Here is a 70622-nt window from a genome sequence, read left to right as displayed (position 1 = left end):
TTTTTTAAATTATTAAAACAAATTTTTGTGGGTACATAGTAGGTATATATATTTATGGGGTACATGAGGTGTTTTGATACAGCATGCAATGTGAAATATGCACATCAAGGGGAATGGGGTATCCATCGCCTCAGGCACTGATCCTTTGGGTTTCAAGCAATCCAATTACATTCTTTAAGTTATTAAAAAATATACAACTAAATTATTATTGACTACAGTTACCCTATTGTACTATCAAATAATAGGTCATATTTATTCTTTCTATATTTTTTTGTACCCATTACATATCTCCACCAGCCTCCCAACCCCCAACTATATTTCCCAACCTCTAGTAAGCATTCTTCTACTTTCTATGTCCATGACTTCAACTGATTTGATTTTTAGATCCCACAAAAAAGTGAGAACATGCACTGTTTGTCTTTCTGTGTCTGGCTTATTTCACTTAGCATAATGACTTCAAGTTCCACCCATGTTGTTGGAAATGACTGGATCTCATTCTTTTTTATGGCTGAATAGTACTCCATTTTGTATAAGTACCACATTTTCTTCACCCGTTCATCTGCTGATGGACACTTAGGTGGCTTCCAAATTCTAGCTATTGTAAACAGTGCTATAACAAACAGGAATGCAGATATCTCTTCAATGTACTGATTTCCTTTCTTTTGGTTATGTAACCAACAGTGGAATTGCTGGATTGTATGATAGCTCAATTTTTAGTTTTTTGAGGAACCTCCAAACTGTTCTACATAGTGGTTGTATTAATTTACATTCCCACCAACAGTATATGATGATTCCCTTTTCTCCACATCATTGCCAGCGTTTGTTATTGCCTGTCTTTTGGATATAAGCCATTTTAACTGAGGTGGGTTGATATCTCATTGCAGTTTTGATTTGCATCTCTGATCACCAATGATGTTGAGCACCTTTCATATGCCTGTTTGCCATTTATTTGTATGTCTTCTTTTGAGAAATGTCTATTAAAATCTTTTGCCCATTTTTGATTGGATTATTGGATTTTTTCCTATGGAGTTGTTTGAGATCCTTATATATTCTGGTGATTAATCCCTTGTTAGAGGAGGTAGTTTGCAAATATTTACTCCCATTCTATGAGTTGTCTCTTCACTGTGTTGATTGTATCCTTTGCTGTGCAGAAGCTTTTTAACTCATATCATCCTTTTTAATCTTTTTTTATGCTTTCTCTGTCTCTCTGTCTCTGCTTCTTTGTGGCTGCCTTTTTTCTTTCTTTTGATATATGAACTAGGTTTTCTTTGTTCTTTTTCCTCTTATGATGATTGGAGTGTTTGTATTTACATAAAATTTTAATTAACATACATAATCCCACATTTCTTGAATCGTGCCAAGAATGAAACAATCTCTTGACTTCTTACTTTGTTAAATAATAAAATTAGCATATATCAGCTTTTTAAAAAATTATCTGTGCTCATAAAAATTAATTTCATTTTCAGGTATTTGCCATAGGACAACCCTGAGATCTTTGCTTAATTTCAGGAGCTAGCCAATAGTGCTACAATTATAGAAAATGTAGCTAGAAAATTTTAGATCCTCAATATCAACCCTTCCAAATGCATTATTACAGTAATAAAGCCACTGAAGCCTTGAATAGTTTAAGACTTGTTGTAGGTCCCAAAACTAGCAAGTGGCAGGATTAGACCTAGAACTCAGATCTCCTGCCCAAACAGTACTCTTTCTACTGTATTATATATTTTATGAGTGACAGTTGAGACAGTGAACAAGCTTAAGTTTATCTGGGGTTAGGGAAGATGGGGATAGACGAAGAGCCCTCTGAACATTAGAGAAAGGAATGATAGAGGAAGTCAGGAGTATTTGATTTTGAAAAGGAGATGATATGTGGCTTATGACTTCAAAGGAAATAAATATAACACAAAACACAAACTTTTTTTGCCTCCCTCTGTCACCTCAGAAGGGGTTTGGTGTTGGTGAAGAGATACTGTAATGTGATAATGAGTCTAAGAAGAGGACTTAGGTTGAGTCTATTTGGGTTATTTGGCTGGTCCTGTGCTCTGGATTTTCCTTCTGTTCACTTTTATTGAGTTTTACTAAGAAGCCATCTGGTAAAATATTTTAGACTTAGGTTGATATTTAACATATAGGGCAGGCTGGTTTAAGTGAATACCCAGCCAACAAATAATAAGATAAGAAAATAACCCAAACAGCATCATATTTTATTGTTTCCTGATTGAAATCAAGATGCTGGTTAGTTATCTTTTAGTCTAAAAATGTAATTTTGGAGGAACATCAGCTCAGAAAAGCTCCAGCATAAGGAAATAGGTCAGCTTTTCTTCCAACATCAAGGATTTCCAAATTCAGCCCAGAAGACTTAATAAAATGTACCTAAGGGAAGCAGAAGACAGTGAAACTGGAGTTCAGCTTCCATGAACATGGATACACCCTTTGATCCCTATGTTTCCTATGACCCTCTGGGCAGAGCAATCAGGCAGCTAGTCATCTATGTAGGATTCAGTTTGTCATTAAGCTTTTTTCTTAACAGTACATAATAAACACCTGATGAAGTTTTGAGATTAGATCTCGAAGAATGCCTGATCCTTGTGATTTCTGAAGCTTATATGGGAGGGTGTCCAGGTGTTTTTAAGGACTATATTGCTCTCATCCATTTCACCCCTTTCCTCACATGTCTTTTTCTGCCAAGGAGTTGAGTGTGGTTGTAGATTATAATTTAATAATTGTCAAACATTCTGTAGACAGAGTTGTTAGCTCCATTTTGAAAATAGCACTTGAAAAATAATTACTGAGGTTCACACACAGAATTTCTCTTTAAATTGGCAAATGATTTTTGTGCATTTACTTGCTGGCTTGCATAATCCTTAAGTTTTAGAAATGTTGACACTGGACTGTGCCTACATAACCTTCAGCCCTTTACACATGGTATCATTGGTCCTTTGATACATACATGTTTACTATGATGGTCTGGGTGATATTCATGCTTTAATGCTTTAAAATATGACCCATTCCTTTCTGACTGGTGGCATCCCTTCTACAGTGACTTCAGGTGGGTTTGACAGTGGTAAATAGCTATAACTCATTTCTTCATATAGATATATTACTGTTTTTGTCTTTGGACTCTCTTCAATACATTTTGCCCCTCATGTTCAATTTTATTACCTGTTTAGGTATCATGTCATGATCCCAGCTCACTAAATCTATCTACTAGAATGCAAGTTTGGTGTTCATATACTGATCATGTATTTGGGTCTTATTGATCATGCTTTTTCTCGACTTTGGGTGATGCTCAAGTTGAAGGTAATTATCCATACTAGGGATGCCACTAATAAGTAGGTTAATTCTACTGCTTTCTAGAGTTTTACTCCAGTTTTAAAATTGATGCCATCAGGACAGCATTCCCTTTTCTTTTCTTTCCTTCTTTTTTTTTTTTTTTTTTTTTTGAGACGGAGTCTTGCTCTGTCACCCAGGCTGGAGTGCAGTGGCGTGATCTCCGCTCACTGCAAGATCCGCCTCCCGGGTTCACGCCATTCTCCTGCCTCAGCCTCCCGAGTAGCTGGGACTACAGGTGCCCGCCACCACGCCCGGCTAATTTTTTGTATTTTTAGTAGAGACGGGGTTTCACCATGTTAGCCAAGATGGTCTCGATCTCCTGACCTCGTGATCCGCCCGCCTCGGCCTCCCAAAGTGCTGGGATTACAGGCCTGAGCCACCGCACCGCCCCTGGCAGCATTCCCTTTTCTACAGGAAAATAATCTGTAAATTTTTTTTTCCACCTACACACCGTGTAATAATATATGGCCAAGAAATGCAAACTTGGTGCATTACAGCTCTGCCTTATCAATGAACTTACTCCATGGAACAGAGGTCGTGAGGCAGGCTTCGGTCATCCTCGTGGTTTCAGGGCATGGTTATTTTGCCAAACCCGCAAAGTGGTCTGAAGCAGTGATTACCAAGCCTAACTTCTCTCCTGAAGAAGCTGGGAAGTGTTCACAAAATATAGATCCTCCAGCTTCAACCTGATTAACCAAGTCAGATTCTGAAGGTTCCCAAAATCTGAGCTTTGAAACAGCTCTTTAAGCAACAACGATGTTGTTGGATAGTGAGAAAAACTACTGCTCTAGAGGCTCTTGAATTCTGCGTGTGCATATGTGCATATGTGTCGCAGGCACTAAATAGTAACAACTTAGAATCAGAAGATACCCTTCAAGCTCATGTCTCTCTTCATGGAAACGAAGTAGAGGTATTTGTAGGTTAAGGGACATGTCTAAGTGCACAGAGCTAGTCAGTGGAGAATTGTGAAAAGCAAAGGAAAACAAAAGCCAAGTGTCCTGATTCTTAGTCCAGACTCATTTTCTCTAAATTAAGCTATCTTTGATATTTTCTTAAAGTGCTACCATTTATAAATTCAATAATTTTCCCAAGAGAGATAAGTTACATATAAGTTAAATGTCTTTTTCTCCTGAGCATTAGAGCATAAAATAGAATTTGAAAAGCAATAGGTTAACTCAACAATACAGCCTCACCACATTAGTAGCTGACACATGTTAACTGATTATTGAAAAAGTCATTTGTGGCACAGGTTGACATAAGCTGGTGTATTGAGAGAGGCCAAATAACGGTGTGTAACTAACACAGGTTTTGGAATCATAGGCCTGGGATCAAATCCTGACTTAACTATGTGATTCTAGGCAATCCTAGGCCTCAGTTTATGTATCTGTAAAATAGGTATAATATTTTCCTTTTATGGTTATTGTTAGGTTAAATGAAACATGAATACATGAATGGTGCCTGGCACATAGTAACTACTAATAATTAATCTCTTGTGCTTATTAAATGCCTGCCACTTGACAGATTATTAAAACTCACACCAACCCCACAAGTGAGTGTTGTAATTATTCCCATCTTAAAATGAAAACTTGACACTCAGCTATGTTCAGTAACCTGTCTGGGGTCATGGAGGTATTTGGAAATTGAGACTGGAGCTCTGCCTATCTTAAATTTCTCAGATTCTCCTCTCTTAGGCTGTCTTTCAATAAATGACAGCTGTCATTATTGCCCTCATCCTCACCCAGAACCCAGTATAATTCAGTGGCCAGGAACATGGCTCAGGTTTGAAGTCCAAGGAGCTGGATGTTTCTTTCCTTTCAATAAATGACAGACATGTGACCTTGAGTGGGCTCCTCAATTTCCCTATTCCTTGGTTTCCTCATTTGTAGGATGAGGAGGATAATCTAGTTTATAGGGTTGTTTTGAGGATACCTGGTAAGCTCTCAATACTTCTGCTGCTTTTTATGTACTTAGTCAGTCCAACATGCTAAATAAGAATGAATTCTGGGTCTTGTCTTGCCCATGTTTTCGAAGCTTCTACTAAAAGTTTTTGTTTTTTAGCACTTTCCCTGAATCTCAGGTGTGAGTGCAGTAAAGGTGTTGGCTGAAGGGGGATGGAAACAAACGTTAATTACACCTTCAAGATTTCTCCAGTCAGAGTTTGGTCCTTCTTCTGGTAGGTGGTAAACTCTCTTCAGTTATATGGCCCTGAAAATCCTTGAAGCTCCATATATTGAAGGGATAATGGGGCAATATGTGAACAGCATCTCACCACTCATCTTGTGATGTGCTTGGCAAACAAGCTCACAGCGACAGGGGCTCAGGATTTTTGGAATTCTATCTGCTCTGCAGATTGGAGCCCGACTCCAAAGAGGCATTGATAGGGGGAGCTGATGCAGAGATGACTGCGTGACATGATAGCCGAGATACTGGACAATTCACTGTGTACTGTCCATTTAAATGAAAGGTTAGAGTTAAGAGCAGACACTGCCAGTGCTACCAAGGGATAATTTTTTGTATGTACGTGTGCTCATGTGTTTATATGCTTTTAGCTTTCTTTTTGATAGTAAATATAGGAAAAGACCTTTCAAAGACTATACATGCTAAGTTTCTGAGAGGGAAGAACTATCATTAAAAGCATAAAACATCACATTATATTTGAGTTCAGTAACCTGAAGTTCAGCAAGTTTTCCACAGTCTCAGGTTTCCTAACAAGAAACAATGCACGTGTCTACTTCTGTACTTTCATAACACTTTATTCTGTGCTACAGAAGAAAGTATTTTAACACCCCTTTATCTCTCTCCTTTATGCACAGTGTGCATAAAGATGAGAACATCATGAACCAAGATGAGGCAGAACGACAGCACAGGGGTGGTTTCCATTTCAAGCTAGCTGTTTTCTGCAACCTCCCACCTCCTTCAAGAGTTGCCTGCTTGATTGAATTAACTAATACCAGTTGTGCTTTACATATTTGAGTTAAAATATATGTGTTACATGTCAACATTGTGCTAAAATGTATTATTGATTTTTTTATTAACAAGCACTGCTTTAATTTAGTACTGAAGAAAGTCTATGTTTATTGGACAGCAATTTTATACCTGTATATGAATACCTGAGTATGTAGAAGAATCAGATATGTGATTAGCTAAACTTCCAAAGTTGATAGAAACTAGGTGATTATTTAAATTGCACAAAACCCTGTATTTTACTTAAATTTCTATAAAAGTAATAATGTCTTACATTTGCTTAGTGAGAAATGCTTTGCAGATGCCTTTGACATATATTATCTCCTTTGTTCCTCTCAAAATTCTTATGAACTAAGGAGAGAGTGACTATTGTCTGCATGTTTTGTGGATAAGAAAAAGAGAAAGCATCCTTAGCACATTTGAAATGTATTACCTTTACAAAAAGGTAACTCATCATCACCTCTTTAGAAAGCACAATTCAATGTGGAAAGTATGCCTACCTCTGTTTACTCTATGCATGTATAGTTAGTGTCCTGGTTATCTCTTGCTATGTAACAGATTATCCTAAAACTTACTGGCTTAAAACATCATTTTATTATGTCTCACTATTTTTTTGGTCAATAGTTTGAATAGGGCTCAGCTGGGTGATTCCTTTGTCCATGTGGAGTCAGCAGAGATAACTTGATGATACCCAGCTGCCAAATGAGCTGGTCTGGAGATTCCAAGATGGCTTCATTTACAAATTTAGTGATGGGGATGGCTGAAAAGCTGGTCTTGGCTGGGACTGGCAACTAGAGTGCCTACATGTAGCCTTTCCAACATGATATTAGGGTAGTCAGGGACTCAGTGTTCCAAGAGAACTTAAGTGGAAGTTGTTGGTTCTTAAGGCCTGGATCCAACAACTGGCCCAGCATCACTGCTGCCGTTTTCTGTTGATCAAAGCAAGTCATGGAGCCCACCCAGATTTGAGGGGAGGGAATATCTGCCCTACCTCTTAATGGAAGGGTATCAGAGAATTTGTAGCAACCTTTAATCTGTCACAGTGCACATTTTGGCCATTGATTATGTTCCTTGCCTGTGGGAAAATACATTCACCCTTTCTAAAACCCCTAGACTCTCAACTCCTGATGGCATCAGAACACAGGCAGCATCAAGATCAGGCTCAAGATGCAGGATTTTATCATCCAAATCAGGCCCACATATGGATGAAACCCTTCAGGTATGTTTCTTCAAGTATGGTTCCTCTCGACCTGTGGACTAAAGAAACACATTATTTGCTCCTCCATCCCCAATACACAATGTTGAGATGAAGGTAAGAAAAATGCAGTTGGCATTCTCATTCAAAAATAGAATGAAAAGCAAAGAGCAGTCCCTAGTCTGTAGTATTTCTGAAATCTTACTGGTCACATGTCCACATTCTTTTATTACATCTCAGTCCTGCTTCCTAGGAATTACATAGTAATATGACAAAATAATATAACTAATTATTTAACTACAATAAACATTTCATTTCTAAGCTCGCCTTTTTCTATACAGTATTATACATGCATAAAACAAATCATTTGGCACTTCTGGCATTCCTATCAGAGATCCAAACCCAGCCAAATCCATCAGTTCATTAGGTATATATTCTATTGTCTAGATCACAACAGGCAACAGTATTGTCAAAATTTCTGCCACTTCATAACCAGGGTCACTTTTTCTCCAGCCTCCAATAGTAATTCCTGTACTATCTTCCTCTAAGTATTCACTAGAAGTCTCCTTCAGGTTTTTCTATTCTCATTAACAGTGTCCTCAAGATCTTTGCAGCGTTTGCTCATTGTCTGGTTCCAAAACCATGGCCACATGTTTTAGATAGTTATGGCAGCACTCCACTTCCAGGTATCAAATTCTGTTCTTATTATCTACTGCAGCATAGCAAATTACTCCAAAACTTAGTGGCTAAAAATAACAATCATTTTATTATATCAGGACCTTGCTGCTTGGGCATTTGGGCATGCCTCTGCTGGGTGATTCTTCCGCTCCATTTCAAATTGACTGAGGACACTCAATGGTTTTCAGCTGGTGGGTCGGCTTGTCAGGAGGGTCAGGATGGCTTTCCTCACATGACTGCCACTGGCTAGAAAGTGGGGCTCAGCTGGGCTTGTCTGGAGTGTCTACACATGGCCTCTCTAGTAGGGTGGCTTTAGGGTAGTAGAACTTCTTACATAGTGATTAAGGGTTTCCAGAGAGAGTGTTCCAAGAGACAGAAAGTGAAAGCTACCAGTTTCATAAGGTGTAGACTTGGAATCTGAGCTGGCTTCACTTTTGCTATGGCTTTACTGGCCAAACAGTCACAGAGACCACCCAGATTCAAGGCCATGGGATGTAGACCCTATTTCTCTGTGGGAACAGAGTGAAAAATTTTTAGTATGAAAGAAAAATAATGTTTAGTTTTTCATCTTGAATTGCTTACTAGTGCTTACAAGGCTGACTGACTCAATGAACTAATTCAGGTTTAGGAATTACACATTCGAGCTTCTGGTTCCATATCTCCCATTGCTTGGCTGCGCTTGAACTGAGGTAAATAACCTTTAGGCTTTAATTTATATCATAGGCAAAACGGAGATGATGATAACTGTTGGCACCCACTGGTTCAGGGAGATGTTGTGCCTCTTTTTATTTTTTTTTAAATCAGTATTTAAAAAGTATTCTCTAAAGTGCTCTAGGAAGTAGAATAATAAATTGCCGTGACAAATTGGACCATTACAAATTCACCACATATGTTTTTATTAAGATAGAAAATTGGGTCTCAATATTGTGTAACATCAACAGGGATACGTAGGAACTCTAGTACTCACAGAAGTCTCACACCCCACACACACCAACCTGTGCCATAGCATATGCTTCCTTTGTCTTTCATGTATGGCAGGCAATGCATGTTTTCTCACTGAATCTTTGCCACACTTTTTGGAGAGTTAGGTGCCATTATTAACATGTTAATCATGTTTTCTGAAACTTTTTTTTTTCCTGGAGTTTAAATTCTAACACATCTTTTGCATATTTATACATAATACATCTTTAAAGAATCTAATGAAACCTTTAGTAGAGTCTGTAGGGGTTTTGTTTAAATTCTGTGGAAATCATCCCTTTTTATTTTTATACAAATATTCTTGCAAAATGAGATAAAAGCAGATTTATGAAGATATCAAGATGATATAACAAAGATGAGATACAAAATAAAAGCAGAGGCATTAGCAGGAGCTAGTTTTACTCATGGAAGCCAGAAGGAGGATGGGGTGGTTGGTACTGTGGGAGGAGAGACGGGCTGGGAGCCAGGGCATCTGGCCCTGCTGTGCCATTAGCTAGGAGCTAGGTGTGCAACCTCAGAAAGCTTATTTCCTCCTCTAGGCCAAAGTTTTCTTCTGTGTCATATGACAGTATTAAACTAGATTAACTCTAAAGCCATTGCAACCTTAATATTCTTTTATTATTCCAAGTAAAGGGGATGAAACACTAAATCAACATTTCCAGGCATTAAGAAGGTGATTTGCAAAAACATTTCATTTATTCTTTCAACAAGTCTTTGTTGAGACTCCTATGTGCCAGGCCTTATTCTAGGTATTTAGGGGTACAGCAGTTAATAAAAACTCCCTTCCCTCATGGAGCTTACATTCCAGGTTGGGGGATACAGACAATAAATAATCTAAGTAAGTCAAACATATGATATGTTAGACAATCATAAGTGCTTAGCGGAAGATAAAGTAAGGAAGGTGGGTAGAGTATGCTGGGTGGGGTTTGCAACATCAAGTAGGCTAGTCTTGGAAGACTTCACTAGTAAAGATCTGAAGGAAGATGTGAGCCATAATGACTTTGCTTCCAGTTCATGGAGAGAATGAAAGCATTTTCAGGGAGAGGAAACAGCAAATGTAAAGGTGCTGACATCGAAGCATGTCTTATATTCTCAAAAAATAACAAGGAAACCAGTATAGCTGGAGTGGATGGAATAAATGAGGAGCAGGGTACCAGGAGGCATGAGAGAAGACTCTGGGGAGATGTTGAGGAGAGAGTGCCATTTGGCATGTTTTAATGAAATAACTTTATTGCTTCATTAAAACAGTGTAGAGAATAGACTAGAAAAGGTCAAAGACGGAAAGAGGAGAACAGTTAGGAGGCTACTGCACTAATCCAGGCAAAAGATGATGGTGGCTCAGACTATAACGGCAGCAGTAGAAGCAATGAGAAGTGATGGGATTCTTGATGTGTTGTGAATGTAAAACCAATAGGATTTTTTGTATGTTTAGAATGGGGGTATGAAAAAAGAGGACTCAAGGAAACTGCAAGGAGTTTTGACTTGAACTAACAGTTGCTACTTGCTGAGATGGGGAAGACTGTGGGAGATGCAGTTTTTGTGATGCTGCTGTAGGCTATTAGGAGTTTAGTTTAGACATGTCAACTATTAGATGCCTGTTAGGTATCCATTCCATGCATGTATCATGTCTTATAAAGACATGAGTGTGAGTTTCAGGGGAGAGAGCCAGGCTGGAAGTACCAATTTATTACAGCTCTGAGATTGGATGAGCTTCCCAATGGAGTAAACATAGATTAAAAAAAAAAAAAGGTTCAAGGACTGAGCCTGAGGAGTAAAACTGCAGAGATGAGAAGAAGCATCGAGGGAAACAAAAAGAAGTGACTAGACAAGTAGTAATAAAACTGAACAAGCAGAGAGTCTGGAAGCTCAGTGGAGGAAAAAAAGTGTTTCAAAGAGGAGAGAGTGATTGTGTCCAATGCTACTGATTGTTTGCATAAAATGAGGACTGAGAAATGACCACTGGCTTAGCAAAGTAGGAGTTTTGGTACCTTGATCAGAGCAGTGTCTGTAGAGAGGTGCAGGTGAAAGTCTGATTAGAGTGAGGTCTAGAGAGAACAAAAGGAAAGAAATTGGAGACAGGGGATATGGACACTCTTTCAAAGAGTGTTGCTATTAAGGAAGTGTGAGAAAGGGGAATCGCTAGTAGGAATTGGAGTAAAGAGTCTTTTAAAAAATATGAGAAAACAAGATGTTTGAATGTTGGTGAGAGTGATCAAATAGAGAAAAAACAGGCAAAGTAGAAGAAATAAAAGAAAATCACTGGAACAGCGTCCTTCAATAGATGAGTAAAAGAAGATCTAGCAGCAAGCTAAGGGGTTGATTTTGACTAGAAGCATGGCTAGGAGGAAAAGTTGAGCAGATGGGCACACATGCAGGAGAAAAGGAGGTGGTGCTGGAGGCTGAGTGCAGTTTCTTTTGATTGCTGTTATTTTCTCAGTGAACTAGGAAGCAAAATAATCAGCTTGGAGTGAGGATGACAGAGGCATTTAGAGGTTTGAGAAGGGAGGAGTAGGCATGAAACAGTTTTCAGGGGAGTAGGAGAGTTAATGGACTACGGAAATATTGTATGTTTGCTGGAGAGTATTAAGGACGTAACTGAGGTCAATACAGAACTCTTTGGTCTTCCAAAGTCATCTATGGCCAGTCCTTTTCAAAGTGGTGTTCTTAGAGCAGGATATTCCTTGCAGCACTGAGAGGAGATGAAAGCCTGGAAGTGAATAAATGTCCTAAGATGCAACTGTTGTAACATAGCCACTTCTTCTAGAACACCACCAATATTTCCTTGGGAAATATTGAGATTTCTTTCCCTAACTCCTTTCTTCCTTTCTTTTCTGGTCCTCTTCCTTATTTGTGCTAAGATACAGCTAGAGTGGTTGTTTATGGGTTTCAGGGAGCAGATCCACTTCCTGTACCTGATGGGTTTGTTTTACTGTTGTGTTGGATAGCTTTTTCTATGTTATACTCTGGTAACAAACAATCACCATTTCTCAGTGGCTTACAACCATCTGGATTTATTTCTCTCTCTTGTTACAGGTTGGCTGTAGGTCAGTTGCAGCTCTACATATCTTCATTCTGAAATTGAGTCCCTATTTAGGTCATGCCATTCTTTGGGCAGAGGGAGAAGAGCAATTGTGGAGCCCCAAGATGGCTGTCAGTTTCCACTGGGAAGTGGTAATTGTCACTTTTGCTCACATTTCAATGGCCAAAGCAAGTCACATGACCAAGCTTGATGTCAATGGGATGGGAAAGTATAAGCTTCTTTTAGGGAGGAGAACTCATAATTTGGAACAATCATATAATTAGCTGCAACTTTTTCCATGTGTGGCAGTAAAAAATCATCCTCAAGCAAGACAGTGGGGCAAATTACCTCTTCCTAACCATGATCAGCATTGAGCCCTCAGGAGTAACCCCAAGGTGACTTGACATTTGGTATGAATTTCTGGGTGCAATTCTATGTCTGGCCCTGTGGGCTAGATTATTTAGCTTTAGAATTTAGAAGCTGTCTTACCTTCAGGGAGGCAGTTCATGTATTTAATCACATACATTTTAGGTATTATAATAATAAAAGCAGCTATGCTAAATTTTACAAAATACATCTTATAAGCTGGAAGACAGAGGCCCATCCAGATCTGTCTTTGGAGACTTTCTTAAGTTCTACATACTCAAGATCAATTTTATGATAATATAAATACAATAGGAGAAAGAGCTCTGCTTGCAACTCAGTAAAATAAAAATTCAGAGATGATAGGAAATTCCATATCTATTCTTGGCCTAGCAGGAGGAATTTTATAGCTTGAGAAGGAGCTGGGATATTTCTCTAAGACACTGTGTAACCAAGTCTCAGGCCCATGATTCACCACTTCTTCTTCTTTGGTGCTCTGCAAAATGCCATGGGTTGTTCTGAGTGATTGCCTCGCCGTGGCATGATAGACATGAAAACTCAAGACGAGCAATGAAAGTATCATGATTGACACAAATTCCAAGTATGTTGGCTTAACTATTTTCATGTTTGTTCTGTTAACACAGAAGAGACCAGGTTCTGCTGCTGTGTGTTCTTTAGTTGCATTTTAGTGAGACTTTTCCTCTCCCTTTATGAATATAGGATTCTGACAGCTGACAAATGACATTCCAAGAACTTAGCCAGAGCCCAAATTGTGCCCTGCTGTGGGAATTTCTCCTCATAGATTTGTCCAACAACTCTGCTCTGGAGAAAATGCTCAGGTGATGCATTCCCAGTGGTAGCTCAGTTCCCATCAACTCACCACTGGTGCCCGCATTAGGATGTTTTTCTTTCTTCAGGTATTTGTTTTCAGTCCATCTTCACCTCCCACCACAGTGAATTTACTGTCCGTGAAAGGGACTGGGTAGCTCTCCCCTGAGACTACCCTGGGTTTATTTTTAGCACAGGCAGTTTGGAAAAATTACTTTCCCTTGCTGACTGCACCAGGACTCTCTTAACTCTGACACAGAATTCTGGACCTTTCACATTGGATTGAGAATGAGTGGGTAATCCATGCCTTCACTTTAGAGATGGAGGAATCACATTACAACGGGGATAAAAAATTTGCCACAAGTTACCCAGACACTCAATTGAAAGAGCTTTTCTTTGATCTGTTGGTCTCAGATTTATAAGATGTTTAACAGTGTAAAAATTGCAAGTTAGTCTGACTAAATTGGACAGATTGCAGGTAAAAGCCCCGCTCCCTAAATCCCAATTGATCCCCTGAGCCATTTGTACTACCTAAAAGTGGTATTATTACTTTCAAGCTACATGCTGAAAAATTATTTCCCTTGGGAACACACACCTAACCCAAACAAAAAGATTACTACTTTTTTTCTACTCATTCAATACCCTTTGTCCCAGCTATCTTGTTTCTTTCTTCCTATGTCTCATTCAATATTATATTCACATGCTATGATCTCCCCAGACCCCTGCAGACTATTAGGTTGAACCACATGAAATTGCCAATATTCAGCTGGTTTTGACCAGTAAAGGTGGTGATTTCATATAATTCAAGCAAACCCTATTAGAATGAGGTAGCAAATTGTGGAAGTTCTCATGCAGAACAATGCAAGTTATTGACCAAATCAACTACGGCTCCATACATGGAATCGAGTTGGATGTGTATCCAGGCTCTAATACAATCTGTTGTAAAATGCAGGCTAATTAGCATATTAAATGAGAATTTAATACTTGGAATATTAAAAGGGAATTTCAACTTCTGATAGGGAGAAAATGTATAACTGATGTGCACTCATGTGTGTTAATATGCCAAGATTCTCTGTGTGCAACGGCTGTGACCACTACTCAGCATATGCAACTTGCTCAGGCCTTTGAAAACCAACTCTTTACATACTTTCTCTCCCCCACCACCCCCAACTTCCTCACTCTCTTTCTCTGTCTCTAGTCTCTCTGTCTCTGTCTCTAGTCTCTCATAGTCAGACTTCTGAAAAGAGCAGTCTACACTCACTTTTCTACATTCTCTTTCTTATTCATCCTGTAGCTCACTGTAATCTGGTTTCTGTTCCCAACACTCCACTAAAATAGTTTCTGCCAAGGTCACTAATGAACTTTGATTGACAAATTCAACAGAAATGCTTCTGTCTTTATCTTTAACTTCCCTGTTGCATTTGACAGATGTGCCAAGATTTCCTTCTTAGTATTTCATCTCTTTCTCTGACTTGTATGATCTGCCTTTCTTTTGATTTACAGATATTTTCCCAAACCAGATTTTCAGCCTTTTGAGGGCATAGGATTTGTGTCTTATTCGGCTGTGTATCCCAGGGCCTAGTTTAGTATAGCCTCTGCAAGGTGCTTATCTATATTTGTTGAATGAATGAGAAACAATGAATTAGCGAAATGACAGCACTTTGTTAATTATTAGTCATTGCAAATATTTAGTTTCTCTTTGGTTTAATCCCTATGTCTAGCAACTTCTCTATCTGACTCACTGCCATACATAATTTTAATAATGTATAGCTGGCAGGGTGCCACATTCTTCATGTTTTCATCTGAGAAATCCTACTTGATAGTTGGAGGCAAGGCAGTTGAGACTGAAATCCCTACTGGTTCCTTTTCACATGGCTTCCTCTAATTCTGAGCAGTTATAATATGCTGGGCTATCACTCATGAATTTTAGTAACTCCTAACTCCTAGGAAAAAAGATCTCTGTGTCCTTTTTTTCTTTTCCTCCCAAAAATGTGTCATTTTGAGATCCAATAAAGTGTGTCCAGCAAAAGGCCACTTGTTGCTTGCTTAACATATGACCTGAAAAACAGGGGATAAAACCTAACACAAGACTCAAGGAGAACAAAAGAAACACGCCAATAGAAAATGCAATACACACACACACAATTTATGCAAGTTTAATTTCTGTTGTTTTGGTTGGAAAAGAGCTGCAGGTGTCCTCTAATTATAACCCCATTTTCACAAATATGATTCAACTGTCATATTTAATCTGTTATATTCACCATATAGCCTACTGTTGCAGCACATTTCTTTCATTACAAATTTAGTAGCAGAGTTTCAAATGCTCAAACTAACATTCAGGCTAGTCAATTAATGCATTATTTACAAGTTAAATGTTATTAAAAACAGGTTCTTAATTTGCTAATGACTTACTAGACCCAAAGCAATATTCCAATTTTTTGTTGTTGTTGTAGTGTTTGAAAATGGAAGAACATTTAGAACAGTTGGGATGGGAGAGATGTCAGGGATACTTTGGCCTTTCTCATCCATTTCTGAATTTCTTTTCTGCATTCTTCCTTCTTGTGTGCTGTGTTTGATGCCTATATTAACCAGTTGCAGCATGGTTGAGAAGAAAGACTTATGAAAAACAAGACCAGCATAAATACTATTGTGAGGAGTGTTTTAAAAAATCACTGGGCAGTTTGGAAAGACTAAATACACATGTTCCCCATACAATTTAGCATATTTTGATTTACAGTCCCATTCCAGCAGCACAACAGGTTAAGAAGTTTAGAAGTCCAGGAAATTAAATGTTATTGGCATTCCACTGTTGTCAGACTGCACACACTGAATATATATCTCTTCAAATACACTTTGAAAGAGTTTAGAGTTTCTAAGGTTCTAGGGCCTCAGAATCATCCCAACAATCTGGATTTTCTTCTTTCTTTCAGTTTTCTTCCTCTTTTTTCTTTAACCTAGATCATGTTCTAAATCCATACCTTTCATGTTCCATAATTCCATGGCACACTACTTATTTATGAAAGATAATATGGGGGGTTGAGCTCTTTGATGAAAAATAATTCAGGTTCCATGAAGCCAGTTACCTCATCTTCATGCCTTTCTCTCCAGCTGTTTCCTTGGCCTAGAGGAATCCATTTTCTCCTCCCCACTTTTCTCTTAAAAATTTTTAAAAACCTAATTTTCTTAATAAAATCTTGTTAAATTTAAATGTAGCTCACAACAGTCATTCACTTCTCTGAATTCTATTTTTTTATATTATTATATCATATAAATTTAAAGTATACAACATGATGTTTTGATATACGTATGTATAGTGAAATGATTACTACAGTCAAGCAAGTTAACATATTCACCATCTCACATAGTTACCTTTCTTTTTTTACAGTACAAGTACCTAAAATCTACTATCTTAGCAAATTTCCAGTGTACAATATAATATTATTGACCATGGTCCTCATGTTGCACATTGCGTTCTCTGAATTCTTATAACTCTTCACAAGAAAGTGTCATGTAGTCACTCACTTAAATTTATATTGCCTTTTATTTTCCTTACATGTAATTGTTTCTCTATAGGACAAGCTATAGAGTCAGAAAGATCTGCTGTGAATTGATGGTGTTACCTAGGCCAAGCTATTTCTTTTCCCCAAGTCTCAACTTTTCTCATCTCTTAAATGGAAATAAAAACTCATATTGACTAGTTGTAAGAACTGGTGAGAGCATGCATGTGAAGAACCTGGTTAAATTGTAGCTGCCTGATATATGGCAGCTCCTGTTGCCATAATGAAATAAGACAATATATATAATTTGCCAGGTACAGTCCCTGGCTCATGTTTGGTACTCAATAAAATTTAATTCCCTTTGATACAATGAATAAGTCACAAGCATTTCTTGTTTTCATTTTCACTCAGAGTAAAGTTTTCTCAAGGGCAAAGACTAATTTTTTTTTCAAACTTTTCAGTTTGTGTGAATTAATGTTCCATCTTCTGTATTTTGGGAGGTATTCTGCACATCTCTCAGGAAACCCAGATGAAATTGAGTGCCTGCTGCCCACATCAGCAACCCAGGTAAGGCACTTTTTTGTTGGTTCTTCTTTGTTTCTCTTCTTACTCTCCCTGTTCTCTCCAATCCTCGGATCACCTTCTAAATACACTACTGGTATCCAAACCTTTGTCTCAAGCTCTACTATTGGAGGAACCCAAACTAAGTAAGGAAAAGATTCAAATGACAGAGAAAGACAATAGTGTACAAAATAGCAGAAGAACTTTCAGAGCTGTCCAAGGCAGCTAAGACAGGAAAATGTCAATGGAATAAGAATAGAATTCATTCATTCACTTATTAAAAAAAAAGGTACTTATTGAGCACCTAGTATGTACTGAACATTCTTAGGCCTTAGGGATATGGTAGTGATCAAAACTGGCAAGGCATTTACATTGCAGTGAGGGAACATGCAATGAACAAGCAAATCAATGTGCAAAATCATATCAGGGAGTGAGAAGAGCTTTGACAGTAAATGGCATAGTAAGAGACTGTGTGCAGGAAAGGTAGCTATTTTAGACAGTGTGATCTATTTAGAGTGAATAAAGGCCTACCTGGGAGGGTGATACTGGAACAGAAACTTGGTCAACGTGAGAATGACCCACCTTTTGTCCAATGACTATCTTCTCCTGAAGTGCAAGCAGAAAAAATCATGTGTGCTAGCCTGGGTATGGATAATAAGACAGGATCAAAATGCTGCTAGTTAGAAAAATGGGATGCACATATTTCTCAGTGTCCAATCTTTCAGACTGAGTGCTGGGCTACTCCAAAATGGACCTTAGGACCGGATATATGCCTACAGCTCATGGGTAAGGCCTTTCTGTAGGAATACCTGGGGGGATTTCATCATTTTATCCTTCATTAAAAAAAAAAAATCTTTTCTCCTGTCTTTCTTGTTCAGGGCATCTTTTTCTTCAATTTCTCAGATGAAAAGAATGCCTTTATTTAAATAAGACTTTAGGGTATATGCAGAGCATACTTTTATCTCATTTGATTCCCACACAACTTTGTCCATTAAGTATTTTTATTATTTTTTATAGATGAGGAAACTGGGACTTGGGGGCTTTGCTTGAGAGAGCTGGGACACAAACTGAGTCTTTTGGCTTCAAGTCCATGATTCATTTCAATGCTGAGTCCACTGGCCCCTTAACCAATCTTCATCATTTTCCTGCTACCCCCATTGATGGCAACAGGATTTTATAAGCTGATGATCTTCACCTACAGGATCCCATTCCTCTGACGTTTCATCAGCAGGGACAGGATCAGGTTTCAGTAAATCTAGAAGATTAAAACTGGAAAGTCTGAGGATAATTCTATCAAGAGATCCTGTGTATTTAATGTTCTAACTTAGTCCACGTGCTGTACTTGATAGTATTTTCTCAGTGCCACATTAAGATAACAAGGATTTTCTTAAATGTAATATTTACCTTTAAGTATGTACTAAGGTGGCTGATTCTTAATCCTCCTCCTTTTGAGAAAACTTAAAGGTGCCATTGAACATAATTGCTCCTGATCCATTTCACTCCACCTAGTGGGCCTTTTGTTTGTTTTTCTTCCAAGACATCCCACTTGATTCTGCTTCTGGAGCCTAAGATGGGAAAATGGCAGGTGTCGCAGGTTGCAGGGGAAGGTCGGAGACCAGTTGAGGGCCCCGGAGCCTGTCTGGAAAGAGTTTTCCATCCAGCCCGTCTCGGTTTCCGCATCCGTGTGAGTCCTTTATGACGTCGGGAATGCCAAGGTCTGAGTCCTTTATGATGTTCAGGGTGCCCCGGTCTCACCCCGGGAGCCTCCTCGCTCCGGCCTGCTCCTGGCTACCCGGTGAGCGGCTCTGGCCCCAGCGACCCGCTACTGTTTCTCCATGCGCTGCCACTTCGCAAAGGCACATCTCTAGGTCAGTGGTCAGCTGCAGCCAGGGCGCTGCAACTCGCTCCAGGACTCGGGAATCGGGGCCTTGGTGGGCCTCGCAGAGTGCTGGGTGTGTCGCCTGCGGGCTCCTCTTTTGGAGAAAGGAGGGAGGGAAAGGCCTTGTGAGACGACTCCAGGAGTGACCAGCGACCCCCACAAGGCCCAAGTCCTCCCAGCGCACTCAGAAACAGTCACTTAAATGGCAATAAGGTTGAGAAAGACTCTCCCGTGCCCCCGTGCTGGTGTAGTGGCTGTGATTCAGTCCTTTCACCACCGCATCCCGGGTTCGATTACCGGTCAGGGAGTTGTTTTGCACTGACTGCCCACCCGCAGTAATCTTTCTTTACTCCGCTGTCAGCCGGCCTGCTCCAAGAGCCAGAGGCAGAAGAGTCTCCCTGCAAGGTGCAAACCCTGGCGAAGGAGGGCAAGTCCTGGTGGACGGCCTCTCATGACACACCCTCTTATTTATCTCCGTGTCCACCATTCGCAGAAGGGGCTTTAGAGAGCGACTGAGCGTCTCGCTCAGGTGTACACCACCGTGCAGAGATGCCAGCTCTCCTGGAGGTGTACCCAAGAATCCCACCATCTTTGCCGCCTCCGCCATCCCAGAGGCGCCGATTGGGCTGAGCTGCAAATAACTAAGAGAGAGAGAGGCCAAGCCAAGTCGTGGCGTTTGTGCGCGGCACACGTCGTCAGCTGACACAGGCGGTCAGCTGAGCCTCCTCACCTCAGTTCGCAGCTGACATGCTTCTTAGGCCTTCGGAAGAGGCGACAGGAGGCGATGGCCGCGAGGTTGGGAGGGGGGTGAGCGGCGGGTGAGGTCCTCCAGGACCGCCCATTTATTGACTGGGTGGTACAGGAGGGCGATGTTCGCTTACCCAACAACGACAGCAGGTGGAGTAGGCACTAATGGAAAACTGTGGCCGGTGCCCTAAGCAGAAGGCAGGTGTAAAAATCACTAGGACATCAAAGGGATAGTACCACAGTCAAATCCCGCAATGTGTGTCTACACTCTACCAAGCAATTGTGCACCCTCCCCCTTTTCCATTCAGTACTCCCAAGAAGGGTTGGGACCAACCCTGTGTCCACTGTAAAGCTCAGGGGAGAGCGGGAGCGAGGGAGGTGAAGTGCACAGACTGGGCAGAGGCGGCGGGCAGAACTGCGGGGGTGAGAGGGCGCGGTGGCTGCGGGGCGGGAGCCCCTGCTGAAAGGAGGCCTGGGTTGTCCTGTGGGTGACTGTTGGTGGAATCTTTGGCAGCGAGTGGTTGGAAGAATGGCGACGGGCGAGCAGAGGGGAAGGTGGTGACCCTGAGCATCTGGCTAGGGGAGAGGAGGCTGTACTGACACTCGTCTCCTCTTACCTGGCGAGGGACAGACCGTGGTCAAGAAGGGAGCTCTCCCTGGTTGAGGCTAGTCCACCACACTCCAGCTGCTCTGACCCCTGCGATTTCCCTACACGCGGGGCCCTTGTCTGCGGTGGTGTTTGCGCTACCCGGGGGCTGGGTTCGCGCAGGCTCCTGACAGTCCTTGGCTCACCGCCCCCGACGCGGATATCGCCGCTAGAGACCCTTCCGCCACCCTCCTAGGGATCTTGAGGGCCTTCCTTGTTGTTCCGACTGAAGCTCAGGAACAGACAGATGTGAGCTGTCTTTTACACGTTGAATTTGGCTATTGGCAAAAAAAGCCCTGACCCAGAGCTTGGGACTCCTCCCGGCCTGCACACGACTTCCCGACTCTTGCCTCCTAGCGCGGCTCTTGGCTAGCGGGCGGGCAGCCTCCACCCAGCGTAGAACCGCGGCAGTCGCAGCCCCCGCAGGCTGGCGGTCAGACACTAGCAGGAAAAGGGACACAAGGCCTGCGTGGTGGGAAAGCATGGGAGACGTCGCTTTCCCACCAGGCGAGAAGGTCTCCCTACAGTCTTTGGACAGAAGATGGAGGGAGGCACCCCTTCCAGGAGCAAGGCGGCTGCTCCTGAGGCCTGGCTCCGCACGGAGGCTCCTGGGTCCTGCGCGCCCTCTCCCTACCGGTTATAGCCAGAGCTGCTTCGCACATCTCAGCCGGCTTCCTCTTCCGCCTCTGCCACCTCTTCCTCCCCAGCTCGTGAGAAAGACCTAGCCTCCTCTCCAACACTTGGAGAGGGAGTTGGATGAACGTCTCCTAACCCCAGTAGGACAGAGACCCTGAGGTAGGAGGGGACCCCTTGCCTTGCTGCTTCTCTTGGCACCGCTGGACCCGGGCCCAGGACTCCTCGCTCCTCCTGGAAGGCCTGGGTCGTGTAGCCCACAGAGGTGGCCACGTGGGCATCTCCCCCACTGCTCCTCATAGAACCGGAGGCATTATCCTGCTGGGCCCACTCTTACCCATGAAAGAAACTTGGGAAATGCTCCCGGGGAAGCCGGGGATCTGGGCGCTCGACCACTTCGGTGTGAATCTTCCGTCCGCTCATCCTTCCTTCGGAGGGTCTTGGGGAGAGGAGAAATGCTCAAGGACGATGCGCTTTGCAGCGTCTCAAGGGAAACTAGATCTCAACGGATACCAGAAGTCTGGAGCGTCTTCCTGGAGGAAGGCGGCCCGAGGTCTGCGGTTGCAGGGAGGCTTGCGGCGCACAGCGCCCTCTCTCAGCCTGAGCTATCCAATGGCTTCCAGCATCCCAGCTGGCCGACTCCACTTCCTCCCTCTTCCTCCTACTGCGGGTCTTCTTCTCTTTGGGGACTGAATCTCGCTCTGTCGCCCAGGCTGGAGTGCAGTGGCGCGATCTCGGCTTACTGCAACCTCCGCCTCCCGGGTTGAAGCGATTCTCCTGCCTCAGCCTCCCGAATAGCTGGGACTACAGGCGCGTGCCACCAAGCCCAGCTAATTTTTTGTATTTTTAGTTGAGACGGGGTTTCACCCTGTTAGCCAGGATGGTCTCGATATCCTGGCCTCTTGATCCGCCCGCCTCGGCCTCCCAAAGTGCTGGGATTACAGGCGTGAGCCTCCGCGCCCGGCCTACTGCGGCTCTTCTATCCTGGTGTTCTTTGAATGCCTATCTTCCTTTTGTGCCACAGAACCTCTCACGCCCACCACAGGTTGCTCATTTCCTTGGTTGTTCTGAACTTTAAATAAGTTAATGTATGTAAGAGTGCCATAAATGCTCAGTAATTGTCATCTGTTATTTTCATCAGTAACATCATCTGAATCATCTGTATTGTCTATTTTTAACAACTACATTTTTCATTGTCCAAATAAAGTCACATACATTTGAACATTATATAATGATTGAATAATAAAATTATTCTGCTATTTTACAATAAAAATTAATGTTGCAGAGAGTATTCTTACACATATATCTTGGCAGAGGTAAGCCAGAGCCTGTTCTTGTATCCATCCTGTGGCCAACCTATCAATGTAGACACCTTTAATGAGATTTTGCCAGCAATGGAAGCCTTCAGGAAAAATGTCCCTAGCTCCTTACTACTTCCTATCAAGGACACGGGACAATTGGCACAACATCCTGGAATAGCTGAAACGGAGATTTTATTCTCCGCTCTCCTCTGTTGTCTTTGTCTTTTCACAACTTCTTAATGACAGTGCTGGTGACAAGAGTGTAACTATGTCACTGTTCTCCTGCTGTCCTTGCCTGTGTGGGTCTTCTCACAAACCCGACTTTCCTGCAGCGGCTTCACTGAAAAACAGAAGGGGGCTGCCTGGGGGAGGGTGGCGGGGAGGGGAGGAGGAAATAACTTGAATAGGGCGGAAGCTTCTCACAGGCCAGGAGAGGGTAAGGAAGGGAGTCAAGGACAGAATTTTCTTCAGCAAACAGTAAAAGGGGAAATCTGGGGACGCTAAGAGTTTTTTAAACCTTTGTCCCATCACATAAGTAATCTATGATTTTCCGTTACACAAATCAGCACTCCTACTCCTCCCTCCTTCCCCACCCCAATCCTGATTCCTGTTTACAAAGAATGCTCAAAAACACAGAATTATGTATAACAGTTCCCAGTTTACTCAGGACATTCTGAGATTACAAAGAGATTTTACAAATAAACAAGTGAAGAGAAGAACCTTCGTGGGTCCAACATATAGTATGGCCATGGTTTTATACTCAAAATATGGAAAGACAACCTCAGAATAAGGAAACTTTTGGAATTGAATGAATCAAGTTTATCATTAGAACGCAGAGAAAAAAACATTCTCCAAATGTTTCTGATCTTCTGTTTTAAACTGCTCTTAGACTGGGGAGCGGGAGAGCAAGGGAATCCGCCAAAGATTTTTGGATGAAAATTAACCACCCCTTGTCTACCATAGTCACACCTCAATGCCCCTCAGATCGGAATCCTTTGGAAGGAGAATCCAAGAGGTATAAAGCAAAACCAGAAAAAAAACAAAACTCGCAAATTCTGTAGTTCGTTTTCTCTCATTAAAAATATAACTATCAGGCTAACACCTGTTGACACACAATACCAGGGACACAGAATCTCTCCCGGAAGACCGACGGGCCCACGGAAGGCGCGGATGCCAAGGTGGTTGAGGAGGTTAAGTAACTCGGTGTTTGGGCATACCTCTGCGTGAGACTGTCTCCGCCGCGCCCCTCATCTCTACGCGGATAGATTCCCACACTCTTCCCTTTTCCTTGGGCGGCTGAAACCTCTCCGACCAACCACCGAAGAGCCTCCCTGGACCCCGCAGCTTCTCTCCTTCCCGGACCTTCTTGATCCTCGCTCCATAGTGAGACGTGACCTAACGTAGCGGAAAGCCCAGCACGCGAATCCCTCTGATGGGCTTTGGGTTACCCAGGGGTTTGCCGGGAGACTAGATGAAAGTAGCAAAGGTTTTAATTCCCAGTATTTAAAACTGCAGCAACCCACCGGAAGCACTCCCCACTTTCAAGGACAGGCTTCGAGCACAGGAACGTAAATTCCGGGATTATTAGTTCGAGCACAGAGAATGCTCCAGAGGTGGCACGCCCCTCAGGTTAGCTTCTAGCTGCCACGACCAAGGTCCATAAATGCAGTACAGCCTGTATAATATAATAACTTCGTTGGGTAGAAACGTAGTAGCCCTTCCTCCCGGAAGGGTAAGAAGTCCTGCATGGCCGGGAGTCGTACCAGAGTCGCCGGCGTGGGAGACAAAAACCTCTACCGCTGAACTACCAATCCCCTACCGGGAGCAGTTTCACCAGATCTAATTTGAAGTCTCTGGACGGCCTTTGAAGCGGTGGTTCTAAAAAAGGTTTGCATAGGAAATTCATCCAGCATTTTTCTCTGGTCCCAGATCTGGCGAAAACTTCTGGAAATTTCATTTCCTCACTGATGAGGTAATCTTTTTGCCAACCCTTGCCTTGGTACTTTCCAAACCCTTTCCTCCCAACCCTGAGGCAAACAGGCTTTCGAAGACCCAGGAGCTAGAGATTTAGGGATGTGTCCAGGTTACTCCGGAAGATCTGTGGGATGACCGAACTTCTCTTCATCTACATCTCTTTTGAGTCATTTGAAAACGCCAAGTATCTTGCTTCTAAACCCATATATTTTAAGAAACCTACAGAAGTGGGAGTGAGTGAAAGTTCACTCCAATATTTCTTTTCTTATCCACACTCTCTTTGGCCACTCCAGGAGGCTATGTCGAGTGGCACAGTCATCCCAGGGACCCAGAGCTTTTCTCCTCAGATGCGTCTTTGGAGTCTCTAGTAAAGTCCAAGAATCAAAACGACTGTCATCCAACTTTTGTGTCTTACAGAGATCTACACAAGAGAGAAAGTGAAAATTTCACTACAGAATTTCTTCTCCTGGCAAACTGTGGAAGGTTTACGGCAAGCCTTTGCTTCAAGTGGCTGTTGCTTTGTTAGCTCTGTTTCCCAAAAATATCTGTGTAAGCCTATTATAGAACTTTCCCACCTCCATCCTCCCTGCCTGCTCATGCCTGCCCATAGCACTAGAGATTATCTTTAAGAAAAAAAAAAAAAAAACTATGAGAGGTTATACCACACGGAGCATTGATGGTTCAGTAATAGAATTGTCAACTCCCACGCTGGAGACCAGGGTTCAACTCATAGGGTGAATGCATCTCATGTCTGAATCTCCTCTTGCTCCCTTCTTTCTTTCCTCCCTCCCAAGCTTACATACCTTTGTTACCGGCTGGTGTTGTGAAGTCCCAGGTTCTTGGTGTCTTTAACAAAGAATTGGAAGTGACACACACACATGTAGCAAAGCAGCAAGAGACTTATTAAGCACAGTAACACTCTCAGAGAGGGGAGAACGGGCTGACTTCTGCAAAATGAGATCAGCGTCAGTTTGGTGAACTTTGGGCTTTGGGTCTTTTTACATGTTTTTTTTTTTCTTTTTTCTCCTCTTCCTGGGGCTGCCTAATCTCTACCCAGCATGTGCCTTCTGATTGATAGGTGGGTTGCTTAGTTACTTGGCCCCTGTGTGCTTCCGCATCACCTCCATCCCATAATTTTAAGTACACCCATGATATGCAGTCCACATGCATTAGCTTTAATGAGCTGATTATCATACGGGGTCATTTAAAGGCTACTTTTTCTCTCTCATATGCATGCCTTTTACTGGTTTGCTCTGGATCCTGCCAGCCATAAACTTTTACTCACTACTCCATCTCACTTTTGTTTTCGCTGCTCAACTTCTGCTTATCTTGCTTCTTGCTCACCCACCTCTTTATCCTGCTTCCGCTCCTACTCAGTTCACCCTTTATCCAACTTCCACTTCCCTCTGCTGTTCTTCTGCCTCACCTTGACTCCTCGTTGCTTTGCCCGTTGCACACCGAATTTACTGCAAATAAAACTCTCTCTGATGATCTTCTACTCCACCTGTGGAGTTCCACGGTATGAGCAGTAGAGTAGCAGGAGCTGGAGCAGAGGTGGTGTTGGGTGAAACTCACACAGTGAAATTTCACTTATGCAAGTGCTCAAGCACTTGTGAGAGGTTAGAATTAGCTCTTTCTTTGGAATGAGCTATTTCAGTGAGATGTTGAAGTGTAAGCTCTTTCACCAAATAAATTGATGTGCTCAGGGTGAGTGAAATAAAGGGGTAAACCAAGATTAGTGCTGCAGGGTCAGAGCTAATGACACAAGCTTCTCTCCTCAGGTCTATTCATTTGAGATACATCTCAGGCACTTAAGCACAGCAATGCTACGTTGGTGCCAATTATATACATACACACATATAAATATATAAAAAGCATATAAACATTACATATGTAAATATAAATTGTACCAATAAAATCAACACCAAGCTTGTTTTTAATCATTCACTCAAAATATATTGAACAGCTACTGTGCAGTGTTGGGACTCCTTAGAAACTTAAGACAAAAATATTGGGCGTGATAGTGTGTGCCTGTAGTCCCAGCTACTCAAGACGCCTAGGCAGTAGGATGGCTTGAATTCAACAGTCCAAGTGCAGCCTGGGCAACATAGTGAGACTCAGTCTTTTTTTTTTTTTTTTTTTTTCTGAAATGGAGTCTTACTCTGTGGCCCAGGCTGGAGTTCAGTGGCACAAGCTTGCCTCACTGCAACCTCCACCTCCCGGGTTCAAGTGATTCTCCTGCCTCAGCCTCCCGAGTAACTGGGATTACAGGCATGCGCCACCACACTCAGATAATTTTGCATTTTTAGTAGAGATGGTGTTTCACCATGTTGGCCAGGCTGGTCTCGAACTCCTAACCTCAAGTGATCCACCCACCTTGGCCTCCCAAAGTGCTGGGATTACAGGCATGAGCCACCGTGCCCAGCCAAGACCCAGTCTTTAAAATAATGACATAAAATAAACCCATAAACCTCAAACAAAAAGCAAACTATGATTTCAATCATTGTGAAGCTCTTGATCTAGTAGATGAGTTATATATATATATATACCAAAAATATTACAATTTCAGAGAAGTGCTATAGGGTCTAATATTTAATAACTTATGGCATTTGACTGATGGTATTCAAAGCTCTTCCCCCATTTTCCAGGGGGTATAAATTAAGGAAAGTTATTTAGTATTTACTAAATTTGGGCTTCTTCATATGCGAGGGGGTTATGATAATAATACCTACCTCGTGAGGACAGTATGAGGACTAAACAAAATTGTGTATGTATAGCTTTGGCCAATACCCATAGACACTGAGCGCTCAACTAGGTGTTAGCTACTAGATTTTAAATTTTAAATTATTTTTATAGTTTTTAAGATAAAATTTACATTCATTGAAATGTTAACTGAATTTTTTGTAATTCCTACCCCTATTAAGACAGACCATTTTTAGCACCCAGAAATTTCTCTTGTGTGCCTTCCCAGTCAATATCCTGTTAGAAGGAACTGCTGTTATGATTTTTTCACCACAGATTAATTTTGCCTTTTCTGGAATTTCAAATAAATGGGATGATATGCACTCTTTTGTGTCATTTATTTATCTTCACATACTTTAAAATAAAAAGGTCCAATTGGGGATGTAGTAAAAACCTCTTTCCCACCAGTAGCCACCAGTCAAGAGTCTTTCTTTCTCTCTCTCTCTTTTTTTTTTTTTTGACAGGATCTTGCTCTGTCATCCAGGCTGAAGTGCAGTGGCATGATCATGGCTCACTGCAGCCTCTCAACCTTCTGGGCTCAAGCAATCCTCCCACCTCTGCCTCCCACACTGCTGGGACTACAGGTGTTTGGGACTACCAGCTAATTTTGCTTGTATTTTGTGTAGAGACAGGGTCTCACCAAGTTGCCCAGGCTAGTCTCAAACTCCTGAGCTCAAATGATCTGTCAGCCTTGGCCTCCCAAAGTGCTTGGATTACAGGCATGAGCCACTGTGCCTGGCTCGGTCTTCCTCTCTTGAAGCAACCAATGTTATTCGTTTTATGTGGCCATCCCAGGGCTATCATTATTAATTCAGGTGTTTATACAAGGCTCTCTGAGAACTCAGTTTTAAAGATTACCCAAAGAGTCCCTGCAACAATCCAGCCTAAAACGATATAAAATCAGTTTTAATATAACTGAAGTTTTTAGATTCTGCCTCCAAATATCAGATTGTGACATTTTACCTTTCTCTGACTTTATGCCAAATTTACTTCAACTTCTAGCATCTATCATTCTCATTTAGGAACAAATATGTATTTCACAAACGTGGAAATACAACCATGAGCCAAACAAAACCAAATCCTGGACTTACGGAGCTGATGGTAGATTCCCCAATATAACCACTCGATTACAGTTTTATGCAATGTGATGGGAGTAAGGGACCACCGTAGGGAGGTCAGAAGTTGCCTCTCAGAGGTGGAGACTACAGCTGTCGTCAGAAGGATGAGGGTTGGAAGAATCTTCAGGCACAGAGCAAAGCATGAGCAAAAGCTCTGTGGAGTCCAGGAAGCTGAGTAAATAGGGAGTAAAAGAGGCCAGTTTGGCTGAAGCAGAGAGAGCAGGATGGAATTGGTCTGACCTATAAGAAGACATGGAGAGGTGGGCAAAGCGCCTGGCCATTCAGGGCTTGGTTAGTTAGGAGGTTTTGTCTAAGAGAATGGGAAGGTGTTTAAGTGGTTTGGGCTGGGAAGTGACAGGGTCACATTACATTTTGAAAAAGCCACTCTGCCTGTTGTGTTGAGATTAGAGAGGCGATAAAGGGGATATGGGTAAACCACAAGGAGACTAGGTCAGTAGTCCCTCCACCCCCACTCCCCAGGTGAAGGTAGCCTAGACTAGGGTGGTGATGGAGGAGGTAGAAGAGGACAGATTCAAGGAAAGTTTGGAAGGTAAAAACCAGTAGGATTTGCTGATGGACAGAATATAGGAGGAGAAAGGTAGATTATCAGGGATGTATCTTAGTTTTCTTATAGAAGATGTATTTAGTTGCAATGAAATTGTTAATTGAAATTGACTTTAAATAATGGCACGACTTAAAATTATGCAAACATTTGCCTTAGATAAAATTTCAAGTTTTCAAAGTTTTTAGCTGGGTAGATGGCATGGCTTTACTTCATATTTCTTGGTATTTCCTAATCTTGTTAAAAAAAAAAAGTTTTTCTTTTTCTCAAAGGCTTATTTCAGTGGAAGCCCATCTGCGAAATCTGTTATAAATTTAAATTAGAAAATAAATACAAGTGCCATTGACACGTTGGTTATTGTTTTTGCGAGTGACCTAAGGCCACCTCTCGCGGGAGCTGGGGGGCTGCCTTCCGACTCCTGTGCGTCTGCGCTGCGGGCCGACCCCGGAAGTCAGACTATGGGGCGGTGCGGCAGCGCGAAGCCTGCAGTCCTAAACGCGGGGTCGCTCCGGGCTTCCGAGGGGGTGTGTCTCCCGCCTCTTTAACCTGGCAGGGGCGGTTCAAGTGGCCGGGGAAATCGGCGAATTGCAGGGTCAAGGGCTGGTGCTTTGAAAGAGAGGCAGAGGGGAGAGAGGGATTTTCCCGCCCCCGCTGCGCTCCGGCCTCCATTACTCCTTTTCTCGGCCCGCGGCCCGAACCCGTTGTGCGGTAGAGGCAGCCGGGTCCCTTTAAGGCCCCGCTGCGCCTGTGCCTTGGGCTCTCCTGACGCGGCCCAGCCGGACCCTGAGGAGCCAGAGGGCCGCAAGCAAGTTGCTGGGCGGCGGTTGAGATAGCGGCGGTGCTGGGAGGGGTAGGTGAGGGTCGCGAGGCTGCCTGAGCTTCTGAGTGAGCCTGGTGATTTTGGGAACGCGGGACGGGCGACCTGCGGCGCCAGGAGCGGGGCCGAGGTAGGGCGGCACGGCTGCAGCCTGGATGGGAAGTTCAAGTTTACTGCGAAGTCCACCCAGCGTTCCGGAGGTGAGGGCGCCGCGCCAGGCCGGGCGGGAGGTGAGTCTGGGACCTGCGGGCGCACAGCTGGGCTGAGGCGCGGCGTGCTGGGCCGCCGCAAGTTTTGTTACGCGAGCGGGGCGGTTGCGCCGGGCGCTGCCGGGCTCCGCAGGGCTCCGCCGGGGCCTAAGTTCCCTGCGCTTGATTCCTCGCCTGCCGCTGCAGCCCGCAGCCCTCCTCTCGTGGGCGCTGGGGAAGAAACTCCCTGGCGGGTGTTCTGTGGCATCCCAGGGGGTGGAGGGACGGAGCAGCTTCGGGGGCACGTCTTCGGAAGTCCTGTGGAGCACACTGACTTCGCATCCCACCCTCGAGGCCGTTCCTTCTGGGAACTTGAGGGGCAAGAGCGCTCGCGCCCCTGACTTGCAAAGTTGGGGTCTTTATTGGCCTCCGGGATTCTGCTCCTGGCGGTGTCTCCAGGCTGGTGATGGGCAAGCCAGGTGTGCCAGGTCCAGGATGCATGTGAGGAGCGTTTGTAGCGATCACTGAATCACCTCATGACTAGCGGGGCAAGCCTCAAATTCACCACAGGATTTCTGGTAGGTTGGACTGTGGTGTTGGTGTTTGCAGTCCAAAGAGTTGCTGTGATTTTTCTGTGCCTGTCTGTCTTTCCTTGAGGCTTCTTAGATCATCTCATTTGGCGTCCTTTCACCCAAGAGTTAACCAAGCGAGGAATGGTTTCCTCGCTTTCCTCCTACCTTTTGCTGGTGGAGCTGCTTTCGAAAAGAAGCACTTTAAGAGGCCGACGCGGGCAGATCATGAGGTCAGGAGATTGAGACCATCCTGGCTAACACAGTGAAACCCCGTCTCTACTGAAAATACAAAAAATTAGCCGGGCGTGGTGGCGGGCGCCTGTAGTCCCAGCTACTCGGGAGGCTGAGGCAGGAGACTCACTTGAACCTGGGAGGCGGAGGTTGCAGTGAGCGGAGATATCTTGTCACTGCACTCCAGCCTGGGTGACAGAGCGAGACTCCCTCTAAAAAAAAAAAAAAAAAGCCTTTTCTTGCAGTGGTATCTTTTCTTTGAGTTACAGTGTTGTTCATCCTTTCTTTGCCGAAAGAATGAATCCCACTGCTTCACGAAGTTAAGGAAAACTGATGTGCTGGTGGTTTTTAATCTTTGTTCTGAGCTGTTATGCATTAATAGCTTTCTTTTTGTTTTTAAATTTAATTAGTAAAATTTCACCAGTGAACCAAAAGCTCTTTTTTTTTCTATTCTAAAATGCTAGCTTTAAGATTTCTGAGAACTTTGTGTCAAAGAAATCTTCGAAAAGTTACTGAAGTATACAGAAGTTCACAATTTTAAACGTGCAGGTGATCTGGGCGTGGTAGATCACACCTGTAATTCCAGCATTTCGGGAGACCAAGGTGGGCGGATCACTTGAGCCCAGGAGTTCCAGACCAGCCTGGGCAACGTGGCAAAATGCCATCTCTACTAAAAATACAAAAATTAGCTGTGTGTGGTCAACAGAGCCCGGGAGGTTGAGATTGCAGTGAGCAGTGATCGTGCCAGTGCACTCTGGCCTGGATGGCAGAGTGCAACCCTGCCTCAAAAAAAAAAAAAAAAAAAAGTACAGGTCATGAGTTTTTACTAAATGAACCACCACAGATTAAGAAATAGAACATTACTATATTGGGGTATATATGTAGAAGTGGCATTGTTGGTTTTAGAGCTATATGAATGATAAAACTTTAGTATTACATATGGCTGAACATTTTCCCAAAGTGTTTTATCAGTTAGCAGGGAATATTCCAGTTACCCCACATCCTTGCTGATGCTTGTCAGTTAAAAATTATTTTGTTATTCTAGTAGAGGTGCAGTAATGTATCAATGCGGTTTCAACTTCCATTTTCCTGGTATTGAGATTGAGTATCTTTTATTGCCATTTATATGTCCTCTTTTATGAAGTGCCTGTTAAATCTTTTTATCCAGTTTTCATTGATATGCTTTTCCGTTGATTTGTAATGCTTTATTCTGGATATGCATCCTTTCTAGGATATATATGGATTGCATTTCTCTTTTTTCAATCTGCAGCTTGCGTTTTCACTCTTTTAATGATGTTTTTTCATGAATGGAGATTCTCTAATTTTTTTTCTTTTTGAGACAAGATCTCACTCTGTTGCCCAGGCTGGAGTACAGTGGTACAATCACAGCTTAGTGCAACCTCAACCTCCCAAGGCTCAGGTGATGCTCCTGCCTCAGTCCCCAAGTAGCTGGGACCTACAGGAGACCACTACCATGCTCAGCTGTTTTTTGTATTTTTACTAGACATGGGGTTTTGCCATGTTGCATAGCCCGATACGGAATTCCTGGGCTCAAGTGATACACCTGCCTCGGCCTCCCAAAGTGTTGGGATTATAGGCATGAGCTACCGCACCTGGCCAGAGTATCTTAATTTTAATGAAATATACTTTATCAATCTTTTCCTTTATGGTTACTGCTTATTGTGTCCTGTTTAAGAAATCAATGCCTGGCCAGGTGCGGTGGCTCATGCCTGTAATCCCAGCACTGTGGGAGGCCTAGGCAGGTGGATCACGAGGTCAGGAGTATGAAGCCAGCCTGGCCAACATGGTGAAACCCCGTCTCTACTAAAAATACAAAAATTAGCTGGATGTGGTGGCGGGCACCTGTAATCCCAGCTACTCAGGAGGCTGAAGCAGGAGAATTGCTTGAACCCAGGAGGCGGAGGTTGCAGTGAGCCGAGATTACACTACTGTACTCCAGCCTGGTTGACAGAGCAAGACTCTGTCTTGTACCAAAAAGAAAGAAAGAAAGAAAAAAGAAATCAATGCCTAGCCTAAGAATATGAACACACTTTTCTATATTAACCTTATAGCAATTTTATTTTAGTTTTTGCATTTTTTTTTCAGACAGGGTCTTACTCTGTTGCCCAGGCTGAAGTGTGTTGGCATAATCTCAGCTCACTGCAACCTCCACCTCCTGGCTCAAGCAATCCTCCTGCCTCAGCCTCCTGAGTAGCTGCGACTATAGGCGTGTGCCACCATGCCTGGCTAATTTTTGTATTTTCTGTAGAGATGGGGATTCAACATGTTTCCCAGGTTGGTCTCAAACCCTTGGGCTCAAGTAGTCTGCTTGCTTCAGCCTCCCAAAGTGCTGGGATTACAGCATGCATCACCATGCCCAGCTAATTTTTTATTTTTTGTAGACAGGGTCTTCCTGTGGTGCCCAGACTAGTTTCAAACACTTGGGCTCAGTTGATTGTCCCACCTTGGCATCCCAAAGTGTTGGGATTACAGGTGTGAGCCATCACATCTGGCCATTTTAGTTTTAATAATTTTTATATTTTTCTAATTTAAAACAGGTACTAAAATCTCTTACAGTTATTATTTGTAAATATAGTATTCATTATTGTTATTTTTTTTTTGTATGTGTTCAATCTCATTTTCAATATAAGCTCCTGGAAATTAGAGATTTTGTTTCTTTTATTCACCACTGTATTCTCAGTACTTGACCTTGCCTGGCATGAAACAGATATTGAATAAATATTTGTTAAATGAATGAATGAATGAACATACTAATACCATATTCAGCAATCTCCAAGTGTCACGGTTTTCACCATCTAACAAATAAAATAGCTTGTATAGAGCAGAATCATAGTCAACCTGCCATAAAAGGAAATGCCAATGAAAAATAAACCTTTGTATGTGTAGCTGCTAAGATTTTGGGGCTTTTGTTACTGCAGCATAACCTAGTGAAAGCTCAGTGAGACAGCCTGTAGAATATACGTGTACAGATAGACCAGATAGACCAGTAGATGAGATTCCAAAGAAGCATTAACTACACCCACACACTCTTAATTCCCTAACAGAAAGAATCGAATTCTTGTTCACTAAGATCTACCTCAAATATTCCTTACTTTGTGAAAACTTCCCTGGCTACTCAAATATTTAGTCAGGACTCTATTTTTTCCCCCCAGGCTGGAATGCAGTGGTGCCATCATAGCTCACTAACCTCTAACTCAAGGCTCAAGGAATCCTCCTGCCTCAGCCTCCCGAGTAGCTGAGAGTGCAAGTGTGCGCCACCATGCTCGGCTAATTTTTCATTTTTTATTTTCAGAGATGGGGTCTTACTATGTTGCACAGGCTGGTGAGGACTGTTGATTACATATGACAGAAACCCAACCAACTCTAGTTCCCCACCACCTTTCAATCTGCTCCTGCCTGGGTCTTCCCAGTCTCGGTAAATGGCAGCTCCACCCTTCAAGTTGCCCAAGCCCCAAATCTCAATGTTAACCTTGATTTCTCTCTTTTATCTCATAGGCATTCTGAAGGCAAATCCTGTATAGACCCAGGCAAAGGTTCCTGGTGACCCAGGCTCTCATGAGCAGATTGTCCCTTATCATTCTCCTGAGGATGTCTGGAGCTTCAGTGCTGTGTGCTCTTGGCCTCCACACTGGGGGTGCCACCGACTCCCACTGTCCAGGGCTTCCAGTGGACTCTCCGAGGCACCGATGTAGAAACTTACCCATTCAGTGCACCAAGAGCAGCCTCACATGGTGTGGGCCGACATGAAGAGCTGCCAGATCCAACAGGTAAAAATCCTGAGGCACTGCCAGCTCGATGGTGTCAGAGAGTCCTCTTTCTATTATGACTCAGATGTGAAGGGAAGATGCCAAGGGCCCTAAACATCGCAGGGCCTTGCCTGGCATCAAACAGATATTAAATAAATATTTGTTAAATGAATGAACAAATATTCACAGCGTGTGCCGCCCTGGACTTGCAGTGCCATGGTCGGGTGAAAGTGATTTTACTTCAGGAGAGGACATGTTCTCTTCAGGACTTTTCCTTGGTAGCTAGATCTGCATCCCTCTCCTCTCTCTTCCCCTCTCACCCCCCATTCTCTGCCCCCATTTCTGTCTCTGTTTCCACCCTGCTGTCCTCTTTCACCTGCTTTCTCCTCTTCAGCTTTCATGGCTCACCCCCTCCCTGTCCACCCGCATCCCCCAGGCTAAGGCCCCTGCACTGTCCTGGGTGGGTAGATGTGTGTGGTTTTAGGCAGTGCCCTCTAGATGTGTCCAGGATGGGGAAACATGGCTCAGTTGCCAGTATAATGGGTTAAAAGAGTGGCCACTTTTGAAGGCCATTCCCATCTCCCATTCCAGAATTGATGGGCCACAGTGGAATTCTTGGTTCCCCAGGACCTTGTGGTGGACACCTTCTTTCACTGAGCATTCTTGGGGTGACTATTAGGTACCAGGCCCTGGTCTGGGCTAGAGGCCCCATAATGAGTAAATCTCAGTTTACTACCCCACCACTGCAGGCATTGAGAGGGGGAGAAAGAAAGGGGCATGGCCTGTTTGTGTCCTTCTCACGTGGCCGTCCACCAGGTCCTGGGGGAGTGGGAGCCAGTGCAAGGAGAGAAGTCTAGTGAGAATGACAAATGGACGATGTCAGACCCAGGGGCTGAGGCCCCCACCTGCAGCCGGGCAGCTTCTGGAATGGACAAGGAGCAGCAGGAAAAGTCGTGGCCTGGTATTCTGGGGTCCACTGTCTCATCTCATTCTTTTGGGCACCAGAACTTATCCAAAGACAAGACTCAGTGTCTCTGGCAACAGTGGACCAGAGACACAATGTGTTTGAGAGGAAGAGGAAGGGGTTGTACCCCATGGAAACAGTATATGGTTTTACAGTAGTGCGTCTTTCTGTAATAACTAGTTAGCATGTTCCTGTTAATGGAAAATATTGATGGTGTAAATTCCCCTGGATGTTCTCATCTTCATGTAAATTTGTTCATTTCTTTCCTTCCTTCTTTCCTTTCTTCCTTTCCACTCTCTCTCTCTCTTTATTCTTTCCCTCCCTCCCTCCCTCCCTCCCTTCCTTCCTTGATCCTTTTCTCCCTCTCTCCCTTCTTTCCTTTCTTCCTTCTTTTCTTTTTCTTTCTCTCTCATGCTCTTTTTCTTTCCTTTTCATTCTCTCTACTTTTTTGAATAGACCACACTGTACTGAAACCTACATTATTTGCCAAAATCTCTGGAGCTGCTTCTGTCTTGCAGGCAGGGAGCTCGTCCTGCAGCCCTTAGCTCCTCCCAGCCTCCTCCTCCTTTGATTTGTGGGTGCCACTGGGGCAGCTGCTGAGTCTCACTGGTTCCTAGTCTTCACCAAGTTCTGCCCGCCCAGATGGCTTGTCCCTGTCCTTACCAGAAGCCTGCACTCTCTAGATTACTGAGGCTGCTTCTACCTAACTGATCTGCTATCTGTGTTCCGGGGGCACCCCAGGGTTAGAGGTAAATGGCATGAGTGTTGAAATCTCCAACTGCTCTGACTCCAGGTTGGTGCACTTCAGTGCCAAGTGCTAACCACATAATAACAGGATGCCACCAAAACCTTGATATGGGGCTGCTGCATCCTAATTTAAAAAAATTAATAGACATTATGTTTTAGAACAGTTCTAGGTTTACAGAAAAATGGAGTGGATAGTACAGAGAGTTCTCCTAGACTCCCCTGTCCTCCAGCACACAATTTCCCCTATTAGTATGTTGTATTAGTGTGGTCCATTCGTTAAAATTGATGAACCTCTGTTGATACATCATTATCAACTAAAGTCCATAGTTTACATTAGAGTTCATTCTTTGAGTTTCACAGATGACCGGTTTTGGCAATTACATAATGTCCTAAATCCCCAATACAGCATCATGCAAAATAGTTTCACTGCTGAAAATTCCCTGTGCTTCACCGTTTCATGCCTCCTCCTCTCCTCCACCCCTGACAACCACTCATCATTTTACTACTATCTTTTTGAATTTCCAAGAATGTCCTAGAGTTGGAATTGTACAGTATGTAGGTTTCCAGACTGGCTTCTTTCTAGCATTATGTACTTTAAGTTCCTCCATATCTTTTCATGGCTTGATAGCTTGTTTTGTAAAATCACTGAATCAGATTTCATTGTATGGCTACAACACAGTTTGTTTATTCATTCACTTGGTGAAAGACATCTTGGGTACTTCCAAGTTTTGACAATTATGATAAAATTGCTGTAAGTACTTATGTGCAGGATTTTGAGTGAACTTAAGTTTTCCAAAGTGACTGTACCCTTTTGATTTCCACTAGCTGTAGAGAGTTCTGGTTGCTCCTCATCTTTGACAGCATTTGGTGTGTTCACCTTTTTGCATTTTAGCCATTCTAATAGGTTTACAGTGATATCTCATTGTTGTTTTAATGTGCAATTCCCTCATGACAAATAATTTTGAGCATCTTTTTCGTATGCTTGTTTGCCATCTATATATCTTATTAATGAGGTGTTCAGATCTTTCACCTTTTTTTTGTTTTGTTTTGTTTTGTTTTGTTTGCTTTGTGTTCTTTGGTTCTCAGAATTCTTCATATATTTTGGACAGCAGTTTTTCCATCAGATTATTTTGTAAATATTTTCTGCCAGTCTGTGACTTGCTATTTCCATTCTCTTCACAGTGTCTTTCACAGAGCAGAAGTTTTTAATTTTAATGAAGCTCAACTTAATTTTTTTTCATTATTAGATTGTGCTTTTGGTTTTGTATCTAAGAAGCCATCATCGAACCCAGGATCCCTGAGATTTTCTCCTATGTTATCTCCTAGGATTCTTATGGTTTTGTACCTTACATTTACATGTAAGATTTATTTTATAAAGGGTATAACATGCATACCTGGATTTATTTATTTTTTTGCATATGGTTGTCCAGCTGTTCTAGTACCACTAGTTGGAAAGGCTATCTTTGCTGTTTTAAATTGTCTCTAAACCTCCATGGAAGATCAGTGGACTCTATGTAGGCCTGCTTCTGAACTCTGTATTCTTTTCCATGCATCTATTTGTGTGTGTTTTCTCTTTTCACCAACTTCACACTATTTGGGTTACTGTAGCTTAATGTAAGTCCTGAAGTTGGTAGTGCCAAACCTCAGGGAGTTTTTCTGAACTTCATCATGAGAACCTGGTTGAGATCATTGTAGTAAAACTTGGAAATGTGTGAGATTCCCCCTTAGTCTAGTCTTCAAGGAGTTTTTAATGCTCTAGCCGGCCACCCTCAGCTTCTAGTAATCTGTCAATACCAGTAAAGTGCTCCTCCCACTTGTGTCCCCAGTAGCTTCTCTTCCCTGTGAGCTGTGACTCCTTGTGTGTTAGCCTGTGTTTCTCATTTTTAGGGTGACAGTTTTCCCTGTGACCTTAATTCTCTGGTCCACCCTAAAAGGGTTGACTTTCAGTTTGTTCAGCTTTTTTCTAGCTGTGAGGACAGGTGATGACTGCCTAGCTCTTTCCATGTTGAAATAGAAACCCAAAAGTTCGTTTAAAGAATTACTTGTTATAAAAGTCACCCATTGTCAATGTACAACTCGATGTAAGTTGATTTATCGAATTGTGCAGCCATCAGCAGAGTTCTACTTTAGCACATTTTGTCACTTCCCCAAATTCCCTTGACCCTCTTTGTAGTCATTTCCTAATCCCTGGTCCCCATGACTGGGTCTGGGTCTGAATAGAATAAATATTCGGAAAGCAGAGTTCATTATATTTACATTTTCCTGTGTTTGGGACTTTTTATAGTGGACTATTGTGTTCATTTTGTGACAAGTAGAGAAGATATTGCATTCTAGGGATGGTTTTTGGGGGAGCATAATAGTCCTGTTTATGGCTCTCCTTGAACTGGTTCATCTGTGCTGGTGACTGGTATTTGTTACCAAACCTTGTCTGGCGAGCACAAGAAAAGGAATTTTTTAAAATCTGCTATTAAAATCGAGATGATACGTTTTCACATAATAATATGTGGAGTTAAGTAGTGAACCATCTTTATTTTATTTTATCTTATTTTTTTGAGATGGAGTTATTGGTCTGTTCCTCGGGCTCAAATGCAATGGCACGATCTCAGCTCACTGCAACCTCCACCTCCTGGGTTCACGTGATTCTCCTGCCTCAGCCTCCTGAATAGCTGGGATTACAGGCACCTGCCACCACACCTGGCTGATTTTTGTATTTTTAGTAGAGACAGGGTTTCTCCATGTTGGCCAGGTTGGTCTCTTAACTCTTGACCTCAAGTGATCCACCTGCCTTGGCCTCCCAAAGTGCTAGGATTACAGACATGAGCCATGGCCTGACCTGAACCATTTTTATTCTTTCAGAAATGTGATTGATAACAGTAAAGCCACACTCCTCAAGTGCCTGAAATACCTCTGATTGTCTTCTTCAGGTGGCAAGGGCTCTGGAACAGCCACATAAAGGTGAGGATAATATTTTTACTGTAGTTCTTTCATTGACTGATTGATGGATTGATTTTTTTCTCTTAGAGGGGTTAGCATCCATGTATCTGAAATTGAAATTCAAGAGGAGAGACAGGCACCTGTACTAGTTTTCTCTTGCTGCCTATTATCACATTACCACAAACCAGTGGTTTGAAACCACAGAAGTCTGGAATGAAGCGGCTGGTTCTCTGATCAGTCATATGAGGCTAAAATCCAGGAATGGGCTGGCTGTGTTTTTTTTCTAGAGCTCAAGCTATTTTTCCAAGTTCACTACAGATATTGAAAGAGTTCCTATTCTTGTTTGTGGGGGACTGAGGGCCCTTTTTCTGTGCTGGCTGTCAACTGGGAGACACTCTGACTCCAGAGGCCACCTGCTTTCCTCCTTACCTGTCTGTTCCATCTTTCAACCAATAGCAACTCATGGAATCCTTCTCAAGCTCCTACCTTCTCTGACTTCATCTTCTCCAACCAGCCACACAAAGCTCTGTCATGTATGGAGTGATGTGATTAGATCCAGTTCATGCAGTAACCTCACCATCTTAAAGTCATATAACTGGCATATAACAACATAATCACAGGAATGGTGTCTCATCACCTTAACAGGCTTTAGAGACAAGGGTGTGGCATGTTTGGGGACCATTTCAGAAATTCCGTGTACCACAGTAGGACACTGGCATTTCCCCATCTGCAAAATGCATTCACCCTCTCCCCTAAGGTTTCCAAATTTCATGTCATTAAAGCATTAGTTCAACATGAAAAATGTCATGTAGACCACATCAGATCAAAAGTTTAAAATTCCATCTAAAACATCCACACCAGGTGTGAATGAGGCTTCTGAGAGTGTCCATTAAGTACAGATCCTTGACATAATTCCCTTACCTCTGTCGACCTGTGAAACTGAACAAACAGCTTATCTGCCCCTAATATGAAATGACGGGACAGACCTAGAATAACAACTACAGTGATTCTGGTTCAAAATGAGGGAACATGGAGGGGATAAAGAAGTCACTGACCCAAAATAGTTTGGAAATGGAGCTGAGCAAAATCCAGCAGGAGTTTCTTAGTTAGGATCCACAGCCTGGGACCGACCCTCCGTCCTGTGGGTCTTTGCCTCTGGGCTCTCTGCTCTGCATTTCTTGAAACCATTATTATTTATCATTTTTCTCACACTGTTTTGCGTATGGCTCCTATTGCATTCAAAATGTTTTTGAGATTCATCCATGTTGTTTTATGTATCAACAGTTTGTTCTTTTAGCCATTCCATGGAATCAATGTATCACAGTTTATTGATCCATTCTTGTATTGACAGTTACTTGAATATTTCCAGTTTTTCCTATTATGAATAAAACTGCTATGAACATTCTTGTATAAATCATTTTCTGGACATATGTTTTAAATTCTCTTGGATAAATGCTTAGGAATTACTGAGTCATAGAATAGTAGTTGTTTAGTTTTGTAAGAATATGCCAGACATTTTTTCCCAAAGTGTTTATACTATTGTACATTCCAACCATTACTGTATGAAGGTGAGAAAAGTTTTGCTGCTTCCAAAGAGGCCTCTCTATATACATGTAATTTTTTCTAACTGGAGACAGGCTGATGACTTCAGGGACATGTGCATGGGATACAGGACACCTGTCATCACCACCACCATGAAGCTGGAATTCAGAAAGGAGGTTAATCATATAAAGAACCCTGTATCCAGCATGAGCTTCTCTCAGGCCACACAGGGCACTCAAGTGAACAGGGCATAGGGGGCCCTGGGATCATGGTGAGAAAATGTCTCATTGGTAAAACCTTTTCCTTTGGGGAGGTAAATAAATAATTTGTTCCTTCTTGGTGGCCCTTGAAGGTAAGGATGGTCAAACAAAATAATATCATACCTGGAGAAACTCAGATCTTGCTAAGACTTACTGGTTGGGAATCCAATGTTAATGCCAAGAAGCAGCCACCAGTTGGGATCAAATGTGAGCCTATGGATCAAGGTGCGTACTCAAACACAGAGAGCTTTCTGAAAGATGCTACCAGTAGTTTTTCCAGGGCAGAGATGGGTCCTTTCTCTCTAATCTAGCCCGTATGCTTAGCTGAGAAGGTTTCTTCATATCACTTCGAATGATGATGTCCCTTGTTCACCAATTTTCTAAACATTCTTTAGATAAGAATTTTATGGGCATTCCTTATTGTGTTAGGCTTAAATTTATTGCATCTTAAGGTTTTATTGCAAAGTGTTGCCTTTTTCCTTTTTAAGATGATACAATTTATAACATGCAAGTTTGCTGTCTGTCCCCTCCCTTTATGTACATAGAAAATGAGCAAACATGTGGCCATGAAACGGATGGTCATAGAATTGGTTCAGTGGTTGTGAGTGGAGCAACCCAAGAGTGTCTTGTCTGAAATACCACCAGGAATGACTGGACACAGTAGACAAAGCTTGTTCAACTGGATGCCTTAGGATACATGCTTCCAAAAACAAGTAGCCGAAAAGAAACCAGAATCACAGAATATCAGAGCCAGAGGAACATTTGGAGGTGTCAGTACCTCCACCTTTTCAACCTACAGGGGAGATAGTGGAAGAGAAGCAGGGATGGGCCTGCCTGCTGTGCCCAAAATTCACTGGAGATTGTTGTGGTGAAGAATTTCTTTTATGATGAAGGAGAAATAAACCCCCGTCAGCTTAAATTCAGGCAGGTTTATTGAAAAGGTGAAGAAGCATCTTGCAGAAGCAAAGCATGGCTGAGGCTTGTGGGCTCTGTCTGGGAAAATGAGCAGCCGACAGTGGCTGATGCTGCCCCTGACTCTGGAGCCGTGTGGTCTGTTGATCCCTGTGAGCATCTCTTGTATTCTCTTGCATCTTCCCTCAGCCTGGCAGTCTCTGTATACTCTTCACCACATATTTGAGCAAGGCTGTGCCAGCCACAATGCCACATAGCACCTTAGGTCAAACTAGAAAGGCGTGAAATAAACTGGCCCGTTATAATACAGCTGTTGGAACAACAGTTGAAAATAACAATATCTTGACTCCTGGTTGAGTGATTTATGCTGAGCTTTCTTTTCTGAATACGAGCACAGACTTTGGGATATTAGTGTCACCTAGCGTTATTAGCTAGTATTCTCCTTTTGTTTCCCCATAACATCCCCTCCTCCTTCCCACAAATCCACTCTCCACTCATTTCCATCCTGTCTTATGCCACTCAGGGCTTGTCCCTTCTAAAATGCATCCTTGGCTCCCCTGCGTGCACACTTCTAGTTAGGTTTAGCAATGGGGGGCACCTGATGGAGCCTGGAAGTGAGAGGAAGGTGAGGTCTGTATTTCTTTCCTCTCCCTCCCTGCTCTGGCACTGAGTATCTAGCAATAGCTGCATCTGTCTATTACTTCAGTGGCCACTCTTCCACAGCCCCAATTCTCAGTGGGTCCCATAGCATTATTTACCTTTGTTCCTTTAGCTCCTACCAAGGAAGATCCAGAGACATTCTCCTCACCAAGGCGTTAAGAAATGCACAGGTGATGGGAACAGCGGCGTGTGTGTAAAGGTCCTGTGGCACTTCTCCTCTGCAGACTGGAGGTCATGGCAGGAGATGCTGCATGGATTTGCCCTCCCTGCTGTCAGTGAGAACAATAGCGTTCTGGAAGAATAGAGGACAGGCCGTGGGACTCAGCAGTCTTGAAACAAGGTGGGAGGGATTTCCTTGAGAGGCAGGGACATGTGGTGGTTACTAATCATCGTGAGGTGTCTGGGAATGTAATGGATGGGAAATCTACTAAGAAATCAACTTATGTAATAATTAGAAAAGCTTTAGTTCTGAGGACAGAGACCTGATGGAGTCACCATAGTGGGAATTTATGACCTGGCATCCAGTTCAGACACCTGGAGCTTCTTGACTGAGGGGAGATTGGATCCCTTGAGGAAGAGTGAAGCCTTCAATGCTGCCACAAGTGTATGCTGTAAATCTTCCTCCAGGCCTTCCCCAGAAGGGCCTGAAGCCATTTATGTGGGTGACTGAGGAAAGGGAAATACTCAGAGCTTCTGTGGCTTTTTGGGTTCTGGCTCTGAAGAATGCTAACCTAAGGGCACCTGTGGTGGCCATGAAAATGCACTACTTGCATCTCCAGCTTCAGGAGGCCTAACAAATCAACAGCCCCAGCTGCTACACTCCGAATCAAGGACTTGATGACATTTCCCCTGTATCTGTACTAGCCCATGAGGAGGAAAGCCTCATATCAAGTCCTCCCAACGGAACACCCATGATGACACATGAGGATGTCGAAGCTGTTTTCCTGTGGCAACTGTGACTTTCTTTCTTCAAAGTCTGTTTTGTTCATGCACATTAGCTGATTTATATAAAATAAGAGAATAAATGCCTACACTCCCATGAGTCTGTCTTTTACTGATAAACTCTAGTTCTGAGGACAGAAGCTTGATGGAGTCAGTATAGTGGGAATTTATAACCTTGCATCCAGTTCAGAGACTTGGAGCTTCTTAACTGAGGGGAGATTGGGTCCCTTTGGGGAAGAAAGAAGCCTTCAATGTTGTCACAAGTGTATCCTGTAAATCTTCCTCTGGCCTTCCCAGAGGGACCTGATAATATAACTTATGATACGGTGACCCCAAATTCAGGATGTTCTCGTCTGCTCTCAAGAATGCAATATCTTATTCCTCTGGATTCACCTAGTACCAATATTTGTGTATAGCTATGCACCTTAATAGAACATATCTAATTAGATGAAGAATGGTAGACCCAATTCAACCGTACAGGCATCAACCATGTCAGCATACAGGCATCCCTCTCCCACTATTTCATTCTTGTCCCCACTCCAAAGTCTTCTCCGTTTTACTTGTATTAATTTTCTATTGCTGCATACCAAATTACTGCAAGCTTTAGAGACTTAAAATAACAATGATTTACTTTCTTGCAGTGTCCACAAATCAGAAGTTCAGGCCTGGATTAGCTGGGTCTTCTTCTCTGGGCCTCAAAGGCTGAAATTAGGCTGGGTTTCTTTCTGGAGGTTCTGGGGAAGAACTTCCTCTCAAGTTTCCTCAGGTTGTCAACTGAGTTCAGTTCCTTGTGACTGCAGGACTGAGATCTCTGTTTTCTTGCTGGCTGTTAGCCAGGGGCCTCTCGCTGCTCCTAGAGGCCTCCCATGTTCCCAGTGCATGCTTCCTCCAGCCAGCAGAGAGAATCGCCCTGCATGGAAACCCTCCTGCACTTCACATGTCTCCAGGAAGACCTCAGTCCCTCCAAGGAACTCATCTTCATTATGTCAAGCTCATAAGATAATCTCTATCTTAGATTTGACTGATTTGGGATCTCGATTACATCTGCTGACTTGTCTTTGCCATAAATTGTAACAGAATCACAGGAGTGATATCACTGACTTTGTCTACACTCAGGAAGAAGTGATTATATAAGAGCAAAGATCACTGGGGGTCATCTTAGGATTCTGTCTAATATTCTAAAGACAGAGTAATTAAAAGAGTATAACATTTCTGCTTGTGTCTGTTAGAATAAATCAGATCAGACTAATCCTGCCTCCATAAACAACCATAAAATTGTTTTCAGACAGTGGACAACAGACAGTACAATAGAAAACTTAAGGGGGAAACCCCATGATTTCCTAGTTCTTTGGGGAGAATTTGTCAGCAGCTGCACAGTGGCCTAGAGTCCTCTCACAGCAGGGCAGCCCCACTGAGCTGAGAAGGCAGAGATCAGAGTTCAAGGCCAGTGAAGAAATTGCAATCTGCAGGGCAGGGCACCAATAGGAGACAGCTGTTCAGAGGGGGAGCTCTCGAAGTCCATGTGGGGTTCCATATGCATACTTATCAAGGACAGGACTGTACCTGCACAAGAATAAGACTAACAGGTTTAACACAGGAGTGGCTGCTATAAAATTGAGTTTGGACCAGAGGTACTTGTGGTGGAGGAGGGTTGGGGAATGGATGGTGGGGTTCTGCCATCCAAGGTGGGAAGAACTCATGCACACCTCATTAGCACCCAGGTATCCAACTGAGACACTAGAATGGCTGTGCTTTACTAATAAATGTCATGCTTTACAATAAGGCCTATTCTAGACCAGCCCTAGTAAAGCCTAAAACCAAACCCTGTCAAAATCCACAAAGTGGTGGATTGGTGATTGAGTCCTGCCAAATTAGAGGGTCTTGGGAAATGCTGTGGGCTTTCCGTGAATCCACTGTAATAAAAAATAAACCAAGTCCACGTAAGTCCAATGTGATCAGACAGTAATTTTACTGCCCACTAGAACAAAATTAATTCACACGATCAATGACAGAAGTTAGCCAAGTTGACATTTAAGCAAAATACGTCTAAGAACGGCTAACAAATAACTCTTCTCAAACTCACATAAAACATTCACCAAGATAGACCACATATGCTGAGCCATACTTAGTATTTTCTGTCCTTTCTCTTTGACTCGTGTATACTGTGCTCAAACTCCTAAAATTACACACTTTAATTATATACTTTAATGATTATACACTTTAATGCATCTCAATTGCATGTAAGTTATATTTCAATATATTTGTTAGAAGTTTACAGAAATAGATACTCACATATATGTCTAATGATTCCTAGGACATATATGTATGTATACACACCCACCCACCCACACGCACTCACACATATATGTGTGTGTGTATATATATTCACCTTTTTGAAGATTATCTATCATTCTCCAAATAGGGAACATTAAGAGAACATAAAAAGAAGCCACAATATAGGAGATATCACATTTATCTCCAACAAAGGGTTTTTATAGAGTGTGTGTATATATATATATACTATACATATATACTATATATATTATACATATAGAATATATATATATTGCTGTCTGATAAACAACACAATGAAACAGTTTCTCAAAAGACTTGAATAGATAACTTCAGAAAAGAAGATACATGAATGGTAAATTAGCATAGGAAAAATGCTCCACTATTTAGTCATCAGGGAGATCAATCAATACAACGAGATACCAGTACATATCCATGAGAATGGCTAAAACTAGAAAGGCTAAAAATAGCACATGTTGGTGAGGATATAAAGCACTTGGAAGTCTTATACTTGTAGGAATGAAAAATGGTACAACTCTGAAAATCTAACAGTTTCTTAAAGGTTAAACATATACCAATCAGATGGACAGTCATTCCATTCCTGGGAGTTTACACACTGTGTCTGCACAATGATCTGTATGTGTGTTTCCAGACCAACCTGAGGGGCGGGCTGCTATTTCTCGTGGCTCAGTAACGAGACACAGATGAACTGGGGAGGAAGAGAGTTTTGACTTCTGCAACTGGTTACAGGGAAACGGCCTGGAAATTATCACCAGACCAACTCAAAATTGGAAAGTTTTCCTGAGCTAATGTACCTTCTAAGCTATATGTGTATGTGGAAGTGTGCATTCATCTAAATACATAAGTGATTAACTTCTTTTAATCTATAACTAAGTCTGAGTCCTGAATACCTTCCTCTGGAACCTCAGTTAAATTCACTTAATCTAAATGGGTCTAGGGCTGGGGGCCCTTATCTTGTCTCCTGCTAAATCACAGAGGTTTGGAGAGTCCCTTCAGATCTCCAGTAAACTTGTTTGTGGAGGCCTGGGGAGTTTCTTCAGACCCCCAATAAAACTCGTTTAATACTAAATGGCTCCTGTTAAGAATGCCTTCGTTATTTCGTCATGCTTTAAGGCCCAGGAAAAACCTAGGCAAAACTCTTGGTGGGCTTTTGTTACATTCCAGCCTTTGTATAAGGGCACTGGCTTCTTTTTTTTTTTTTCCTCTTAATATTTAATTGAACCACTCAGTCGGTACTGAAACAGTTGTTAGGGAGGCCTGTGTTAGTGAGACCTGGCCTACCACATATGGATGCTCATGATAGTTTCTTCATAATAGCCCAAACGCGGAATGATAGAAATGTCCAATAATAAGTGAAAGTACAAACATACATGGTATAGCCACATGAAGGAATACTACTCAGTATTTACAAGACATTACAGATGGATTTTAAAATTACATTGATGCATGAAAGAAGGCAGACACAAAAGAACACAAGTATCATTTCATTTATAGAAAATGGTTAAAAATGCAAAGGGACCTGAAGTGACAGTGGCTCCTTGGGGCTGAGGGTTGAAAGGCTGATGAATTGCAAACGGGTACAAGAAACTTTGGGGCATAGGGAATTTCCTCTATCTTGGTTGTGGCAGTAGTTCCGTTAGTGTATCCATTTGTAAACGTGCATTGAATTACACATTTTAAAGTGGTGCAGTCTGTTGTACCGAAATTATGCCTTTATAAAGTTGATTTCATCATCTTAATTTCTCCATACTAGCAATTAGCAGCTAGAAAATGAAATTCAATAAAACATAATAGAGATTAATAGCCAGAATCATTACATGCTTAACAATACATGCAATGAAGCAGGTACAAGGCCCCTAAAAGCAATTGGTGAGAAAAATTAAAGAAGGCTAAATAAATATATATCATGTTCATTGATTGGAAGACTCAATTTTGTTAGCATATTACATCAACACAATTCTGATTAATATTTCTAGTAGGAGATTTTAGAGAAACTTGAAAGCTAGTTTCAAAATGTATTTGAAAATCAAAGAACCTAGAATAAGCAAGTCGGTCTTGAAGAAGCAATAAGTTGGAGACTTACTCTGCTAGATTTCAAACCTGATTTTAAAGCTACAGTAATTTAAAAACAGTAGTAATGGTGTAAGTATTCATAAATATATCAAAGTAAAAGAATACAGATTCAAACAATATGCCCACATATGTACAGTTATTGATTTTTTTTAGTAGAATCTTTTTTATTCATAAAAAATCCATCAAAACAAAAAAGTTTTCCAGCCACACACAGGAGGGGTATGGGTGGGGGAAGGTGTCTGTCCATCTATCCCTGGCCCCCAGCCCATGTGGTTTTGGCAGCAATAAGGTGTGTGGGGTAATGACTCCTGAAATTAAAATGGTGTGTGTATGTGAAGGAAAGGCGGGCAAAGCTATGGGGAGCGGTGGAGTGGAAGGAACAAAGGAGGTCAGTACTGGGAACGCTGAAGGTGGGAGGCCATTTCATAACATTACTTGTTGATGAAATTGCCATGGATACCTTCTTTGCCCATCAGCAGGCCTAGCGTCTTGGCAGTCATGGTGACAATGACGTTGAAGGTGGGGGCTCCACCGATGCTCTTCATACGAAGATCCGTGGTCAATTCCCCATCCTGCAGCAGTGAATCCAGGACCACAGTATATTTCTGGCCCCCCAGTGTCAGCCCATTCATGACAAAGCTTGACCAGTCTTTGCCAACCAGGACACCAACCTCAGCTGGCGTGATGTTGAGGAAGGTTTTCCCTGGGACGGCGACCCAGATGGAAGGTGGGTCCTTGTTGCCCACAATGGCCGTGTCCTAACAGGTCCCGTCCGCCACGAGGCTGTAGATGGAGGTGTCCACCTGGCCGTTGCGTTGCTGCAGGGGCTCCTCTGGTCGCTGCTGCTGGGGCCGCCTGGGCTGGCGGGTGGGGGAGGCGGAGAGCTCGACGCAGGTGCTGTCCTCCTCGCCACGACTCTGCTAGCTGTGCAGTAGCCCTCGCTCCGCCACTTAAAAAAGAAAATTATATATATATATAATATATATACACGTGTTATATATATTGAATATTATGTATATACACGTATTATATATATACACGTATGTATATACACGTATATATATATTTGTGTGTGTGTATATATATTATATATACGTGTATACATGTATATATGTGTATATATATAATATATATATACACGTGTATATATATATTATATATATATATATACGTGTGCCATGTTGCTTTGCTGCACCCATTAACTCGTCATTTACATTAGGTATATATCCTAATGCTATCCCTGCCCCAGCCCTCACCCCATGACAGGCCCTGGTGTGTGATGTTCCCCGCCCTGTGTCCAAGTGTTCTCATTGTTCAATTCCCACCCATGAGTGAGAACATGCTCGCACCGCCGCTTCTAAATGTTTTAAAAACAAAGACACCAATGCCCTTCATTGGGGAAATGAAAGACTTTCAAGTAAAACGATTTTGAGTGAAATAATATTTGTTGTTTTAAAAAGTTAATATTAACCACTCTCCATCATATATTGAAATTAACTTAAGATGTGAAAGTTAAAATTAGAAACCTTGTAAAGGAAAAATAGGAAATAGTTTCATGAACTTGACACAGGAAAATATTTCTTAGACTAGATACTGTAGCACTCACCACAATAAGAAATCAAGCGAATTGCACTTCATTTTTAAAAAGCTTCTCCTTATTATGTTGTTGTTTAACAACTTAAACGCTATCTCTAGACCAGGAACAATTATTTGCTATATAATACAGCAAAAAATATGTATGTATAAATGGACTCATTCAAAATATATAAAGAACTCCTATTACAAAGAAATTGACAAACAGCCCAGTATATCAATGAATATAAAAATTTGAGAAGATATTTTCCATAAGAAGATATCTAAATGAACATTAGGCATGAGAAAACCAAATTTTAGGATATCTCTACACACCTGGCATAGTTTAAAAGACTGAAAATATTAAGTGTGTGGGAATGTAGAGCAACTGGAAATGGCCTACATCTTTCATAGAAATGTAAAACAATACAAATACTTTGCAAAACTCTGTCCAACATTTTCTACCCATTCACCAAGCAACTCCATCCCTAGCTATAGATACCCAGGAAAATAAGTATGTATCTTCACAGAAATAATTGTATGAGAATATTCATAGTTACTTATGCCCATAGTTATCAAGTAAACCTGTCTCCCATCAGAAAAATGGATATCAAATTGTGTGATAATCATACAATCAATAGGATATTACTTGGCCAAAACAAAATGAAACAAGGGAAAAACACAATCAAACAAATGAGTGGCATATATACCCACCTGAGTAAAGAGAAGTCGACCAGGTGCGGTGGCTCACGCCTGTAATCCCAGCACTTTGGGAGGCCGAGGCGGCAGATCACGAGGTCAGGAGATCGAGACCATCCTGGCTAACACAGTGAAACCCCATCTCTACTAAAAATACAAAAAAAAAAGAAAAGAAAAGAAAAGAAAAATTAGCCAGGCGTGGTGGCGGGCGCCTGTATTCCCAGCTACTTGGGAGTCCGAGGCAGGAGAATAGCGTGAACCTGGGAGGCAGAGCTTGCAGTGAGCCTAGATCGCATCACTGCACTCCAGCCTGGGCGACAGAGTGAGACTCTGTCTCAAAAAAAAAAAAAAAAAAAAAAAGTCAAAACAAGAGAACATACTAAATGATTCCATTTTTTAATTTATGACTTCATGACTACCATTAAGAAAATATAACCTGTTGGGAAACTGTTTCTGCCTTGATGATGTTGTACAGACAAGAAATAAACAGTGAGGAATATGCTTAGATGTATTGGGAAAGACACGGGTCTGTGGCATTGTCACAAGGGTACACGAATACTGAGAGTGAATGCTGAAGGAATGATCCCCATTGGTGGTGACCCTCAGGTGAGACTAGGGTGCCTGTGTTTCAGCAAAGCCTGGGCAATTGGAATGCAGGGCTCCTAAGATTCCGTGACACCCCCACCTTCTAATTCTGTTATTGCAACTGCAGACGGTTACCTGGCACGCTGGCCACATTCTACCTCACTCTTATCAGAGTCTGAGCTACTGGCAGTGCTTTCAGCTCTGAGTTCAGGCACCTCGAACCTTGTTTTTGTGGTGAAGGATCCTAAAGTGCTGTGGGGAGTGATCACATTTTTCACAACAGTAAGTTAAGAATTTCAGTTACTGACATCCCTCAGTCCTGATTAAACCTATTTGATTTCACCAGTTTTTAACCCATCATATGTTTGGGTTTCTTCTCCCCAGTCCCTGACTCCACCTCTTCTGCCACAAACGTCAGCATGGTGGTATCAGCCAGCCCTTTGTCCAGCGAGAAGGCAGAGATGAACATTCTAGAAATCAATGAGAAATTGCGCCCCCAGCTGGCAGAGAAGAAACAGCAGTTCAGAAACCTCCAAGAGAAATGTTTTCTAACTCAACTGGCCGGCTTCCTGGCCAAGGGACAGAAGAAATACAGTAAGATCTATAGGCTCACCATCACGAAAGTGATGAATGATGTCCTGTCTTCTCTCTGAGACACTAAATACTCTCTCCATCAAAAATAATTTCATCCTTCCTGTACTTCTAGGAAAACAGAAATGGGTATTTTAACATTTTGTCAAAGTTGGAAGACAGAGGTACCAAAGTAGCAACTTTCCATGTTTGCAATCAGGTGGGGGTGGGACTAGAGTTAAACTGCCATTTATTGATTTCTGACACAGGCGCAGAATGACCTGTTTTCTCCAAGAGGCTCAATCGTGTTTTCAAGAATCCTCTCTGTACCATGTAAGATCCTGCAGACGAATAACATCTAGTCTGTTGTTCTAAATGTCTGAGACTAGTGAACTTTTATTCAGTTCAAGTTTCTGTTGAGGCCCAACAGGCAAAGCTCTGTTCTAGTGACTCTGAGGGAAACTTGGTGATAGTAGCCAGTACCTGCTCTGAGGGGCTTCAAGAGGAGTCTACTCCTAATAGAACCTGTGCTGTCTATAAGTGACAGCATCAAGAGCAGGGAGTAGGGGCCGTGCATGGTGGCTCACTCCTGTAATCCCAGCACTTTGGGAGGCTGAGGCGGGCAGATCATGAGGTCAGGAGTTTGAGACCAGCCTGGGCAACATGGAGAAACCCCATCTCCACTAAAAATACAAAAAGTAGATGGGCGTGGTGGCAGGTGACTCTAATCACCCCTGCTCAGGAGGCTGAGGCAGGAGAATCCTTTGAACCCAGGAGGCTGAGGTTGCAGTGAGCCAAGATTTTGCCATTGCACTCCAGCCTGGGCGACAGGGCAAGACTGGTAAAAATAATCATAATAATAATAACAATGATAAATAAAAATAAGAATAAAAAGCAGAGAGTAGCTTGGTGAGAGTGAAGTCCTGCTTCCTGGGGCACAGAGTCTTGTTGCTAAAGAGGAAGAAAGATCACACCCGAGAATGTGTGGAGATAGCAGTGCAGTGTACAGAGCAGAGACCGTGGGCCTGTCTCCTGGGCTCCATCCAAGTTGCTTGTCTTGTCTGTCTCTCAGTTTCCTCACCTGTTCAGAGGGTACTACAATAATACCTACCTCTGTAAATTGCTGCAGTGAATTACATGAGCTATTTCTTGTCAATCTCCTAGAACATTTATTGGCACAGAGTAAACACTATCTATTAGTTCTTCATTCTGCTGTTTCTAAATTAACACAAACTTTATTAGCATTTGGGCATATTTCCTTCATGGCCTTATGGTGTTATGTGTCACTCTTTATGCTTCAGATATGATTCTTAAAATCATAACTGAAGATATGATTTAAAAATCAAAGATTTTAAAAATCTTTTGCATACTTGTCCTTGAAATTCCCAGTAAAAGGGAAACCATCAGTCCCATAGTCCTAGGGGCCTTCCCGACTGTACAAGAAATCACTACTTCATGCCCCAGTGCAGTGTTTTAGAAGAGAGGCTGCAAGGCTTGGGAAAGTGGCCCCGCATTCAGAGTCAGACCTCAGGGACTGTGAATTCTGACTCCACTTCGTTGTGGTTGAATCATCTTGTCAACTTCCTTGATGTGCCCTTGAGGTTCTCTTTCTTCATCTCTAAATTTTGGAGGATCAGATGCCAGAAAGTCAGGAGACTGAAGAGTAAAGATGTGGAAATCCCTGTCTAGACCCTGGTACTGGGGAGAGTTTTGTCCTTGGGGTGGACCTGGCTCCTGCCCTATAGGCAATGACCACAGCAGCATGTCCAGCCTTCCACTGAGGCAGGCGTGTCTGTCTTTTCTCAGAATATGAAGAGTGCAAAGACCTCATAAAATCTATGCTGAGGAATGAGCGACGACAGTTCAAGGAGGAGAAGCTTGCGGAGCAGCTCAAGCAAGCTGAGGCGCTCAGGTGAGGGGACCCCATGGGGGCAGGCAGGGGGGCAGGTGTGTAAATCTCTGAAGTACAACAGCTCGGTGGGGAGAAGTAAGAACGAAGCTGGGCCAGGGGAAGGGCAGGAATTGCCATGGCAGGCTCGCAACACACAAGTATTTATCAAGCAGAGAAGAAGTATAATAAAAATGTATGGGTTGCAGTTGTTTCTCAGAGCCTTGTTTTCTCTTTTTCAAACAAGTAATTGTTGATGTGAAATTTACATAACACAAAATTAACCAAAGGAGTGTGAACCACACAGCAGCATTCAGTATACTCAAAATGGTGTGCCATCACCACCCCACTTACCCTTAGTGAGAATCACCTCGTGACTGACTGCGGCTTCTCATTCTTTCACTCAATCAATGTTGCCTTCTCGACCCTGTCATTCTTTTCTTCTTTCGTCTTTTCAATTCGCCCCATCTGCATCTGGCCTCATTTCTGTACATGGCTTTGTATCTAGTGGCCGCAAGATGCACTATATGTATTTTCACATGGAAATGTCCATGGCCAGAGTGAGGAACTGAAAGGATGTCTTTTTGAAACGGAATTAGGAAGACACCTACTTTTGTTTACAGAAGGGAAAGATGAATGGAACATCATCGAGGATCTTGCAGGAGCCCTCTCTGATACAGAGGAAGCCTGTAAACCATTTTCTTTTCTTTCTCTTGGCCACAGACATTCCTTTCAACATGTGCTGACCTTCTGCTTGAAGGTCTCCTTGAGGACATTGTCTCAGAAGTCTCTGTTGCAATATTTGAACGGATCACTCAACCCTTTCTACTCTTAAATTTTCTCTACTGTCTCACCTTAGGCAATATAAAGTCCTGGTTCACTCTCAGGAACGAGAGCTGACCCAGTTAAAGGAGAAGTTATGGGAAGGGAGAGATGCCTCCCGCTCATTGCATGAGCATCTCCAGGCCCTCCTCACTCCGGATGAGCCGGACAAGTCCCAGGGGCAGGACCTCCAAGAACAGCTGGCTGAGGGGTGTAGACTGGCACAGCAACTTGTCCAAAAGCTCAGCCCAGGTAAGGTGGCCATAGGCCCTGATGACCCAAAACCCCAGGCTTATGAGAGGCTCCAGACCTCCATACTTTCACAATGACAGTTGTATCAGTGGGGTTTTTTCCTGCTACACCTATGTGGCCATGACATGACCAGGACTTCCTGGGTAAGAACGGAGATGGGAAACCCATGGGTTTGGAGGTCACAGTATTGCAAGTGTCCCTCCTCCCTTGATGGAAGGTGGTCTTTGGAGTAAGAGGCAGCATCTGTCTAGTTTTAAAGGACAGGAAGGAGGCTGCGATGGGAGCAGGCTTGTTAGAGTGAAAAGAGCTCTGGACTAAGAATGAAGGTTCCCAGGCTGTCTTTTCGGCAATGTTCTTAGTAACTGTCAGAGAGTGAATGACTTGTCCTTCCTGAGTTTCTCTCTCTCCGTGGCAAATTGTCTCTTGCAAGGGTCTGAAGCATTCAAATGTGGGAACACTTACAACTGCTTTCCAAAATGAGATGAAGCCCCTCGCCGTGTGATGTTGGAGAAGGCACTTGATGTGGGGGCGTTTTGTGGTAGGAAGTGCTTCAGACTGGATCACTCCCCATGGATAGAATGTCCCTGAATAACACAGCAGAAGCCACTTGGAGGCTTGAAATCTTCTGTGCACAGAGGACTGTGGGACAAGTTTGTCTGCTTCTAAGAGAAAGAATTAGGTTTGAAATGCGAACTGTGACAGGACACCAAGCCTGTGCCTGGGAATCAGATCTGGCAGGATTGGGGAGACAGCTGCCAACGTCCAGAGAGAGGCTGCACAAGCCTCCAGTGATATGGGAAGCAAAAGGTCTTTTCAATATTTGGCCACATCTTGATGGTGGCCCTCCACATCAGAAATGCATTGCCTGATGGATCAGGAAACCATGCCAGGGCATTCTGTTAAAGATAAAACATGAGAGTTTTCAGTTGAACGGTGACCCATGCCTAGATGTTCATGTCTCTGTTGCACATTGGGCTGAGTGTGCTTGCAGACTGTGAAGTGGGAAATATCTGAATGAACACTTCTGTATTTACAGAAAATGACAACGATGACGATGAAGATGTTCAAGTTGAGGTGGCTGAGAAAGTGCAGAAATCGTCTGCCCCCAGGTGACACTGAATACTCAGGAACAATTAATGGATGGTAACATATGAGGAATATCTTGGAGGCACACCCTCTCTGGCATCTATGATGGGCCAAAAACCCGCATTCGCTTGGCCACAGTATGTGAAATATAACCCAGCTTAGACACAGGGTGCGGCAGCTGTCATGTTTCTCTATGTGTGCCGAGTGTCATGTCTGCACTGTACAGGGATAGCTGAGTCTTCATCCTCCTCAGCTCCTATCTGTCCAGTGCAATGAACCCAGCTGCTGTCTTCCTCTCTGTTTCCCATGGCAGCCATGCTCTGTTGCAGAGAGAACAGGATTGCATGTTCCCTCTTAATGGGAACCTCCATTTTGCTTTCTGGGACCACTCTCTTAATGCCGCCTGTCAAAACCAGCTAGGACTCCCTGGGGTCCAATCCCTCTGTGTTTAATCTTCTGTCATCTCTGTCCCACCTGGCTCATCAGGGAGATGCAGAAGGCTGAAGAAAAGGAAGTCCCTGAGGACTCACTGGAGGAATGTGCCATCACTTGTTCAAATAGCCATGGCCCTTATGACTCCAACCAGCCACATAGGAAAACCAAAATCACATTTGAGGAAGACAAAGTCGACTCAACTCTCATTGGCTCATCCTCTCATGTTGAATGGGAGGATGCTGTACACATTATTCCAGGTAGCCTCTGTTTTCCTTGTGTCTCATACCTCTCTCTAGGCTGAGGAAGATAAACTCTGAAGACAGGCTCTATAAACACAAATTCATTTGAATAAAAAACTATGATGGGTTTCTAAACAGATATCAGGGAGTTTTTTTGTCCTTCTCAGCTAATGTCATGCCTTTGTCTGCCAGTCCCCAGTATCAAGTTACTCAACCCCAGGCAAGTGTGACAATCTCATAGTCACCTGAGTGCAGAAGGTGCACAGGCAGTATCTGTCAGGCCTCCTAGCTTCGATTCAGTATCTCTTGTCATCTGTGATTAAGTCATCTGTCCCTGAACAACGTCCATGGAGTTTCTATGCCTGTTTAAGGAAGCTGGCAGCCTTGCCTTTGTATTTGGAAATATTGTTCCCCAGGCTTCACTGCTCTCAGCTTTCATCTGGATCTCCTTTAAGTCAGCTTGCTTAGCTGCACAGTCACCCTGAAATCAGGACGGAAACTTTTCTTCTTTACTTTGCTGATATATTTCCATAAAGCAAGGCTGGACCCTGGTTTTCCACCCTGTCAATGCAATGGCTGATCCAATGTTTCTTTGTAGCATCGTGGATTTTTTTTTTTTTTTTTTTTTTTTTGCGATGGAGTCTTGCTCTGTCACCCAGGCTGGAGTGCAGTGGCACCATCTTGGCTTGGTGCAACCTCTGCCTCCCAGATTCAAGTGATTCTCCTGCCTCAGCCTCCTGAGTTGCTGGGACCACAGGTGCACAACATCACATCTGGCTAATTTTTGTATTTTTAGTAGAGACAGGGTTTCCCCATATTGGCCAGGGTAGTCCTGAACTCATGACCTCAAATGATTCACCTGTCTTGGCCTCCCAAATCACAGATTCTTTTTAAAGCAAGAGTTGTTCAAATTTATCTGTCAGTCATGTTTCATGTATAGATGCCTCTAAACATTTAATGTCCATGTTACCTGGTGATATAAGTCCGTATTGCAGCAACACTCTTAGAAAATTGTTTGACCAATTTTTGGAGATTTTTTTGGGGAAAAAATTTTGTTTAACTTTGACTCAGGCAGGGAATATGGCATTATGGTCTACACGTAGAGGGAGATTTTGGCCTGTGGGTCTGGAAAGCAGGGTCATCTAATTCTCACCAAAGTTAATCTAGGACACCCTAGAATATTCCTGTCAGAATCCTTATTCTTGCACTGAGAATAGTTATGTCCTTGTGCTGTGACTGGACAGTGATTTGTTCATATGTGAAGTATGAATTGCTTAATGTGACCTGCTTCTCTGAATTTATTTACAGAAAATGAAAGTGATGATGAGGAAGAGGAAGAAAAAGGGCCAGTGTCTCCCAGGTAATGTTGTGGAATTGTTGGCTGTTAATTCAGTAGTGACATCTGGAGATGGTAGATTTAGGGAAAATGAGGAAGTGATGAATAGAACTATTGCTTCCATTCACCCAGCTACAAATTGTGCTGATTTACAATGTTGTATGTTATTTGTGGCACTTGTATTGGTTTTAATTTCATAGTCCTCTCAAGATAGGAACTTGCCATCAGATGAGCCAGGTGAACTAGCCAAACAGGGTTTTCTTGTTGATCTTTTCAAAAAACCAGCCCTGGATTCATTGATTTTTTGAAGGGTTTTTTGTGTCTCTATCTCCTTTAGTTCTGCTCTGATCTTAGTTACTTCTTGTCTTCTGCTAGCTTTTGAATTTGTTTGCTTTGCTTCTCTAGTTATTTTAATTGTGATGTTAGGGTGTCAATTTTAGATCTTTTCTGCTTTCTCTTGTGGGCATTTAGTGCTATAATTTTCCCTCTACACATTGCTTTAAATGTGTCCCAGAGATTCTGGTATGTTGTGTCTTTGTTCTCATTGGTTTCGAAGAACATCTTTATCTCTGCCTTCATTTTGTTATTTTCCCAGTAGTCATTCAGGAGCAGGTTGTTCAGTTTCCATGTAGTTGTGTGGTTTTGAGTGAGTTTCTTAATCCTGAGTTCTAATTTGATTGCACTGTGGTCTGACAGTTTGTTGTGATTTCCATTCTTTTACATTTGCTGACGAGTGCTTTACCTCCAACTATGTGGTCAATTTTGGAATAAGTGTGATGTGGTGCTGAGAAGAATGTATATTCTGTTGATTTGGGGTGGAGAGTTCTGTAGATGTCTTTTAGGTCTGCTTGGTGGAGAGCTGAGTTCAAGTCCTGGATATCCTTGTTAAGCTTCTGTCTCATTGATCTGTCTAATATTGACAGTGGGGTGTTAAAGTCTCCCATGATGATTGTGTGGACTCTAAATCTCTTTGTAGGTCTCTCAGGACTTGCTTTATGAATCTGGGTGCTCCTGTATAGGGTGCATATATATTTAGGATAGTTAACTCTTCTTGTTGAATTGATCCCTTTACCATTATGTAGTGGCCTTCTTTGTCTCTTTTGATCTTTGTTGGTTTAAAGTCTGTTTTATCAGAGACTAGGATTGCAACCCCTGCCTTTTTTTGTTTTCCATTTGCTTGGTAGATCTTCCTCCATCCCTTTATTTTGAGCCTATGTGTGTCTCTGCATGTGAGATGGGTTTCCTGAGTACAGCACACTGATGGGTCTTGACGCTTTATCCAATTTGCCATTCTGTGTTTTTTTAACTGGGGCATTTAGCCCATTTACATTTAAGGTTAATATTGTTATGTGTGAATTTGATCCTGTCGTTATGATGTTAGCTGGTTATTTCGCCCGTTAGTTGATGCAGTTTCTTCCTAGCATCAATGGTCTTTACAGTTTGGCATGTTTTTGCAGTGGCTGGTACCGGTTGTTCCTTTCCATGTTTAGTGCTTCCTTTAGGAGCTCTTTTAAGGCAGGCCTGGTGGTGACAAAATCTCTCAGCATTTGCTTCTCTGTAAAGGATTTATTTCTCCTTCACTTATGAAGCTTAGTTTGGCTGGATATGAAATTCTGGGTTGAAAATTCTTTTCTTTAAGAATGTTGAAGATGCTGGAGAGGATGTGGAGAAATAGGAACACTTTTACACTGTTGGTGGGACTGTAAACTAGTTCAACGATTGTGGAAGGCAGTGTGGCAATTCCTCAGGGATCTAGAACTAGAAATACCATTTGACCCAGCCATCCCATTACTGGGTGTATACCCAAAGGATTATAAATCATGCTGCTGTAAAGACACATGCACACATATGTTTATTGCGGCACTATTCACAATAGCAAAGACTTGGAACCTAGCCAAATATCCAGCAATGATAGACTGGATTAAGAAAATATGGCACATATACACCATGGAATACTATGCAGCTATAAAAAATGATGAGTTCATGTCCTTTGTAGGGGCATGGATGAAGCTGGAAACCATCATTCTCAGCAAACTATTGCAAGGACAAAAAAACAAATACCGCATGTTCTTACTCACAGGTGGGAATTGAACAATGAGAACACATGGACACAGAAAGGGGAACATCACACACTGGGGCCTGTTGTAGGGTGGGGGGAGGGAGGAGGGGTAGCATTAGGAGATATACCTAATGTTAAATGATGAGTTAATGGGTGAAGCACACCAATGTGGACATGTATACATATGTAACTAACCTGCACGTTGTGCACATGTACCCTAAGACTTAAAGTATTAAAATATATATATATATATACATACACACAAAAAATAATAAAGGAAAACTATACATATGGGAAAAAAAAAGAATGTTGAATATTGCTCCCACTCTCTTCTGGCTTGTAGGCTTTGTGCCAAGAGATCTGCTGCTAGTCTGATGGGCTTCCCTTTGTGGGTAATCCGACCTTTCTCTCTGGCTGCCCTTAGCATTTTTTCCTTCATTTCAACCTTGGTGAATCTGACAATTGCGTGTTTTGGGGTTGCTCTTCTCGAGGAGTATCTTTATGGTGTTCTCTGTGTTTCCTGAATTTGAATGTTGGCCTTCCTTGCTAGGTTGGGGAAGTCCTTCTGGATAATATCCTGAAGAATGTTTCCCAGCTTGGTTCCATTCTCCCCGTCACTTTCAGTACACCAATCAAACGTAGATTTGGTCTTTCCACATAGTCCCGTATTTATTGGAGGCTTGTTCATTTCTTTTTACTCTTTTTTCTGTAAACTTCTCTTCTCGCTTTATTTCACTAATTTGATCTTGAATCACTGATACCGTTTCTTGCACTTGATCGAATTGGCTACTGAAGCTTGTGCATGCATCACGTAGTTCTCGCGCCATGGTTTTCCGCTCCATCAGGTCATTTAAGGTCTTCTCTACACTGTTCATTCTGGTTAGCCATTCGTCTAATCTTTTTTCAAGGTTTTTAGCTTCCTTGCGATGAGTTCGCACATCCTCCTTTAGCTCAGAGAAGTTTGTTATTACCGACTTTCTGAAGCCTACTTCTGTCAGCTCATCAAAGTCATTCTCCATCCTGCTTTGTTCCATTGCTGGCGAGGAGCTGCGATCCTTTGGAGGAGAAGGGATGTCAGGTTTTTGGAATTTTCAGCTTTTGTGCTCTGGTTTCTCCCCACCTTTGTGGTTTTGTCTACCCTTGGTCTTTGATGATGGCAACCTACAGATGGGGTTTTGGGGTGGATGTCTTTTTTGTTGATGTTGATGCTATTCCTTTCTGTGTGTTAGTTTTCCTTCTAACAGTCAGGTCCCTCAGCTTCAGGTCTTTTGGAGTTTGCTGAAAGTCCACTCCAGACCCTCAAACAGGGATTTCTTGGTGTTGCCTATTCTCTCCCATGTGTTTAAATCCAGGGAGAGGTGTATATATGCTTTCTTCCTATTTGTTGGTAGTATGTTGGCTAGTATTTTTGCAAGAAAAGAAATTGAAAAAGTAAATATATTATATCAAAATACTGGGAAAATGGGGCCCTTAATACACAAGATCTGTGTCTGCACTGTGTCAAGAACTCTCTTCACTTGAATGCTGCATGTAAAATTCAACCCAATTTATGCAAAGTAGTTGAAGCCCTGTGTCAGTTCTCTGTGCTGCAAGTCATGATGGTAGTTTACAGGGAGAGTCTGGGTGCCCTGAGTTGGCTCATCTGTGGCAAATGTACTGAGCACATGCTGCCCATTTTTGCTCTGTCCCCAGAGCAGTCACCCTCCACCCTGTATTTAGAAGGATAGTTTTATTTCTCTTGAAGGAAAAATGCCTTTGGTTTCTGTGACCACTCCATTCTGTCTCCCATCAGATCATCTGGGAGGTTTTGTTGTCTAATGTCTGTTGGTTAAATCTTCTATCATCCCTGTCCTGCCTGGCTCATCAGGAATCTGCAGGAGTCTGAAGAGGAGGAAGTCCCCCAGGAGTCCTGGGATGAAGGTTATTCGACTCTCTCAATTCCTCCCGAAATGTTGGCCTCGTACCAGTCTTACAGCAGCACATTTCACTCATTAGAGGAACAGCAAGTCTGCATGGCTGTTGACATAGGCAGTGAGTACTCCATTGTGAAGGTGATAAAGCTCCAGTTCATGGCCCAGGTAGACCCCATAATCTTCGGGCCTTGTGCCCCTGGTTGGGCTGAGAGTTGCCATCACTGTGGGCTAAACCTATATATCAATGTAGATTTCAATCACTCTGGAGTCGAGTCTGAAGCACAGGCATGGGGTGGGTCAGTGAGCTTTGCTCTCTTCCTAGTCTCAGGCCATGCCCGTGCCAACCTGGACTGACTGTCACGACATTGAACTCAAGGCAGGTGTGGCAAACTCACACCAAACTATGCAGCACATGCCCAGGAGTTGTCCGTCAGATCAGCTCATCTGAATTAAATGTCTCTTGCCAGCTACAAAATTCCTTATGAGTTTTGTTCCCAAAGCATGTCTGTGTGGTTCTTTACCTGCCCAAGGCCAGTGTCACCCTTGTCTACATCTCAGTGAAAGATGTGACCCAGGTTTCACTGAATTTATCCCCATTTTCTGTGTCTTCTAAGTTCGCTTGTTTTAGCTCATCTGTCCGTCATGTTCCTGGTATGTTTTCTAGATAAATGGCTGACTTTTCACCCACAAAAGCCATAATAGCTGATGCTTCTGTGTAGAACCAAGTTTCATTTTGACTCAAGAGCTGGTACATTGCACCCCTTCATCAAATCTCTGTGTCCACAATCTCATAAACTATCAAATTCTGGGTATTTGATGAGAGAAAGCTTAATATTGAAGTATCTCTCCTATGAGGTGTTAGAACTATTTGCCTACAATTTATTGGGGAAAAAATTGCTCATTTGTGTACACAAACCTAGGACAGAGCACATAGGGAAGATAACATTCCAAAACAGGGTAATTTTGCCCAAGGCTCATGAAAGAACTCAAGCCAGTTTTCTCAAGACTTGACCTCAGGCCTACTGGAATATTTCTCTCAAAGTCTCCTGTTCTCACACTGACAAGACTGATGTCCCTGTGTTAGGATTGGACAGAGGAATGTTTCCGTGTGCAAGGAAGAACTGCTTAATGTAAGAGGCCCCATCTGCATTTATTTGCAGGACATCGATGGGATCAAGTGAAAAAGGAGGACCAAGAGGCAACAGGTCCCAGGCGAGTTTGAGAAATTGTGGACAGTTAATTTGATGTTGACACCTGGAGATGCCAAGTCCAGGGAAAACAGTACGTGCTGAAAATAATAATTTCATCTTGACAGACAAGTCTGAATTATGCCTACTAACATTGATTTTTGGTTCTCATTAGAGTAAATGTTTAGGTTTCCATTTCTTCCTACCCTTATCATTTACTAACCTAGTGAAGGTTGACCATACCTCAAAAGCTGTATTCTCATGGTGACTGCAGGGAAACTTGAGCAAATTTTATGCAAAATTATAGAGGACATGCTTTTCATGATCACTGTTCACTGTGTGTCCTGAGAGCACAAATACAGAGTGTCCTTTGACTCCCTGATCAGTGTGTCACCTGGCCAATTCACTGAGCTCACTCTGTGTGTGTGTGTGTGTGTGTGTGTGTGTGTGTGTGTGTGTGTGTGTGTCTTTCTCTTTCATCCTTTTCTACCTGGCCCTTGTCTATCCCAACATAAAGGCAATAATTTGTTACCTCATTAATGGATCTGTCCTTTTTCTTTTCAAACTCTTCCTTACGTTAGCCATGAAATCTAGCTGGGGCTGTGTGGTTTCTGATTCCCCCTGGCTTATTCTTTACTTTTTCCCACTTTTCCAGGCTCAGCAGGGAGCTGCTGGATGACAAAGGGCCTGAAGTCTTGCAGGACTCACTGGATAGATGTTATTCAACTCCTTCAGTTTATCTTGGACTGACTGACTCATGCCAACCCTACAGAAGTGCCTTTTACGTATTGGAGCAACAGAGTGTTGGCTTGGCTGTTGACATGGATGGTGAGTACCTTTCTATGAAGGTGATAAGGATCCACTGAGTCTTCTGGTTAGGGTCATATTCCTACTGCAAGTGGCCCTTACTGAGCTGAGAGATGTCATTGCCACAGGGAGGACCTATAGGCACATATAGGTTGAATGAAACTCTAGTTCCACTTGGAAGCCCAGACAAGGGATGGGTCAGTGAGCAGGGCTCTCTTCCTAGTCTCAGGCCATGCCTGTGGCACCCTAATCCTACTCTCAAGATGTTGGATCTGGGCAGATGTGACAAATTCACACAACTCTGATTTTGTCTCAATTTTGTAGATCTTGTAGATTTCATCCTTCACTCTAATTTCAGCGTCTAAAATCCTCGCTACCATGAACAATCTGAGTATTTGATGAGACAGGGCTGAATAGTGCAGTTTTTCTCCCAGCAACCATTTGGGGGCATTTGCTTTAAATCGATTGGAAAAATATGGCATAACCATTTGCACAAACTTGGGACAAATGATATTGGGATAACGATCTACCAGAATAGGGAATTTTACCCACAGTTTCTGGGACAAAAACCAAGGAATCTCTATCGTGATCAGCCTTCAGGCCTCCTGAAGAATATCTCTCACAGTGTCCTATTCTCATGCTGAGGAGCCTGAAGTCCCTGTGTGAGGATTAGACAGTGGATTGTTATGTGTGTAGGAGAACCAGCTTAATATGTCTGTCCATGTCTGAACTTATTGCAGAAATTGAAAAGTACCAAGAAGTGGAAGAAGACCAAGACCCATCATGCCCCAGGTAACTTTGAGCAATTATGGATGCTTCATTCTGTGTTGACACCTGGAGATGCCAGGTCCAGGGAAAACAAGAGTGTGTTCAATTTCATGTTTTCAACGAAGGTTGAATTACTCCTACTGACATTGCTGTTGGTTTTCATTGCAGTAGATGTTTAGGTTTCCGTTTCTTCCTCCCCTTATCATTTACTAACTTACTATAGGTTGACCATACCTCAAAGGCTGTATGGCAACTGCATGGAATCTTGAGCAAGTTTATGGAAAATTATTGAGCCCACTGTTTTCATGATCACTGTTCGCTGTGTGTCCCGAGGGCACTAACTCAGAGTGTCCTTTGACCCCTTCATCAGTGTGTCACCCGGCCAATTCGCTGAGCTCACTTTCTCCTCTCTCTCTCTCTCCCTCTCCCTGTCTTTCTCTTTCATTCTTTTCTACCTGGCCCTGGTCTATCCCAACATAAAGGCAATAATTCATTACCTCATTAATGGATCTGTCCTTTTTCTTTTTAAACAGTTCCTTATGTTAGCCATGAAATCTGGCTGGGGCTGTGTGGTTTCTGATTCCCCCTGGCTTATTCTTTACTTTTTCCTACTTTTCCAGGCTCAGCAGGGAGCTGCTGGATGACAAAGGGCCTGAAGTCTTGCAGGACTCACTGGATAGATGTTATTCGACTCCTTCAGGTTATCTTGAACTGCCTGACTTAGGCCAGCCCTACAGCAGTGCTGTTTACTCATTGGAGGAACAGTACCTTGGCTTGGCTCTTGACGTGGACAGTGAGTACCTTACTATGAAGGTGATAAGCCTCCACCTGGTCTTCCAGATAGGGGTGATATTCCTGTTCCAAGTGGCCCTTACTGACCGGAGAGATGTCATTGCCACAGGCAGGACCTATGGGCGCATATAGGTTGTAATGAAAGTGTAGTCTCAGTTGGAAGCCTAGACATGAAATGGGTCAGTGAGCAAGGCTCTATTCCTAGTCTCCAGCCATGCCTGTGGCAACCTGAGCCCGCTCTCAGCACATTGGACCCAGGCAGATGTAAAAAATTCACAGAACTATGATTTGGACTCAAGGGTTTGTAGATTTCCTCCTTCATTCTAATTTCAGTGTCTAAAATTGTTGCATCCGTGAACCAGCTGGGCATTTGATGAGACAGGGCTGAATACTGCAGTTTTCCTCCTAGAAATCATCTGGGGCATTTTCTTTGAACTGATGGGAACAATAAGGCATAACTGTTTGCACAAACTTGGGATAAATGATTTTGGGATAACGATCTACCAGAATGGGGATATTTCACCCTTGGTTCTGAGATGCAAACCAAAGAATATCATGACCAGCTTTCAGACCTCCTGAAGTATATCTCTCACATTGTCCTGTTCTCATGCTGAGGAGCCTGAGATCCCTGTGTGGGGATTAGACAGTGGACTGTTATGGGTGTAGGTGAATTGGCTTATTTTGTCTGTCCCTGTCTGAATGTATTGCAGGAATTAAAAAGGACCAAGAAGAGGAAGAAGACCGAGGCCCACCATGCCCCAGGTAACTGAGCAATTGTGAACAGCTACTTCTGTGTTGACATCTGGAGACTCCTGGTTCAGAGAAAACAGAGCGGGCTGACATTATCGATTACATCTTTTCAACCAAGCCTGAATTATTCCTAGTAACATTGCTGTTGGTTTTCATTGCAGTAGATATTTAGGTTTCCATTTCTTCCTCCCCTTATCATTTACTAACCTACTGTAGGTGGACCAGACTTCAAAAACTATTCTCATGACGACTGCATGGAAACTTGAGCACATTTTATGGAAAATTATTGAGCACAGTCTTTTCATGATCACTGTATGCTGTGTGTCCTGAGGGCACTAACTCAGAGTGTCCTGTTACTCCCTCATCAGTGTGTCACCTGGACAATTCACTGAGCTCGTTCTCTCTCTCTCTCTCTCTCCGTGTGTGTGTGTGTGTGTGTGTGTGTGTGTGTGTGTGTGTGTGTCTATCTGTCTTTCTCTTTCATTCTATTCCATTTGGCCCTGTTCTGTCCCAACATGAAGGCAATAATTTGTTACCTCATTAATGGATCTATCCTTTTACTTTTTTAACCACTTCCTTATGCTACCCATGAAACCTAGCTGGGGCTCTGTTGTGTCTGATTTCCCCTGGCTTATTCTTTACTTTTTCCTCCTTTTCCAGGCTCAGCAGGGAGCTGCTGGAGGTAGTAGAGCCTGAAGTCTTGCAGGACTCAGTGGATAGATGTTATTCAACTCCTTCCAGTTGTCTTGAACAGGCTGACTCCTGCCAGCCCTATGGAAGTTCCTTTTATGCATTGGAGGAAAAGCATGTTGGCTTTTCTCTTGACGTGGGAGGTGAGTACCTTTCTATGAAGGTGATAAGGATCCACTGAGTCTTCCATATAAAGATCATATTCCTGCTCCAAGTGGCCATTACTGAGCTGAGAGATGTCATTGCTGCAGTGAGGACCTATAGGCACATGTAGGTTGAATGAAACTCTAGTTCTACCTGGAAGCCCAGACATGGGATGGGTCAGTGAGCATGGCTCTCTTCCTAGTCTCAGGCCATGTCTGTGGCACTCTGATTCTACTCTCATGACATTGGACCTGGGCAGATGTGACAAATTCAGAGAACTATGATTTTGACTCAAGAGTTTGTAGATTTCCTTTTTCACTCTAATTTCAGTGTCTGAAGTCCTCACAACCATGAACAATCTGAGTATTTGATGAGACAGGGCTAAATATTGCGGTTTTTCTCCTAGAAATCATTTGAGGGTATTTGCTTTAAATTGATTGGAAAAATATGGCATAACTGTTTGCACAAACTTGGGACAAATGATATTGGGATAACGATCTACTAGAATAGGGACATTTTACCCACAGTTTCTGGGAGAAAAACCGAGGAATTTCTATCACGACCAGCCTTCAGGCCTCCTGAAATATATCTCTCACAGTGTCCTATTCTTATGCTGAGGAGCCTGAGGTCCCTGTGTGAGGATTAGACAGTGGATTGTTATGTGTGTAGGGGAATCAGCTAAATTCATGCCTGAATTTATTGCTGAAATTGAAAAGAAGGGGAAGGGGAAGAAAAGAAGGGGAAGAAGATCAAAACCTACCATGCCCCAGGTAACTTTCAGCAATTGTGGATGCTTAATTCTGTGTTAACACCTGGAGGCAACAGATTCAAGGAAACCAGAGTGTGGTTGATTTCATGTTTTCAACGAAGGCTGAATTACTCCTACTGTCATTGCTGTTGGTTTTCATTGCAGTAGATGTTCAGGTTTCCATTTCTTCCTCCCCTTATCATTTCCTAACGTACCATAGGTTGACCATACTTCAAAAGCTGTACTCTCATGGCCACTGCATCGAATTTTGAGCATATTTTATGGAAAACTATTGAGCTCACTCTTTTCATGATCACAGTTTGCTGTGTGTCATGAGGGCACTAACTCAGAGTGTCCTTTTACTCCCTTACCAGTATGTCACCTGGCCAATTCACTAGCTCACTTTCTCTCTGTCTCTGTCTCTGTCTCTGTCTCTCTCTCTCTGTCTTTCTCTTTCATTGTTTTCTACCTGGCCCTATTCTATCCCAACATAAAGGCAATAATTTTTTTTTTTTTACCTCATTAATGGATCTATCCTTTTTCTTTTCTAACCACTTCCTTATGTTACTTCTGAAATCTAGTGGGGCTCTGTGGTGTCTGATTTTCCCTGGCTGCTTCTTTAGTTTTGTCTCATTTTCCAGGCTCAACGGCGTGCTGATGGAAGTGGAGGAGCCTGAAGTCTTACAGGACTCACTGGATAGATGTTATTCGACTCCGTCAATGTACTTTGAACTACCTGACTCATTCCAGCACTACAGAAGTGTGTTTTACTCATTTGAGGAACAGCACATCAGCTTCGCCCTTTACGTGGACAATAGGTTTTTTACTTTGACGGTGACAAGTCTCCACCTGGTGTTCCAGATGGAAGTCATATTCCCACAATAAGCAGCCCTTACTAAGCCGAGAGATGTCATTCCTGCAGGCAGGACCTATAGGCACGTGAAGATTTGAATGAAACTCTAGTTCCATTTGGAAGCCCAGACATAGGATGGGTCAGTGGGCATGGCTCTATTCCTATTCTCAGAGCATGCCAGTGGCAACCTGTGCTCAGTCTGAAGACAGTGGACCCACGTTAGGTGTGACACGTTCACATAACTGTGCAGCACATGCCGGAAGCGATCAGTCAGACATTTTAATTTGAACCACGTATCTCTGGGTAGCTACAAAATTCCTCAGGGATTTCATTTTGCAGGCATGTCTCTGAGCTTCTATGCCTGCTCAAGGTCAGTGTCATCTTTGTGTTTAGCTCATCCAAAGGTGTTACCCTGGTTTCAATGAACCTAACCTCATTCTTTGTGTCTTCAGTGTTGGCTTGTTTTAGCTGATCCATCTGTAACACAGGAGGGATCCTTGGCTGAGGATTGTATTTCAGAACCACCAACTGCTCTTGACAATTGTTAACCCGCTAGGCTCCTTTGGTTAGAGAAGCCACAGTCCTTCAGCCTCCAATTGGTGTCAGTACTTAGGAAGACCACAGCTAGATGGACAAACAGCATTGAGAGGCCTTAGCCCTGCTCCTCTCAATTCCATCCTGTAGAGAACAGGAGTCAGGAGCCGCTGGCAGGAGACAGCATGTCACCCAGGACTCTGCCGGTGCAGAATATGAACAATGCCATGTTCTTGCAGAAAACGCTTAGCCTGAGTTTCATAGGAGGTAATCACCAGACAACTGCAGAATGTAGAACACTCAGCAGGACAACTGACCTGTCTCCTTCACATAGTCCATATCACCACAAATCACACAACAAAAAGGAGAAGAGATATTTTGGGTTCAAAAAAAGTAAAAAGATAATGTAGCTGCATTTCTTTAGTTATTTTGAACCCCAAATATTTCCTCATCTTTTTGTTGTTGTCATGGATGGTGGTGACATGGACTTGTTTATAGAGGACAGGTCAGCTGTCTGGCTCAATGATCTACATTCTGAAGTTGTCTGAAAATGTCTTCATGATTAAATTCAGCCTAAACGTTTTGCCGGGAACACTGCAGAGACAATGCTGTGAGTTTCCAACCTCAGCCCATCTGCGGGCAGAGAAGGTCTAGTTTGTCCATCACCATTATGATATCAGGACTGGTTACTTGGTTAAGGAGGGGTCTAGGAGATCTGTCCCTTTTAGAGACACCCTACTTATAATGAAGTACTTGGGAAAGCGGTTTTCAAGAGTATAAATATCCTGTATTCTAATGATCATCCTCTAAACATTTTATCATTTATTAATCCTCCCTCCCTGTGTCTATTATGATATTCATATCTCTACGCTGGAAATTTTGGGTCTCAATTTTTACTGTGCCTTTGTTTTTACTAGTGTCTGCTGTTGCAAAAAGAAGAAAACATTCTCTGCCTGAGTTTTAATTTTTGTCTGAAGTTAATTTTAATCTATACAATTAAAACCTTTTGCCTATCACTCGGGACTTTTGGATTGTTTTTTACATTCAGTGGTATAATATTTGATTATGCTGATTGGTTTTGGTGGGTACTGATGCGAATTAATAAAAACATTTCATTTCCATGTTTATTTTCTAATCTCTTCCACATTGTAGGCTATGTTTACCACACGTAGCAGAATGTATTTACATTTCTTGGTTCTAGTCATTTGTGTTCTTCGTGAGTGTGAGTGTGTGTGTGTGTGTGTGTCTGTGTGTGTGTCTGTGTGTGCCTTTGGCATTTAGGAAGGGTTGTATAGCTCATGTTAAATATTGCACTAAAAATGTTTTTGATGGTTTTCCTCCCTTTGAACTAGACACACTTCTAATATTTGGTTTATAGTTTTAAATTATAACTTTCAGCATCAAATATTTCCATACAACAGTCAATTACATGATGTGTTTTCTTTTTCCTACCTCCTTTACCTGCCACTTCTCATAATAGTATTTGAACCTAAACATATACCGGTGACATTCTGTGATTATCATCTTGCCCCTACCTTGGTTTTTGGTTCAGATCCACAATGAAATATATTAACGCTCATGAGCTATTCAAAAGTGAATGTCACAGTCATCACTTGCTGAGTGGTACTCATCCTTAACAGAGTCCTCATGAGGGAATCAGGTCTCGCTGAGTTTAGCATGTTTAATAATCTTTTCTCACGGTCTTGATACATGAATCGCATTACTAGATATAAGGTGCTTGTCCAAAATGATTTTTCTGGAGTTTTTAGGAGATATTGTCTTCCTTGGGGGACATACATGGTGTATGTTCTCATTGTGGGATTCTATTTTGTTCTACCAGGACCTCTAATTTCTGCCAGTTACTTCATTCATTTGTGCTCTTCACCATGAGTCTCCAGAGGATACTTCCATGGTCCGTGCCTCTCCATCTCCCAGCAATTCTGTGTTTCCAAG

At 42.7% G+C, this 70622-nt stretch overlaps 1 protein-coding gene and 1 pseudogene across 1 annotated transcript; one reads left to right on the top strand and one right to left on the bottom strand.

The window, feature by feature from the left end:
- The first annotated feature begins 29872 nt into the window (after window positions 1-29872).
- On the top strand, window positions 29873-69685 carry LOC103784200 (neuroblastoma breakpoint family member 15-like). Its single transcript, XM_034963563.4, has 16 exons — window positions 29873-30065; window positions 51181-51390; window positions 53173-53278; window positions 54114-54328; window positions 55365-55437; window positions 55901-56106; window positions 57397-57448; window positions 61351-61514; window positions 62557-62608; window positions 63239-63411; window positions 64131-64182; window positions 64779-64951; window positions 65661-65712; window positions 66361-66553; window positions 67204-67304; window positions 67924-69685. Exons 2-16 carry the CDS (start codon window positions 51216-51218, stop codon window positions 68165-68167), a joined length of 2031 nt encoding a protein of 676 aa, XP_034819454.3. The 5' UTR covers window positions 29873-30065; window positions 51181-51215; the 3' UTR covers window positions 68168-69685.
- Window positions 48330-50949, bottom strand: LOC100987234 (profilin-1-like; annotated as a pseudogene).
- Window positions 69686-70622: the final 937 nt, after the last annotated feature.

The sequence above is a fragment of the Pan paniscus genome, chromosome 1, assembly GCF_029289425.2.
Source record: "Pan paniscus chromosome 1, NHGRI_mPanPan1-v2.0_pri, whole genome shotgun sequence".
NCBI classification, from domain to species: domain Eukaryota; kingdom Metazoa; phylum Chordata; class Mammalia; order Primates; family Hominidae; genus Pan; species Pan paniscus.
The sequence above is the reverse complement of the archived record's forward strand: the minus strand, read 5'-3'. Positions and strand labels throughout refer to the sequence as shown.

What these genes read in the sequence shown, in the direction of transcription:
- LOC103784200 (XM_034963563.4), top strand. Translation starts at nt 51,216, where the DNA reads ATGGTGGTATCAGCCAGCCCTTTGTCCAGCGAGAAGGCAGAGATGAAC. An exon ending in CATGGCTGTTGACATAGGCA is followed by an intron (nt 61,515 to 62,556) that starts GTGAGTACTCCA and finishes ATTTATTTGCAG; the next exon opens with GACATCGATGGGATCAAGTG. An exon ending in GTGAGTACCTTTCTATGAAG is followed by an intron (nt 66,554 to 67,203) that starts GTGATAAGGATC and finishes TTATGTGTGTAG; the next exon opens with GGGAATCAGCTAAATTCATG.